Source organism: Erigeron canadensis, chromosome 3 (genome assembly GCF_010389155.1).
Source record: "Erigeron canadensis isolate Cc75 chromosome 3, C_canadensis_v1, whole genome shotgun sequence".
Lineage (NCBI taxonomy): Eukaryota > Viridiplantae > Streptophyta > Magnoliopsida > Asterales > Asteraceae > Erigeron > Erigeron canadensis.
The window spans coordinates 2,758,508-2,819,455 of NC_057763.1; the positions used below are offsets into that span (position 1 = coordinate 2,758,508).

At 32.6% G+C, this 60,948-nt stretch overlaps 5 protein-coding genes and 1 long non-coding RNA gene across 7 annotated transcripts in view; 2 read left to right on the forward strand and 4 right to left on the reverse strand.

The window, feature by feature from the left end:
• Positions 1–1,015, reverse strand: part of LOC122591196 (probable beta-1,3-galactosyltransferase 4) — a 4,737-nt gene extending 3,722 nt beyond the window's left edge. The window contains exon 1 of one of the 2 annotated variants that reach the window (XM_043763419.1): positions 631–1,015. In XM_043763419.1, the coding sequence (XP_043619354.1) occupies positions 631–725 (95 nt within the window). In that variant the 5' untranslated portion in view covers positions 726–1,015. The remainder of the gene's footprint in view (positions 1–630) is intronic. The other variant, XM_043763418.1, reaches the window with a different exon arrangement.
• Positions 1,016–24,013: 22,998 nt separating this feature from the next.
• On the reverse strand, positions 24,014–25,282 carry LOC122594433. Its single transcript, XM_043766887.1, has 2 exons — positions 24,902–25,282; positions 24,014–24,757 (listed from the first exon to the last, which is right to left on the reverse strand). The coding sequence occupies exon 2, from the start codon at positions 24,750–24,752 to the stop codon at positions 24,165–24,167; it is 588 nt and encodes a 195-aa protein (XP_043622822.1). The 5' UTR covers positions 24,753–24,757; positions 24,902–25,282; the 3' UTR covers positions 24,014–24,164.
• Positions 25,283–28,292: 3,010 nt separating this feature from the next.
• Positions 28,293–32,233, reverse strand: LOC122590856 (F-box/LRR-repeat protein 2; the record flags this gene model as incomplete). The annotated part of the gene is made up of 6 exons (XM_043763033.1): positions 28,293–28,869; positions 29,986–30,130; positions 30,279–30,356; positions 30,454–30,623; positions 30,957–31,081; positions 32,110–32,233. Coding segments are annotated over 6 exons (1,047 nt in total), but the record flags the coding sequence as incomplete, so codon positions are not given.
• Positions 32,234–40,156: 7,923 nt separating this feature from the next.
• Positions 40,157–41,023, forward strand: LOC122594387 (protein translation factor SUI1 homolog 2-like). The gene is made up of 2 exons (XM_043766852.1): positions 40,157–40,232; positions 40,510–41,023. Exon 2 carries the CDS (start codon positions 40,537–40,539, stop codon positions 40,879–40,881), a length of 345 nt encoding a protein of 114 aa, XP_043622787.1. The 5' UTR covers positions 40,157–40,232; positions 40,510–40,536; the 3' UTR covers positions 40,882–41,023.
• A 1,032-nt stretch (positions 41,024–42,055) lies between these two features.
• Positions 42,056–43,368, forward strand: LOC122593352. Its single transcript, XR_006322826.1, has 2 exons — positions 42,056–42,199; positions 42,798–43,368. It is a non-coding gene; the product is annotated as an uncharacterized LOC122593352 (long non-coding RNA).
• A 106-nt stretch (positions 43,369–43,474) lies between these two features.
• LOC122593351 (calcium-dependent protein kinase 19-like) lies at positions 43,475–46,798 on the reverse strand. Its single transcript, XM_043765743.1, has 8 exons — positions 45,916–46,798; positions 45,292–45,435; positions 45,036–45,188; positions 44,607–44,722; positions 44,354–44,521; positions 44,146–44,273; positions 43,973–44,072; positions 43,475–43,877 (listed from the first exon to the last, which is right to left on the reverse strand). The coding sequence occupies exons 1-8, from the start codon at positions 46,583–46,585 to the stop codon at positions 43,806–43,808; spliced, it is 1,551 nt and encodes a 516-aa protein (XP_043621678.1). The 5' UTR covers positions 46,586–46,798; the 3' UTR covers positions 43,475–43,805.
• Between the last annotated feature and the right edge of the window lie 14,150 nt (positions 46,799–60,948).

The following is a 60,948-nucleotide window of genomic DNA, read 5'->3' on the forward strand; positions in this document are numbered from 1 at the left end:
TAACTGCTTAGCCAATCTTTATATTCGACAACTTTAATCTATTTTCACTCAATTTATGCAACATTCAATCATCTATCTCTCACTGATATATAATACATATAATAAGGGGTATTTAAGAAAGCTCACTACATAAATGCTCTAAGATTAGCCAGACTGTACGAAGTATGTAAGTAAAACTGTATCCCGGTAACACGACTTCACACAAAATCCATTTTGCCAACATGGAAACAAATTCAAAATGAAATTTATGTTTACCAAATGGTTATAACCCAACTTTCTTTATATATAGAAAATGCACTCCAAAAATACTACTAACATTGATCAAAACCCATATGATAATGACTAAACTTTTCAAGATTTAACATTTAAGAATCTTTAGAAAGCATGTAAGATCACTAAATCCTTAAAAACCATATCAAGATCACTAAACTTCACAAATCATAATAAATTCTTAACTCATGATCATTTGACACAAAGTTACAATGTTACATATATATTATTTATATAAAAACAGCATATGAGTACTTAATGATTCCCTATAAAAACCACCCTATATCATTTTAAGTGGTAGGTAGGGTCAATATAAACACTAAAAACTTATAATATAAATACAAATAAAATAAAATAAACCTGTCGGTGAATAGCATTCCAGCAAAGAAGCAACTAGCACACAGGAACAAAGTCAATTGTTTTGAGACCAAACTACCTCTGTTCTTCCAAGACATTATAACACAATCTTTAATAACACAAATCAAACTAACAGATAGCTAATTTACAGCCAAATGTGTCAAAAACTTGATACCCAGATGCAAGAATTGGTTTCTTGACTTCAAGATTCAAACTTTATTTAAAAGATTGATTAGAAACAGGAAATTATTGATTGTGTGATGTGGGTATTGACTGAATCAAGAAGATAAAGATTTGGAAGCAAAGAAGTTTTGATTTATATATATTTGTATATATATAATGTGTATATATTTGGTGAGGGTAGATGTACTGTATGAGATGTGAATCGCGTATATTGAAATTTGAGGAAGATGGTTGAAGGATGGTGCGGTGGATTAAGGGAAGTAGACCCACCAACATAACAGAAAGTGAAAGTCAAGTTCTTCTTGTCTTTTACCAGACATATTTTTTCATTTTTTCTACACAAGTTGTACCATAGAAAAAAAAAATCAAGAAAAAGAGGATATATATTCTCTTACAATTTATTTCATCTTCTTTATACATAGATAACGGATTACGACATCCACACTAAAGTATGGATGAGTATTTGAACTGAAATCCGTGAACCGATCAGGAACCGACCCGTTCGAAACATTAACGGGCCGGGTCGTGGATCACGTTTTTAGTGCATTCGCGGGTCACGGGTTGGAAGAGTCGGGTCGGGTCGAGTGAAGCCAAAAATCGAAAAACTGTGAAAGAAACTCGTGACCCGCTCGAACCCGACCTGGATCTTCACGGCCCGGGTCATGATTTCATTGGGTCGGGAGTCGGGCCGGGTTTCGACCTGTGCACATCCATACACTAAAATAATTAGTTTTAAAGTGATTATTTGATTATTTTATTTATTAAACACACAAAATTTAAAAATATAATATGTTTGGATGTAAAAGTGATTATTTGCTATGAAAAACACAGTTTGAAAGAAGCATGTATATACATGCTTTTTCAGAACGCATTTTTGAAAACGTATAATTTATTTTGAAAACTCAAACAACAAATACTCCTAATTTATCTCACTATATACATGTTGTAGTTATTTTTATTTTAAAAAAAAAAAAAGAACGGGTTGATTACAAGGATAATTACTTAAATGGTCAGATTTTAAGCTCTATATCTAAATTTGGACACCTACAAATAAAATTACCTATATGATCATAGAATTCTTAACACCTAACACCGGTAAAAAATAAAATCAACTAATTCAATAATGACAAATGTCAATAAAGCCTACATCACTTGTACTAATTTGTACTTGTCTTTTTATCCCAACAAGGATGAACAAATATGTACTTTTTTTAATAATTATAATTCTTTATAAATCTAATCTACCAATATATATATATATATATATACATGGAAAAGTGAAGGTGTGAGACAGTACCACCCAACTTGGGTGAAATCCCTCTCACATTCTAATTTTTTAATCTATAATATATAGTACATAAATAATGAGCCCCCATGATATTTCCCATATTAAAAAATTAGCATGTGAGAGATATTTCACCCAACTGGGGTGCCTAACAGCACCACCTTCACTTCCCCTATATATATATATATATATAGGTTTTAGGTAAAATAAAACAAGTATTAAAGTAAAACAAATAAAACAATAGGTTTTTTTTCACTGAAAATCATCGTGCATCATAAAAATCATAGGGCATCAATTTCTTCGTGAATCTTCGTGCATCAATTTAACCATGATCTAAGGGTCAAGATCTTGTCCTATTTATTTTACTTTAATACTTGTTTTACAATACCCAATCCCTATATATATATATATAACAAAGTCCTAAATTCATTCCTAAACAAATAAGAACATTTGGATGATTTTCATCTTTGATTTATAACCATTAGATCAAATACTAATATATATTTAGATAATGAAATGATAATGATTATTAGGATTTTTATTTTATAATTATATTAATAATGACATTTACTCGTGTATTACGCGGAACATTAATCTAGTTGTGTTATATTACATGTATTACATTTAAAATTTAATTTAATGGGTATAGATTGACGCACTATTTTACGAGAAAAGAGGTAATCGGAAAGTTGCAGAATCATCAATCATGTGACTAAAAGTGTGCATGACCGGCTAAAATAAGGCGATGCATTAGTACATTTGATAGCTTGTTAAAATTAAAGGTATTTTAGTTTATTCGAATAAGTACGTGAAGTAATTTAAAAGAAATCATTGGCAGCACAGAAACATTGATACATGGGGGTGTTTATGTTACAAAAACGTACTTAGAAAACTTAGAAAGAAAATAAATTTTATTATTGACAAAAACTTAACTTATAAATTAAATTACAAGGGAGTAGACATAAACTATATAAGTTGATAATTTGTATATGTAAAAAGTGTTAAAATGAAGATATTCATCTCTCAATTTTCCCCCATCTATTACATTACAACTAGATTTTAGACCCGTGTCAAATACATGTTTATTAAATTATTAATATAAGACACAATATATGCAAGACAATACATAAAATTATAATATATAATATATAATTGATGTAGAACATACATAAAATTAATTGATGTATAATTGATGTAGAACATACATAAAATTAATGTAGCTGTGGGTTCGTTAAAAAAAGGTTGACATTATATTTTTGAACTAACAAAATATAGAACTTATTTAATAGTTATATTTATCTAGGACTATAACTTATATAATAATTATATTTATATCTATTGTAATTATCTAAAGATATTTGTTTTGGTCGACTAACATAATTAAGTTAATTTTAATTAATTGAATTAAGTCACATATTTAATTTGATAAATTAGAGTAATTGAGAGTTTTGATTGTTCAATTGAGGTTTAGTCGGTTGTCTTTTAGTATATATAAAGATTGTTTTATTTGATCAAAGAAGAAATAAAACTAATAAAGTTTGCATAGACACTTGTCATCATTTGATTGCTTGATTTTATTTCTTACTAAATGTGTTAGGTGGTAAGGATTTTATGACCATATAAGTAATTATTTTTGTAGGTATCCAAATTAAGATATAAAAAAAATTTTTTGACTATCTAAGTAATTATCCCTTGATTATATATATTATGAAAAAATTACTTATAAAAAACTAAACTATACAATCTTTTTATGATATAGATATAGATAATCGTAAACTTTAAATTGGACACTTTGTTTAGAGTTTTTATATCCACGATACTAAATAGTTAAACTAATAATAACAATTAGAAATTCGGTCTCTGATTTTTAAAATATTATTTTATAATGATATTAGATAAAGATTATTAGGTATATTTATAAATAAATAAAAGCAAGTAATGAATAAATAGATCAGAAAGTTATTGTCTATCAAAAACTACTTCACCTCATGTTTTTTATATTGATAGATAATGATGATGATAGCCTTAATAGTTGTTATAGCCTTTTTTTTTCGTTTTTATAAAGTGTTAGATCTTAATTTTTAATGGTTTAAACCCAGTAGTGACATTTAAGGTGAAGAATATGTTGAAAATTGAAATTCGCGCACTCCTGCACAAGAGAAGTGATAACATGTATGTCCACACATTTAAAAGATAAATACTTGAAACCATGAGGAATCAATATTTGATCTTAGGTTTTCAAGCCAACATCCTTTCCGCAGATCCCTTAAGAGGTCCCAGCTGACCACTTGATCTAAGACCATGTGATTATGATGTGCATAAAATTAATACGTTATACAGTAAAAACTACCTTTGAATTTATGCATAACAAAATAGAAATTTTAACGCACTAAAGAATTTATATTAACAACTCTAAAGATTCTTATTAACAAACCCATTTTTATATTATTAGCTACTATTGATATATACCAATAATCAATATATACATGTTTAGATGAAGAGATATAATGCTTTCTTTATGATTTATGCTTACAAATCTTGGTTATATAATTAAGGCATGTGTCAAAATAAAAAACTAAATTAAAATAAAAGAAGTCATTATGTACATATGTAATATTCTCAATGTGTATAATGATGAAGTAAAAATAAAGTATAAAATGATATGGTATTACTTGTAAGACTTAACTCATAATAACTCATTATAAGTGAGGAAAAAAACCATGAAAATCTTTTTTACCTATCATAGGTGGAAAAAAACTCCTTGGTCCAACATAATTAAAAATAAAAAAACCTTATTATAATTTGTTTCATACTTTCATGTAAGACTTGAATGCATACCTCACATTAATCAGAAAACCACTTAGACAAAGTTTCGTTAGCATCGGTAAACAAACACCTACTCTGATTCATATACCATTCTCCTAATGTTAATCATCTTTTGTAAAATTTCTAGTTATAATTTAAAGGGAAAATTTCATATATGCCATTATTAAATTACAAAATATCATATTTGCCCAATTAATTTTTAAAATATCATATATGCCATTTTTAACTTATCAATATATCGAATATGTCATTGTTGAATAACAAAGTATCATATATGTTATTCTCAATCTACCAATTATCAAATGTGTCGTTGTTAAACAAAAAAATTAAATATTATCCAAATAAAGTTTTAAATATCATATATTCTATCGTTAAATTTGAAATACATCAAATATGTCAATGAAATATATCAAATATGCGCTATTAAATTAGTTTAGTCAAAATAAAAACATAATGTTTTTTTAAAAAATCATCAATGAAAAATTTGAAATTAATAGTTACACACGTTTTTTCTCTTGTTTTTATAGTTCAATCCATAGTTTTATTCTAAACCGTGTAAAATTTAATTCAATGTTACCTACATGATTAATTTGATTGATATTTTTAAATCCGTTATTCGATTCAATTCATGGTATATAATAAGTGTTGCGATCATGGTTTGTAAGTGATTAAACTATATGTGATACTTTTATTTTTGCTTAGTAATTGGTCTTCACGACATTTGATGCAATAAAAACTCATGAATTAACAAAAGAGAGGAAAAGTTCAAATTTAAATTTTAATGATAAACTTAAAGCATTTGATATAATTTCAATGACATGTTAACTATATTTCGAAGTAATGATGACATATATAATATTTAATAATGTATTTGGCACATATTATTTTTTTACTTAAAAATAACATATATGATATTTAAGTGTATTAGAGTGGCATATGTGATATTTCAAAATTAAATTAGACAAATACGATATTATGTGACTTATCAATGGCATATATGAAATTTTCCCTAATTTAATTGGAGTTTGATTTGGTGATGTTTCAAGTTAAGTACCTTTTGACTCATGAAATGGGATATTGCCTGTTGGCATGGCGCAAGCGCACAAGAGTTTGTAAATCATCTACTCTCACTGTTGTAGGAATGTTGTGCTACTCACGATATGTCAATGTGATTCCCCAATAGTTTGACTAACAGGTTCATTAGAGCTCCAAATTAAGCAACTTTTTTTAATATTAACCATTTTCTTTCATTGTTCCATATTCTTGTAGTGCTGTTTTTGTTTGATCCGATCCAAACCGAGACGTCGACCTCAATATATAGACCCGTAACATAACAATCGAATAAAAAGTTTTTAATCCTGTGACGTTCGACCCTCTATTCAAAATTTTAAATTCTTGTAATAATTTTAGGGATAGTGATAATTTTAATAGTCAATGAGATTTAAAAGTACAATGACGACTAAAAATCCCAGAAAGTACTATCATCACCCAAAGATTTATCATCACCATTATTCATTACTATACTATATTCTAAACCTCACAAAAAAAGCCTTCGCATTGTGAGTTGTGCACATGGGTTTCACGTGCAATCAACATGGTCATCAAGCTGATAAAGTACTAATGTTTAACAAAGTAGCTAGGATGAGTACTAAACTAAATTATTATTAAATTCATTAGGTTTTTATTTAAAACACAACTAAATAAATCCCGTCTAATCATATTTATGAAAAACTAGCACGATACTTGCGCAGTGCGGAGGTGGTTGTGGCGGCGACGATGTGTATGTGTTGGGTGGGGGGGGGGACTGTTAGTGATGGAGACGGTATCGAGTGGTGGAGATAATTGATGTAAAAGGTTAATGAAGATATTTTAGATAAATGACTGATATTGTAATTTAATCATTAGTGATATTTTTGATAATTCTTCCATAACTTTTAAATTAGAAGGTTGATTTATTTATTAAATAGTATGGAGTATAAATATATAGATTAGGTGTATATAAGAATTAAGATTAAGAAATAAGGGTATTTTGGGTATAAAAAAATGTTGAATTTCTTAAAATAGGAAAAGTCAATATAATTTTTTTTTGATATATATAGAATTTATACATTTGGGTATTTTTAAGAAAGAAATGGAAATTTTCGGATATCTAATTCCTTAACTTGTTATGGATTTTCATCATTTAATATGTTGAAATTATGTTAAGTTTTCCATCTAAATGTAACAAATAAATGATTAAATAATCAACTTTTAGCGTTATATACATATTTTTTCACCATATATTATCAACGACCATTATTCATAGCTAACAATCGACTACATAAAAGATATACTATTCAAATAAATTCACGGTTACGAATCACACGAGTAAGATGTATAAATACTAAATTTAGAGGATGACAATTTTATCTTTGCAATAGCACGAACCTATAGACAATAATATATGAGTGTGAAAATTTTAGCTAATTAAGTTTAAAGTTTAAACATATGCACATGGGCATTCTTCATCTTTTTGAACTAGACAACTCCTCTAAGTTTATGACGTTCCTTGTGTAAGAAAGAAGCAAAATGACGTACATGCGTCATGTTTCAATCGATGTGTGCTACATACAAAAATGTAATGTTAAAGTTACAATTCTATTTAGTTTTATTATTATATATAATAATTATGAAAGGCTTAGCTACAGTAACATGCTAACATCAGTATGACGTCTATATATATATATATATATATATATATATATATATATATATATATATATATATATATTTTAAATTCTTAACTTTAATATCACTTTTTTAATACAAATTTAAGTATAATTTACTAACTTTCGGTTTTAACTTTAATCATCAAATTTTTTTTTTATTTTATTTTTGATCTTTTATTTTAAAACATCTAACTTTTACCATTTTTTTATTTTTTATTTTTACCACTTAACTTTTGAATTTTTTTAACTTTAGTCTAACTTTACTTTTATAGCTTTTAATTTTCTGTCCAAACTTAGGTAATGTTGTATGTATGTTCGCATGACGTAGCAATGATCCCGGGGTAACGCTCGGGGTAAAAAACTAGTTATTATATATGATAGGTATGAATAGTTGATAGTTACATAGAGTATAAGATAAAGATGTAAATTTTATTAACTTGTTAATTATCATAAATGAAATTTTAATTCTTTCTAAGTATTTTAACCATTCATTAAATTAAAATAATATGTAGATTAAGATGGTTGGAAGGCTCAAATAATTTGGTGGACTTTGGTGGTGGACGACTTACCAAATACCATATGGCGACATTAGAATACATTTCAGATAATTGTTTCTACCCCATGTGGTTTATATACAAAATTAAATGTATAATCGCATATAACATATTTTAAAGGCTAATCGTAGGTAACATGTCATGTGTTTGTTATAATTTTTTTTTTATATAAATATAAATATCAAATTATTAACATATAACTTTACTTACATATCCACATTATATTATAGTTTTATGCATATATAAATTAGCTTCTAGATCATATTTTTTATCCTAGGGCCATGTAGCATCTTTAGTTTTGTAGCTAATTTTGGTTAGTCGTTGTTAGCTTATTAACTTGGCTCAAAACGCTTAAAGCAGCTAAAAGAACCCTTTAATTTGCGTACTTAGCTCATTAATATGAGGATATTGCTTAAGGAAAGCAAAGGGACTTTTAGGGACTAGTAAAGCTCTTAATAGAGTCTTTGATGTAGCAATTTGGGTGGTATCGTATTTGCAGAATCACGTCGGATGCTAGGACAGGGACAAGTTAATCAGTGTCGGCTCAAGCATTTTGGTGACCTTAAACGAGATCTATTTTGGAGGCCTAGTTTCTTAACATACAAAGTAAAGTAAACTGGAAAAAAACGTACATGTTAAATTTTTAATCCTTTTCGAATTACCACATTTATAATTACGATATCGGTTCGACATTGACAATCAATAAGGAAACTTAGAAAGTTAGAAGTCACTTATTCACAAAAATCACAAATTCACATAATCAAGGATGAAATTAAATATATAGAAATAAATCACAATATCCAGATTCACAGATTAATTAACATAAATAAAAATCAAAATTAAAAAAAATCACAAAGGAGCTGTGTTTAATCTTTTTGCTTTTCCTTTTTACCGCTGTGCTTCTATAGTTATATTTTAGATTAGATGTATGTATATAAAAGCCTTCAGCAAAAAATTGGGGGCCTTTGGGTTTTGGAGGCCCAAAAGCCCATGCTTGACTCTAGTATATAGTTGGGCTGGCCATGAAGTTAATACATAAAAGATATTTTTCATAAAAAAAATAGTATCATACACTCGTACACTATTTTAGATGGAAAATAGAGGCGCTAAAAAAATATTAGCATGTAAAATCTGTGAAAACTAATGCACTATATAGATAGACCGATGTACAGAAGTACCACATTAATATGCTAATCTGTTGACATCACCATTTTGGTAGGATGTGGTAAGAGACTTGTGTCTTTTTGAACTCGGATACAGTGTAATAATTAGTTTAAGCTTTACCGTTTAATAAAAAAATACATCAAATTGTTACCCTTAACTTTTTTTTAAAGGTATGGAACATTTGATCGCAACAAGAGATTTGACTTACGTTGTTTTAACTGGATTCGTGCTAAAGAGCTTCCTTGCCCTAATACCTTGTAGGAGAAAAATCTTTTAAATAAACTGCCTAAAGGCAAAACATAAAATTGGGATAAAACTATACTCCCTCAGCAAGCTTCGAACCTAAATCTTACATCATTGAGAAACTCTGTAAGACACCTTATCCGATTGAGCTAATTGCTCGTTGGTAACTTGTTACCCTTAAATAATCTTTGATTTGATGTATTGTGAAACACTAAGTATGATAATAACTGATATTGATGCATCTAACATATTGATGTACAATAATATTAACAGATTGACACAAAAAAATAATTATTATATTTATATAATTACTAATACTAATTAATAATTATACAAACTAACAAAAGTGGATAGGTTAGTGAATGTGAATATGGTCATATACTCATATGGATACCAACCAATGCCATTTATTGATTGTGGGGTTTAGTGTTGGAACCACGTTAGTGTGACTGTCACTGATCATGTATCATTCCTGATATGATAATTGACGATAACTGAAATCCCTATGTCTAGTAAATATATAACGGGCTTATTTAATCTTAGAGACGTAGTATAGGGTTTCCCATTAGGTGATTGTAAACTAAGAGGACTAATGGTGCACACATTAAACACAAAAGGGGTTGAATGTGTAAATACTCTCCTTATTAATAGAGAGTCATTAACCATAAGTTAAGGTTAATCACAACACATATTAAACCCTAAATTTCGTGTGTTTATTCCTCTCAAATTCGTGCATCATGTTACAGCCTCATCATCCCATTATTACTCAATCATATTGTTATGAGAACCCGAAATCAATAACAATTATGTTTTATGCTGTTACAGGTTTTACAGGACGATTGAGGATATTTTATTACTCGAATCGAATCATGTTTATTCCAACATTTAGTATTAATTGTGTTAACGCAGCCTATGACTTAGGCTCTATCATTTTTGGGCTTATTAGTTATTTTTCAGATTTTTGTCTATTTGTTTCTTATTTAAGTTTTCGAGCCTGTTCAGTTATTCATTACCCAACGCCCACTATACTGGGCCGATCGACGATATCAACAGAACTTATGGGCTGCCTTGTAAATGAAACTTGTGAGTTGTGACTTTTAAGCTTGTAATCGAAGTGTCAAAGTATAAAGAATTAAAAGAAATAAATATGACTTATTTAAAAATTAAATAATGCTCTTGTCACTTTCCTTTATTCCTCGCTATTACTTAAATTTACTATCACTTCTCACATGGAAGATTTTATCCAATTCTCTGAAAGAATGTGAATCAGCCAGCCAAACAACTTATTAAACCGTAAGGAGTTGTGATTCCTCCTCCAATAGATACAAGCCACGTGGCATGCCGAAATAGTAAGCCGTCTGAAATCGAACAGGCAAAGGGGCATTCCCCGGGGCGTTCCCAAGCACTTTATGGCAAGGGAATGCCTCTTAACGGGCTATTCCTCGTAGTCTTAGGATTTCTTTCGTATACCTTTTTGTTTTGTACATCTTTGCATGTATACCATTTTATTATTGAACTTTGTAAATTAGGTTCTCGTAGCCACCTGCGGTGTCCAAATCCCCTTTTTAAGCTATATATTTATGGACTAGGACATGCAAACCAATGTTTTAAATACCGGAATTTTGGTCGTACTGATTGGGTACCCGGTACCGGTATATCGGCCGGTACGTATCGGCACGGTAATTTAATTTTTGTATTTTTATTTTTTTAGAAATCCTACAAAGTTTGTAACAATTTAATAAAAATAGTCAAAATATAAGTACAATCCAATCCAAAATAATACAGAATAGGTATTTCACAATAAAATATAAGTTTTAAAGATTACAAATAACAAAACATAACATTAAAGTATCAAAAAATAATTTAAAAAAAATTCAAAAAATCAAAATACCGGTATTACCATTCCGGTAATATCAGAAAATACCGGTCGGTATTAAATAGTGAAAATATCGGACAAAATACCGGTATATATGTACCGGGTACCACTCGTTATCCAGTATTTCCGGTAATATCGGCCGGTGTACCGGTATTTAAAACAATGCATACATCAATAATGATACTTTATTAAAAACTATATATGTTACTTTCTTACAATGATAGCATACTGCAGACCTGTTTAATTATCAGGCCACATACCCCGACCACGGAATATTCTGTAACCCGACCACCCCTCTTTAGGAGCGACAGTCGCTCCTAAAGGGTAGACCCATTAATTGCTCGCGGATACCTATGCATATACCCGCTGACCCGCTGACCCGTCAACCCCCTCTTTAGGAGCGACGGTCGCTCCTAAAGGGGTGCATTAAACCCCCTCTTTAGGAGCGACGGTCGCTCCTAAAGGGTGCCTCGAATAAATAAAAACCGATCGATCCCCCTTCTTCTTCATCAGTTTCTCCATACTCCTACTCCATATTTTCCGACCCCCGCTTTTCTCTTCTCCTTTCCAACCGATCCAACCCCTCTCCCCCATATTTTCCGGCCAAGATATTCCGGTGAGGCTTTAGGAGCGACCCGTCGTTACCTCTTTCGTAAACCCCAACCGATCCACCCCCCTCTCCCCCATATTTTCCGGCCAAGGTATTCCGGTGAGGCTTTAGGAGCGACCCACTTTTTCAGTGAGGCTTTAGGAGCGACCCGTCGTTATCCCTTTCCGAACGTCGAAGTAAGTTTTAATTTTTTTTTTTTTATTTTGTATCTATTAATTTGCTATATAGTATATGTATTAGTTTGATGTTATTCTTGTTATGCATAAATGTATTAGGATCGATCTTATATGCCCATAGATTTAACGTATTGTTGTTGTTGTGTTGTTGTTGTTGTTCTTGTTGTTGTTCTTGTTGTTGTTGTTGTTTTTGTTATGTAAAAATGTTTGTAAAAAAGTATAAATAATATAAAATGTAAAAAAAGTGTATTACATAGTATATAAAAAATATATTTAAAAAAAAGTTTATAAAAGTTTGTACTAGAAAATGTTTGTATTAGAAAATATAAAAATGTATAAATAAAAAAGGTATTAAAACATAAGTATAAAAAGATATTAAAACATATATTGAAAAAGTAGTAGTACAAAAGACATATAAAAAATTAAGTTAAAAAAAGTTGTTAAAAAAGTTGATATAAAAAGTATTATAATACGTGTATTATTTATGTAGATATAAGAAAAATGCTAGGAAAATGTATAAGTAAAAAAAGTATTAAAACATAAGTATAAAAAGATATTATAACATATATTGAAAAAGTAGTAGTACAAAAGTCATATAAAAAATTAAGTTAAAAAAAAGTTGTTAAAAAAGTTGATATAAAAAGTATTATAATACGTGTATTATTTATGTAGATATAAGAAAAATGCTAGGAGCTCACGGCGGCAACGACGATGGGAGGGATCCGCACCGATCGTGGTGGAAGAAAATATCAGGCTGCAAAAACAGCGGTAAGAAAATTGACTTTACATTAAATTTAGTTATGCATTGAAATAATTTTATTCTTATCGTTTAAAGTAACTTATTTATGTTATTGTTACTTATTGGTTTTGTAGGCTCGAAGAAAACACCACCACCACCAAGAGGGGCAGCCAAAAATCTAAAACTTGAGGCTGCCTTGAAGAAAAATGGAGGCCCGTTACCCATGTACTTCGACTACAAATCAAAGACCTTTCAGTCGATCGGGGACTACAGGGCTATGTACAAATCTTTGTTAGGCTCGTTGATCGGAGATGTCCCCCAGTACTACGAGTCATGGGACGATGTGCCTGAGTCTATGAGGGACCATATCTTGGAGGAAGTACAGGTTAGAATATGTTTCTTTTTATATTTTTTTACTTAATATGTTTTTCAATGATAACCCTGAAAATGCTAACTTGTATTTGTAAACAACGTAGCGCTATTTTGCGATGGACCAGTACTTAGAGCTTGATGAGGACGACCCCACCCGGAAGGCAGCAAAACTGGCTTTCCGTGCTGATGCAGCTAGCATATATAGGCAGAGAAAGTCAAAATTCAAATCTCAGCATTTTACAGCACGGGGGGGGTGTAGGCTCAGCAGATACCCTGCAGACAGCACCGCCAACTGGTATGGACCCGGAAGAGTGGGGAAAACTATTGAGTTTCTATACGAGGGATGACCGGGTGAAGCGGGCCGAGACAAACAAGACAAACCGGTCCAAACAGGCGGTGGGGACTCAGGGTCGGCGATCTATTTCTCTTGCCCACGATCGGGCGTTGGTACGTTTGGTTTTAACAAAAGTATACAATTGTTGTGTTTTTTAAATGCTAATTATTTGACTTGTTTGCAGGCCAAGCACCATAACGAAAAGAAGGAGGGGCCACCCCCCACGTGGGAGTCGACTTGGGCGGCAACCCACAGACTACAACCTCCGGAAGTTGCGGTATATACATAACTTTAAGTTAAATTACTTTTAATTACTGCTCCATTTATTAAACTTACCTTACTATTTATATGCAGTCCCGTCTGGAAGCTGTGCAGCAGAGACATTCACAGGATCCTGCACCGACACCTCCAACGCAGTTGTTCCCGGAAGCGTTTGGATCGCGATCCGGACATCAGCGCGGACTAGGGAGGATTCTCAGGGGTTTCGGATCCCATGATTTCCCTGGTGAGTTGCCGCAACCACATTATGGACCTCCGGAAGGATCCTCCTCCGGCCCGCGTGCATCCTATTCTGGCCCCTCTGCATCCCAACCTTCCGGCTACCATGTTGACTTGAACCACCTTGGTGATGACTATTTCGACCCCCGCCAGTTATGGGGTGGGAGATCGGCGCATTTTGGACCTCCATCAGGGGATTTTGGTAGCTTCTCGGATATGAGTGGATTTTTTAGTGGGACAGGCTCTGTATCCGGACCAGGTGTGGGTGATGATAATGCCGGTGAGGACGACGACGATTCCGATGATTAGACTTTTTTTGTTTGTACGAAATAGGGACATTTTATAAATACAGTTTGTTATGTACATTTTTATTATTTGTGTTTGATATGGACTTTTTTATTATTTGTGTACTTTTTGTTTATAATGATGCTGGACTATCCGGTTTGCAAAAATTTAACACCCCAAATTTCGTAGTATTAATATATTATTATAAGAAATATACCAAGTAAAAACATGATAAAGTTATGAAGTAACACCCCAAGTTTCCTTTAATAAAAAAAAAGGAAAAAAAAACGGGTAAAACAAAAAACAAATAACTTTATTACAATCCTAATCAGATGAGTCCACTGTTCCCATATAGATGGGAGGAGGTTTAGTTGCATCTATATATCTATTGTAGGCTAACTGGCGGTGTCCGTACAAATCTTTCCATTTGCTCACGGGAGGCCTTACACGATCCTGTACCCAATATGCGATCTCCGGGGCCATCGGGTAGTCACCTTCCAACTGCACCATGATATAGTGACCGTGACCCTGTACTAATGCTATTGATATGGGCTCTGTCCTAGGCATCTCATCAGGACCATAGGTAAATGGGAACGAAGTCCAACTGGCGGCAGTAGATAAACAGTTAATTACTATACCCATCCTGTTGGACAACAACATAGTCCCCATAGTCATGTGCATCCAGTAGGCAGTTGGTCTAAACACCCCTACATAAGACCGCGATAACCCCTCAAAAAAGCTCGCTTCAACCTGTCCCCATCTTGTTAGTTCATCGTAGAATTGTTTGTTATTTTCATACTCGGCCAACATATGTAGTCGGATCCACTCGTAACCTTCGTTTTCATCGTATCCCAATGCAACAGCAAGTGCCCTGAATCCACAGTTGCCATCACCCCTGACATTAATAATCCCCTTGACGTATGGTCTAAATACATTCGGTATGTCGTCAAGGTAACCCTTTATACCCGTCGTCTGCAGTGGGCTAGTGTTAGGTGGTGGTACTGGTAGAGCAGCCAATTGCTGCTCAGCTGATATGGGAGATATTGGTGATGGTGCTGGTGCTGCTGGCATCGGAGGTGATGGTGCTGGTGGCATCGAAGGTTGTGTGGGCGTATTGAAAAAATCAAAGTACGATGATGGTGCAGCTGGCATCGTAGTGCTAGGACCTGCAGGAAAATAAGTATCGGCACTGAAGAACTGATCCATTAAGCCTGTTGGTGCTGTTGGTGGCACAGGATAGTACGCGGGTTCGGCTGCGCCGAACAACTGATCTAAGAATGGGGTTTCGGTTGTAGGCTCATTACTCGGCCCTGCTGTTGAATATTGTGACGATCGGATCAAGTCATCAATATATCCACGGGTGTCCTCCCGTAATTCGGTGTCAGGCTCCGCGAAACGTGACTGCGTGGGCACATGCTCACTGTGTCTCGCCGGATGAAAGTCTCTGTAGCATGAGCCTGAGTCTGGTGCGGTATCCGGATATTTAGGTGTGGTCACGTGCACGGACCTTGACTTTTTCAACTTTGGTGGTGGTGGCATCGGAGGTGATACGTTCAAGTCTGGCATCTGCAATGAATGAATGAATAATTAAGTTAGATGATAGTATTTAACAAGTAATAATTTGCTAGACTATAATAATATACCTTTTTCTTTGACCCAACAGGTCTACCACGTGTTTTCTTTTGGACCTCTGGATCCTTGATTTTGGACCGACCCGGATAGATGAGGTCCTTTATTTTGGACATCAAGCTTTTCCTTTGTTTTATGGGTTGTCGTTCCAAGACAGCAGTAACCTCGCCACAAAAGGCCTCAACAGGCTCGTCATCATCCGAGTCTTTCTTCACATTTCCAGGCAGGCAGGTGGACTGGGTTATATCGAGCCTGCACCAAAATGCATCTATCTCATATTCTTGTACACGCCTTCCTGCAGGAATAAAAATATTACATTAAGTATTTTTAAGTAAAATGGACCATTTGTATCTGAATGAACTGTACTTACGTTCCTGCATGTATGTTAGAAGTCGACAACTACATGGCAAGCCACAACTAGCCCATACCGTACACCCGCACTTTGACACGTCCCCTTTTACTGTATTTTTCAATCGATCAATTTCGTCAACCATAATTTGCAAGGCTACATGGGAGGCTTTACCGAGAAAATCCTTTAAACAGGGATAGTTGTGTTTATTTTGATTGTACTGCCTGCAATGTTCCAGTGACCCCTTTATTTCGGTGTATTGCCCGCTGACAACAGAGTTAACACATTCAACGATTCTGTGGAACGTAAGCCGCTTTTGATGCATAACTGACTTCAGCAAAGAATGCTCGCTTTCAACCCTGTTGGTAGTGTAGTTACGATAGTTGCGGTGTTGGTCGACCCAACATGACACAAATAACTCCTTGTACGAGGCAAGCCACTGTATTTGTAGATACTTATAAAGATCTGCAGGAAAATAAAAAGTGATTTAGCTACATGGTTACATCGTAAGCGTTATCATAAAAACAGTATGGGGACGAGATGTATATACTTGGTTTATCTGCCAAGAATACTTTTAGCCGCTGCTCATTCTCTGCGTATTCTTTAACCGTGATTGAGTTTACGAGTTGATCCCACCGGTGTCTAAACAAACCATAATCTTTTTTTGACCTAAACGATGGGTTGGCATGTAACTCAATATTCCTCCAAATGTGTATTCTACACAGTATCAGCTTCGTTTCCGGCATCACATCCTTAACCGCTTTCATGAGGGCCAGATCCCGATCAGTGAGTGCCACACGCACGACGAGGCCTTCTTCGAGCGTCGACCTCAAGCACTGTAACACCCATGTGTATGTCGCATGTTGCTCATTTTCAATAAGTGCGTGCGCAATGTTGAATGTCTTGCTAGTTGGAGTGATACCCACAATCTCAACAAGCGGCATGTTGTAAACGTTGGTTTTATACGTGGCGTCTATTTCAATGATCCAAGGAAATGCACGCCATATGTCAAGTGATGTAGGATGTACGAAAAAGAGATTGGTCAAACATCCGGTTTTGCTATCCGTCGTGTACTGATACGTGTACTGATGGTCAGATAGTAATTGGAGCACGATCTGCAACGGGTAAACAACCAAAGTATAAGGAATTCGTATTTTTTTAAAAAAATAAACATATAGTTATATGATCCACATGCAGGTATGTTTCTTATTTCACCTGCATTCGAGTTTCCCCTCGTTGTTGGGCGTGCTTTAGCCAGTGTTGCCGCAGGTAGTTAGAAATGTCTTGTGAACGGGTCAAGATACCGGGAAATGCATCCTTCAATTGGTCCCTTATGCTATTTGGCCCTAAACCTAACAACGCCTTTTCGTCCACAAATTCTTTTTGAACATCGGTTAGTCGTCTTGCGTACGCAATACCTTCCAAATTACAAGTTGATGGATGGTTATGTCGGTGATCTATAACTTCAACCCACCAACTATGGTCCTTTGTCAGACGGCCTACCAATTTGAATGGACAGTCAATTTTGGTACTCCCTTTGGGTGCCCTGGTTGACCGCTTATCTTTTTTTCCACCACGGTTGCAAATAACGACCACCTTTTTAACTTCTCCGCCTTTTGTGACATTTGATCTTCGTGTTACTAACACATAACCAAGCTCCTTTGCCGTTCTTTGAGCCCAGTCTACCAAATCTATGTGTGTGTCAAACACCTGAAATATTTTATACACTTTTTTTTAATACACTTTTTATGCACTTTTTATAATACATTTTTTTTAATACACTATTTTATATACTTTTTTATAATCCACTTTCTTATACACTTTTTATAATACACTTTTTATACACTTTTTTATAATACACTTTTTTGTACACCTTTTTTTTAACAATCTTTTAATAGCTTTTGTTAATCTACATTTTTACGTACATTTTTTAATATGTTTTTATAAACAATTTTTTATCCGTAGTTTTAATAATTAGTTTTCTTACATACTTTTATAGCAATATTTTATACACTTTTTCTTAATACACTTTTTATGCACTTTTTTATAATACATTTTTTTTAATACACTATTTTATATACTTTTTTATAATCCACTTTCTTATACACTTTTTTATAATACACTTTTTATACACTTTTTATAATACACTTTTTTGTACACTTTTTTTTAACAATCTTTTAATAGCTTTTGTTAATCTACATTTTTACGTACATTTTTTAATATGTTTTTATAAACAATTTTTTATCCGTAGTTTTAATAATTAGTTTTCTTACATACTTTTATAGCAATATTTTTATACACTTTTTCTTAATACACTTTTTATGCACTTTTTTATAATACATTTTTTTTTAATACACTATTTTATATACTTTTTTATAATCCACTTTCTTATACACTTTTTTATAATACACTTTTTATACACTTTTTTATAATACACTTTTTTGTACACTTTTTTTTTAACAATCTTTTAATAGCTTTTGTTAATCTACATTTTTACGTACATTTTTTAATATGTTTTTATAAACAATTTTTTATCCGTAGTTTTAATAATTAGTTTTCTTACATACTTTTATAGCAATATTTTATACACTTTTTCTTAATACACTTTTTATGCACTTTTTTATAATACATTTTTTTTTAATACACTATTTTATATACTTTTTTATAATCCACTTTCTTATACACTTTTTTATAATACACTTTTTATACACTTTTTTATAATACACTTTTTTGTACACTTTTTTTTAACAATCTTTTAATAGCTTTTGTTAATCTACATTTTTACGTACATTTTTTAATATGTTTTTATAAACAATTTTTTATCCGTAGTTTTAATAATTAGTTTTCTTACATACTTTTATAGCAACAAATCTAATGAATAATAACAAAATACAATTACTCACAAAATAACAACACAAAAAATGAAAAGGTTGGATTATATACATACCTCCTTGGTATTAAAAACATCGTGATCGTAATCAAATTCATCACGGACATCTGGGGATTCAAATTCGTCATCGGGCTCTTCGTACACAAACTCTTCATTTACACCTTCCGGCGCATTTGGATTTAAGAAAATTTCCTCCAAGCAATCCATCTAAAATAATAAAAACACTTAACAGTAATAAATGAAAACGAATAAATCAAAATGAATGAATATAAAACCAATCGAATATCAAAACGATTGAATATCAAAATGGAAATGTTGCTCCAAGAATGAATATGAAACGAGATGTTATAAAGGATGAATCGTCACGGGGAAACAGTAATAAATGAAAACGAATAAATCAAAATGAATGAATATAAAACCAATCGAATATCAAAACGATTGAATATCAAAATGGAAATGTTGCTCCAAGAATGAATATGAAACGAGATGTTATAAAGGATGAATCGTCACGGGGAAACAGAAACATTACTGTACGATTCGTACCCACCCACCCTTTTGGAGCGACTGTCGCTCCTAAAGGGTGGGTGGGTACGAATCGTACAGTAATGTTGTCGTATGCTGTCGCCCGTTGTCGTATCCTACTACCCCTTTAGGAGCGACTGTCGCTCCAAAAGGGGTGGTCGGGTTACATGAGGGGTGGTCGGCCTACACGTCCCCTTAATTATTTACTACTACATACATAGTAAGTAGCTATATACGTGAGTACTTTGAATCCAGAGAACCCAAAAGAAAACATAAAAAATAGCATATTAACGTTTCAAAATAGGTAAAGTTATTGAAAGGCATGTTTAAGACTTAAAAGAGTTTAAAAATCCAAGTGGTAGTATTATGACACCTGAAAATTGCATTCTCTCATAATTATTGACAAAGAAATATGGCAACTTCACCCACACCAACTTCTTATTTATGATTTTGTATCTACACAAAACTAACCTACTACGGAAATAAAAATAATTAACAAAACACATTTTATATAGATAAACAAAAGTTATTGTGTGCATTCCGGCACACTTATCCCTTGTATATACTGTATTTTGTATGTGTATGTTTATATAGATATAAACAAACATGTTTAATTAGTTACATACGTAAATACTATAAAGTTACATGTTACACGACATATATAAACATGTCAGTTTATATGTGAAAATTAGGGGTGTGTATGGGTAGGTTTGGATCGGTTTTTGGCTAAAACCGATATCCGAATCGATCAATTCGGTTTTTAGAAAATCAAAACCGTTGGATTCGGTTTTTGTTTGGTTCGGATTTTTTGGTTCGGTTTCGGTTTTTGTTCGTTTTTCTTTTTAAATTACTTTTTTGTTTATGATGTTATATATTTAATTTTCAATTGTTAATAAAAAAAAGTAAATTACACTTTTCGTCCCTGAAGTTGGTACGTTTTTCACTTTTCGTCCCTTAAGTGAAAAAATTACAATTTTGACCTTAAAGTTGGCAGATTTTTTCAATCATCGTCCCTCGTCAAACGTCGTTAAGTTTCAGCCATTAAGTCGGACACGTGCAAAACACGTGAGGGACTGAAACTGCAAAAAATGATAAGTTCAAGGACGAAAACTGAAATTTACTTTTCTGTTGTCATCATATTCATCTTCTCCGGCTGACTTTAGTCGGAAAATTCACCGGAAAACTTAAAATGCCGATATCTCACTCGTTTCTTCGAATTAGACCACGAAACCACCACCAAACTTCTCAAAATTAATTTTCGCACGACTCCTAACCAAATAAAATCTTAAAATGTCGATATTTCATGAAATGTAAATTAAAAGCATCATAAATGAAATTGTAACCAAGACCTAGTTGACCAAAAAAAGCAACAAACTAGCATGGAACTTGTACGAACTGACAACTTTGAGTGCGAATAACTTATAACCGAAACGAGATCCAATGAATCGGTTGTCACACCCGAATTCTTTGTACCTCAATCTACTAATCTAACTATTGTAACAACTTAATAACCTTAACGATTGACCAGTAAACTATATCGAAAATCCTACGATGAAACTAACATCTAACTAAATCGCCAAAAATGAAATTTAACGAATCGCTATGTCTTTGCCTCATTGACAAAAACCAAACCCACATGAAGGCTCTCCCCATTTTGTACTTTTCTTTTTGGTGCAGAGCTTATGGAATAATAAATGAGTCACACCATTGGTGTTTTAGTGAGGAGCACGTACACCTAGTCCAACATGAACTTATTTGCGAAAACAGAAATATTGCATTCTTGGAACAAGCTAAATTGTACAGAAATATTGCCCAAAATCCATGTTATGGGTATTTTGAGTTTTCCGGCAAGTGTTGAATCTGAAATCTTTTGGTTAGGATTCGTGCGGAAATTAACTTTGAGAAGTTTTTGGTAGTGGTTTCGTGGTCTAATTCGAAGAAATGGGTGAGATATCGGCATTTTAAATTTTCCGGTGAATTTTCCGACGAAAGTCAGCCGGAGAAGATGAAGATGATGACAACAGAAAAATAAATTTCAGTTTTCGTCCCTGAACTTGTCATTTTTTGCAGTTTCAGTCCCTCACGTGTGTTGCACGTGTCCGACTTAACGGCTGAAAGTTAACGACGTTTGGCGAGGGACGATGATTGAAAAAATCTGCCAACTTTAAGGTCAAAATTGTAATTTTTTTTCTTAAGAGACGAAAAGTGAAAAATGTGTCAACTTCAAAGACGAAAAGTGTAATTTACTCAAAAAAAAACTATGATACAGAAACTAAAATATAGATATGCTTTTTATTAAGTAATTATACTTTTTAAGTGTTAAAATTGATATAACTTTTATAAAACGAAGTGATTTTATTGTACGTTTTCATCTAAAACATATCATTTATATAGATTTGTACACTAAAAAGACAAAAAGTTTAAATATATTAACATATTTACAAATTAAAAGTAATAAATATAAATGTAATTTGATACAAATATAAAATAAATTAAAATATAATGGGTTCGGTTCGGTTTTAGGCATATGAAACCGAAAACCGAACCGATCCGTTCGATTTTTGAAAAACAAAAACCAAACCAATGGATTTCGTTCGGTTTTCAGTTTTTTCGGGTTTTTTCGGTTTTTGGTTTTCCCGTTTGGCTTTTGCTTACCCTAGTGAAAATACTAATAGTGTAACGACAAACAAAAAAGTTGGAAAATGTTTTAAAACATATCTTTTTGATCAATATGTTTATATGTAATATGTATAAACCATTTGTACATATATGCATACACAAGATAAAAAAACATGTGTTAATAAGTTTTTGACATTTTGTTTTATTACTCGAGATAAAGTCATTTGTAATTTGTTTTTATATATGTGTAAACTCACCACTTGCACTATAAAAATAAGGGAAAATATTCTTCACATTTTAAAATGTTTAACTTTTCCCGTTTCAAGTTTTACCCGTTCCTATCTATTGTCCACTTTTACATGTACTCCACGACATTATAGGTTATACTAACAACATTTAACCTCGTGTTATTTCTCTTAATTAAAATAAGAGATCCAATGTGTTGAACTGTGAATTAGGAATCCAAAGCAAAATTCGATTTTGCTTGTCACCAAATTTGGGTGTGATTCATTTGTAATTAGAATATTCATATGGGTCCTATAAAGTAAAAACAAACAATAGATCAAATGAAACAAAAAAAAGGACATCTGTTTGTGAAAAAACAAGACAGAAGCCAAAAAAATTGGACCGCTTGTACAGCTTCTACGTGTTTCAAGTTTTGACATGTCAATACGTCATGATACATTAGCATAATACCCGTATAATGTGACAGAATATACAATTTATACATTTTCATAAATGTATAAATGTTTAGTGATACGTGTCAGTGTTGGTGTAAAAGAAAGGAAACAGGAGATTGGGCAGACAACCCAAATAGCATTGATCTTGATAGGAACAAATGAAGTCAAATTGTTGTAGCTAGTTCTATATTCTGTGGTTGTTGCTCAACCTCGTAGCACAACCACTTTATCTTTTATATATGTAAGAAAAAAAGAACATTTTCGCAAAAAGAAGAAATCTTGTATGCATCAAGTTGTCCTTTCACCTTTTCACCATGGCTAAAACTAGCTTTTGAGCATACTTTGATGAAGGTGAAGGCATTCAAGAATGAAGATAATTTGATGGTTGGAAACAGATTGATTGTAACAGATGATTATTATCATTATGATTTATGCATATATATATATATATGAGTACATGACCACCACCACAATACTATATGATCCACACACAAGAGTTCATGACCACCACCAATACCATTTGATAAGAAAGCCTACCAAAATACCGCTCTTTCCATAATAGAAGCCCATAAAGCATCATATTTCCCTTTCTCAAGACATGATGTCAAATGTACTAAGTGAATAAAAGGTTGTACAACATTACAATATTACATTACATACATCATAAAGACAAACAATTGATTACTAAGTCCATCAATCATCATTAATATTAACAATTCCACTACATACTTAATCTAAGCAAAAAAAAAAAAGAAAAAAAGAAAAGAAAAGAAACACTTAAATAACCTAATAAAGAAGAAGAAAACAAAGAAGTAATAATTTATGCAAAGACAACACACCACCATAGAAATAGGAATGGGACCCATTATATAATTATCACAATTATCAATCATATTGATGATGCTACATCATCATGATAATGATAATATTAATGTCTAGTCTTAATATATATTTTTCTGGCAAATTATGAAGATATATATAACTTATCACATAAATCATTCAAGAAATCCAGTTTTTGTCAAGACAGCATTTCTTACCCTACTTAGATCTCTGCCTTTAAGTGTTCTTCCTGCACCTTCACAAACCGAAAACGAAGAAATTTGACTCCTTGCAAGCTTTTGTGCAATCCATTCATGGGGAGGCATTATGTTCCCATCACCATTATCATCATCCTCATCACTGTCCCAACTTTCTTTCCCATTATGGTCACCATAGCCATCATCATAACCATTATAATCAAGAAATGCAGATTCCTGTTGTGATGATGATCTCTTTGACTTTCCATATATCTTGGACCAGTCAGGAATGTTCACAGGTGCTGATTGTCGTCGTGGAATCCAGGATTCGATATCAGTATTGTTGGTATTAGGCCTAGGAATCATCCTGGCTGAATTTGAATGAGAAACAGTACTAGTTCTTGAAGAATATGCAGAAGTTGACCCTTTTGACTTCACAGTTATTGAATCAAAATCTTTTCTATCATTATAAACAGACCATACATCAGTTTCTTGATATTCATCATTTCCAATCATGTATGACCACCCACTGCTTCCTTTCCTGTACATGCCATACTCATCTTCCATTCTTTCTACATATTACAAAACATAGAAAATATACTTAGTGAATTTACACAAAAGACCCCATACTCCGCCTGGCGGGATTGGGTATTGATGTTGTAGCTTGCACAAAAGAAGCTTTTCAAGAAAAATACAAACTTGGGTTAAAGATTCACCTTTTTATGACAAAAGCTTTAAAGGCTATAAATTCAGGTAGATTTCCTGCAGTATTGCTGAAATATATGTACTGTATATGATCTTTCTAGCTTTTAACTACTTTAAATTCAAGCTCTAGAGTTAAGGAAAAAAAGAGGGCTTCAGTTGTAGTGAAGTTCTTGAAATGAGTACTTTATAGGCTTACCAAAAAAAAAAAAAGTAAAGAGAAATGAGAAAGTAAACTGAGCTATCTCTAAAGTCTCGATCTATTGTTCACAAATCACAAGTGCCCATGTTATTTCTATTATTTGAAATGAAATGACACAACTTAGATGAAGACCTCTTACAAGTTATGAAATAAAGTTGTATAAAAGAAGTTATAAAAACCTAAAGAGAAAAGCAAACCAATATCGAATACATTTTGAAATAGAACGACGATAAGTCGATAACTTATAGTTTTTATTTGATTATCTTTGTAAGAGAAGAGGAAAATTTTGTTTTTGCATCCGACTTAGACACCCCGTGTATGTTAGTAAAATAATAAAAAGTAGAGTACAAAGATTAACAAAGTTACAATACCCCTTCATGTATATTTATAAGATTTTGGTATTCAATAATTAGACTCAAAGGGTAAGAATATCTTTGATAGTATTTTATTAGTCCACTTGTTACATATAAGTCCAATGCACCTTTATTGTTTTATGTTGCCTTTATGATTCAACGTTCACAAACTTCTAAAAGACTGTTTTATAAAAGATAAGCGATAAGGGCACTAAGGCTTGGTGATATTTGTAGTCAAATCACGGTGTATGTTCCACTTATTGAAGCATAGAAAGTAGTCTTCTACCCACAGATTACATGATGCATTGTCAAAAAGAAGCACGAAGAAAGAATCTTTTGCCTAACAGTACCGGAGCAACCTTTCAGCCAAGAAATTGTGCACTCAAGTGAAACGCAAGACAATTCGTGCACTTACTAGATGTGTGTATTACGAAAATTGTCAGTTTTATGAAACTGGACTTCTTTTGTTAAGTATTTGTATAAAACAGAGTAAAAGGAAACTGTAAGTCTGTAACTACTACATATAAGCATGAAATATTTGAATCAACCTTTTTGAAGTTGCATAATTTTGCAAAGGTCATTGTCCTTCTAGTTTGTTTGATGGACTGCAGTCCTCATTCAATGTATTATAGGCCAGACAAAAATATAGACAAAAATATTTTAAAGTTTTTTCTCTAGCCGTCATTCGAAGTATTTAGCCAGACAAAAACAGCAACAAGTATCATGAAAACCAATCAGCTCTTAGCCATTTTTTGGACAAATTTCAACCGTTGGAGAATACTTATGGAAAAAAGAGTGATAATATAAACTAAAGAAAAAAGAAAGTGCGTTGGACTTCACTGCAATTATGGTTAAAATTACAGTTGGACGCTGCCGTCAATGTACGACATGGGACCCGACATGAAACCCAACCTTGATTACTTTAGCACAAATAAATACCTATTATGCTAACTTAAATGATGATCTAATAGAGAAGGGTCCCTTAATAACACCTATATTCTATAGAAAAGATTTACTAAAAGCAGTCAATTCTATTTGTTTTTAGTTACTAAAGTGCCATCCTATTGAGTTGTGTGTTCTTTAGCAGGGCCTTTTCAATACCAGCACTTCTAGTTGCTGTATCAAAAATCTGTCAATTTGATCTTTTAAATCACTGTACTTGGGTTTATTTTCAGTTGCAAACTAATCATCATTCTTGCAACAGTGCCAAACATGAAACACCCACTATATTCAGCAAGAATGAACAATCGTAGACAACCACAGAAATACGTAAGTAAAAAAGAATCATCTTTTCTGCAAAAAGTTTTCCCAAAATGCCTAGTGCAAAGTAAAATCTTCCTTATGGATTTTGTAAGAAGTAAAGAACGACGATTTGCTTGTTATAAAAAGGTCAAAAAGTCAAATTCGACTATTAAAAGTCGTTCACTCTTTTTCAAGGAAGTCCAATATAAAACAAGTTTAAGTATGCATTCATAAATCTAACCAAGATTCGCACGTGTAAAATATATTAACATTTTTTTTTATCTGGATACATAAATATGGACATTTTAGGCAAGTTTAATAGACTTTTATTAATAGGCCACTTGTTCCATACAAGTCCAAATTTGTGTGTATAATTTAATTTTGGCTTTACCATGATGCCATCATCTACACCTGAAACATTGTTTTCATCTTCAACCCACTATTTTGGAACGTCTTATTTGATTCTAAAAATGAAAGATATGAACCAAGGATAGAGACTTGCAGATCCTTAGGAACCTATGAAACATTCCTCAGGTAATAAAGCCAAAGGGGTAACGGTGGATTCAAGAGCGATAAGAATACTAGTAGGTTATTGAAATTCTAAACTATGGTTTACAGAATGTATATTTTAATATAAACAGAAGTACCTTTTATTTTTCTCAAAAGCAAAGGTATATCTGCAGCCCTCATTCAATGGATCTCCACCTGTATGAAGAAATGTTTTGCAAAAACAATGATTAATTTACATTAGCTTCAAAATAACCTACTTATGCAAAGAAGAAGTTAACTTGGAATTTACCGTGATTATGTTCCAAACTCCAGTCAGCAGCTGCCTTCAAACACGGGTCCCAGGAATATCTGAACTTAGTTCCAACCCATGTCATAAGTTGATTCCAACACGAATCTTAAATGAGAAGATTCCTATGGCACATATTTTATTGAATTCATGGAGCCAGTCAAACGATATATGCTGTATAGCATAGTGTGCTTACTATGACCATATCACTTGATAATATAATATCAAGAAAGCAGTGATGCAATGAGGCTAAAAAGCAACAGCTGTTAGTAAACTTTCCAAATTATGAATAAACTCTTCTTGTGAGTTCAGTACAAAGTTGCAATGAAATTTAGCTTCCTCCAAATTTCTAATTGAAATGAGAAGAACTAATGTCATGAAGTTGAATAAAAGGATATAAACTAATCAAATCCAAACCAGTAAAGCTGAGAACTACTGTCATCCTGAATAGCTAAAACAAAGTTTGCAATGTGCAGCTTACTTCACATAAGCATGACATCAATTCCAAATCGCTTCCTGCTTTTTTATTTATTTAATATATGCTTGTCTCTCTTTAAGAGCCACAAGATTGATATATCTCTAGAACCATAATAATTGATTTCTAGATCCACAATAGTTGTCGTTCAAACCAGATAATCCTAACAGTCCACTGAGCATGTAAAAATGTATAAGGAAGGGCTCCATTCGGCCAAACGCCCAAACCATCTTTGTAATGATCTTTCTAGCGTAATAAAAGTTCCCTATGCTCTCCCTGACTTCTTAGGACTCCTCAACTAAATATGATAAATTACTAGTAAAACAAAGTTCTCTTCTAATTCAAAACCATAGTTCAAGATGATTCATTGATTCTGTAGTGTATATTATATTATCATACAGTTCCTAACTGCTCAAATTTAATTATACAACTTAACATGCACAAAGTGCTAGAACATTAGCAAGGGCATACAGACAAAATTTTATGGAAATTTTGCAACTAAATACCTACTAACTGCGTAAATTTTTGCTCATTTGTGTTGCAAGCACTATTGACTTTACACTAGTACTTGTCGTCACCCACTCTCGCTCTGCACGTCGTTGACGTTGTCTAGCATTTTTGGCTCGTTTTGGTGCCAATCTAGCATCTCTCTCAACGAATGCAAGTCTGAATCTTTCAGCAATTGGCAACTCAATTGAGTTCAAAACAGGTGAAGTTGTTTTAAGCCTAGATCCAGGAACTAACCAAGTTTTTGGGTCAATATCTTCCACAACAAAGTCATCCAATGCTACGCCAGCTAAAGCATGCCTGGGAATATCAATTCCTTTGTGGCCAAAGAGTGACGGTTTAGGATTGACTATGATACGCGGGCATTCTATCGATAGAGTCTCCAATGAATCTTCATCAATTTTTGGCTGCAAGAAAAGCAATTAGAACTACTGTATGTGTCGGTTGTCAATGGGTTCGGGTTGGCAGGTTCGGGTTGGTGGGTTGAAAAACTCCGACCTTAACCCAACCCACTAAAAGTTTCAGGTCAGAAATTTCAACCTTGACCCACAACCCGCCAACCCATGACCCAACCCATGTGACCTGAGAAGCAAATAAATATAAATATAAAATGGAATAAATCAACCAATATAAAGCTTTATCATTGATGGTGTAAGCCGAAAACGAAGGGTACAAAAAAGAAAGAAATACGAGGGTATTGTTAATACTTGGCACAAAGTTAACAAACTTACCGCCTCATCCTACATCACTTATCATCTCACAGAATTTTGAATCCTCCTTTTATTTCATATTTGAAGTTACTTTAGGTTAGAAATATAAAAAATAAGAATAGGACGTATGAATTAGTGTAATATGGAGTATGAATTATTATATATAATTCAATTATTTTAAAGATATTGGGTTGGCGGGTCGACCTGACAACCCAACAACCCAACCCGGACCCAACCTAGAAAAAATCAGGTTGGCGGGTTGGTGGGTAGAAAATACTCAACCCTAACCTGATTTTTTTCGAGTTGGGTTTCAGGTTTGGTCGAAATTGACAGCCCTAGTTGTATTACTATGTATTTTGGAACAAAAGAAAAGTCATTTAAAGGAAGAATCCCATAAGTAATCGGTAATCAAAGTTGAAAGAGCATGTGGGGGATCATTGTATTCAGAAGTGAAAATTGGGTGGCTGGTAGGATGACGAGCAAGGTTGGGTGGTATTGTGGTAATTCGGTTGGATTGATATTTTTACGTAAAAATTATTGCATTATATATGATTAAAAAAGTATCTTATTATCTAATTAGCTTAAACAAAGCGAATCTAGGTGTTATATACATCAAAAGCACAACATAGAGTATAGATGATTTTCAACCCATTTAATGCATTTGCCCCATTCTAATTTTTTATCTTTGACTTTACCGATATGAACCTTTTATGATAACTCTAGGTAAAATAGAAACATCAACCCATTTTAAGAAAATGAGTTGAAATTGCAACTTCCAGTTGTATAACGTGTAATAATTGTGTAAGCGCTTACCCATACAAGCCAACGTAATGCTTGTGCTCCATGCACAATTTCTGTTGTATCAAGTTCCTCCCATGAATCCCCTTCAACGTCATTCAATGTTGGTTTCAATATGCTCAAGGAGCTGCGCGCAGTGTGTTCACTCCTTGGGCATCCTCTGCAATATTAACTGCGTTCATAGCCCGTTATGAGGTATACCAAACCCAATAATATTGGGTTGTTAATCTTGTGAGATAATAAGATAAGACATGTAGACTACTTTTGAAAGTGGTGTGAGGTGAAAATAGAAAATATAAAGAACATACCCCCATCGCAGTATCTCAAGAAAATGGCACCCCTTCACAAGTTCTGAAACACCAAATGAAGTAATTTTGCTGCAACGACTGCAGAAAATTGTATGAATAAAAAGAGCATACCGAAATTAGAACATACATTTGTCATACTATAGCATATCCATTTAACTAAATAATCGTATTTTACCTTATGTCCATGGCCCTCACATGACTGCAAGTCTTTATCACCTTCAACAAGCCAACATCAGAGACATCTGAATCTGAAAAATCAAGAACTTCCCAAGAGCCCTCTGCCAATGCAACGATCACGTCATCATTTAGCAACTTCCTTCTTCTTGCAATGGCGGTTATGGCCATCTGATAAGTTGAGCATTCATTTAAAAACTTCAGACTAAACCAAAAAGTACTTCTAGAAAAACATATTAACATCCATCACAAGCATGTCATCCATATATTATGAGGGAATGTGACACGATATTAATATAGAAAGCAAGATGATGAACAGCAAAGAACCAAATGTAGTTAATCAGCACCACAATAAAACCCTACAAAGACTGCACCGATTGCTATAATGTAGTTTGATCATTCGTACCTTTAACCTAGGGATTTATATAACACCTCATGCAACTAAAGACGCAAACGCCACACATAAGTTTGCAATAATAGTCATAACTAAACTAACACACATACCTTAATGTCGGGTGGGAAGCCGGTTAAAACCTCTAAATCCTCAATAACATCTTCAAGATGTTTTCCTAGAATTCCAAGACATAAGCTCACCAAAGCAGGAGCTTTTCTCTTCACTAAAGGTGACCCTGTAAATATCACACAACAATTACAAGCTAGCTAATATGAACCTAACAAAATCCTTCTATTACAAAACAACATGGCATATACCAAATTTCAATTTTTGCTCAACTATGTTCATGTGCAAACGTAAACCACATTTTTATTTTTATATACTTATAGGTCAGACAACATAGTAATGTGTTCAACTTTAAACCTTTGGTTACTGTATGTATCAGACCAAAAGATATAATTTTGTACATATAAAACTTCCAAACTTAGTATTGTATGTATTCACTGACATGGGTGGATCCAGGAAAAATTCCAACAGGTTGCCCAAAACAAGTAGTATTTACCCATCAACCTTTTAATGATTGTTATATGGGGGCAAAACATCAAATTACACTATTTTACTAAAAAAACTACGTTATGTTGCAGGGGCAGTTGCCCATGCTCCCGCCCCCACTCCCCTACCTCCAAACGAACTCTTCATCAGGTGGCCCAATTTTTTTAACATGATAGCCGTATATGCTGCCACATCATCATAGTTGGTGCTACATTACCTTATTACACGATATCACATACATACATCAACAATATTCAAAAGTTCAGTACATACAAAACAATATTCATTTGTCCAACACATATAATAGCAACCATCACGATGTCGCGCGTTTTGAAGGTCTCGGAAGCGACCCGGTTCCAGACCTCTAACCATCTTGGGTTGGGCAAAAAAAGGTCTAGGAAATGGACACCAGAAAACCAGTTAGGCCGCGTACATTAGAGACAAAGCCTCGACTTTCCCTAGTAGTCGAATCCCTCTCGGTTTACCTAATTTACTTCTTATTGGTAGCTCAAGACTATAGATTTCATTATAAAAATAAAAAATTTCCTCAAAAAGAAGATTCAATATCACAAAATTACAACCCTATACACCTAAAGTTGCCATCTTTATCAACAAGTTACAAGATTTCAAGATCATTAGACTAGTATTAATTCAAATAATTAAAAATACTATAAAAAAAAAAAAAAAAAAAAAAAAAAGATAGAAACTTACAAGATGATTGAAGTGATGGGCTATTATTATAATTCTGGAATATTTTGTTGGAATTATTATTAGTATTATTTAATTTAATATTTTTGAATCGATGTTTGTATGGATTCCAAAATCTTGTTTTTATCCATCAAAGATTTATAATATAAAATTTGCCTGAATGAAATTGGAGCTCCAGGAGAAATTCTGAAGACCTACAGATACATGGGCGGTGAATATATTTTCTTCCGGCAAGTCCTTTGGTGTTCTATGTGAACTTAAGCCCCTATGATTTTGTATGACGAGCGTAAATGAGTCGAGTATTCCCGCACTGCAGTTGTTGAGTTAATTTGTAAAGCTTTTAATATGATTAATAATCAATAAAATATAAGGGTTTTGTTATAATATGGAGATAAGAATTGAGAGAGGAAAAGAGATTATTGTATTAATGAGGGATTACAAGATGTCTTATATTTATAGGCAATATATAGAATATTTTAGAGATTTATAAGGGTTATAATATGGAAGGTGAATATCCACCATAATATAAAATCATAATACTCCCTCTTGGATATTTACACTTTATTATACGCAAATATGGTGTTTGCTGCCTCATTAAAAACCTTACCAAGAAAATCCCAGTGGGATAAAAACTCGGTGAAGGGAAAAAGAGTGCAGCGCGTATAATACTCCCCCTCATTTGAATATCCGTCTTCGTAATATCGAATGTTGATCTTGTATATAACTGATTTGATAATCTGCCCAATTATTGCTCGATCAGGTGTGATGAAGACCAATTGTGTCACCGTCTTGTTGATTATATGTCGAGATTGACTCTATCGTTGTTTGAGCTTGATCTATAAATACCACATTATCTTCAAGTAATACTATTGAATATTTCTTGCCAATATTATGAACACATTCTTCTTGGGCATCTTTATAGCTTGATGTATCACCATAAAATTTGTAGTGTCACCATTTGTGAAAAACTAAATTGTTTGTGACTATCCTTTGAGTGGATCAAGAAAATATATTCAACCATCTTTGACATTGACTCTTTTGATATCATGTACCGGAATATGTCGTGAGTTTCTTCCAATGTTGGCGTGTAGATTCGAAGCCTTATATTGATTAGTACTTTATGAGTACCTAATAAGATACATCAAAATCCCATTTGTGGCTCAAGACCGATAAAAGCTTAATGAGTAAACTTTGTCAATATTGAATCTCTTTGACCCTTAGTCAATATAGTTTCATAAGTACACAAAAATCTCATTCAATAAATGCTCGATTTCGAGATAACACAACACTAAGTTGTATTATATCAATCTTTTCAAGAGATTCACTTATATAAATTTGGATCATCCATTCTTTAATAATGTATGAATCTCCCCCTTGGATGTCCAATTTGCAAAATTATGTCTCGTTAAAACATAATGATATCTATATGTAATTGATGATATTGCATGCGGGCAATTTCGCCATACACATATCCTGTTTCTCAATATAATGACATAATAATCTCAAAACCAATATCATTCATAAGAACCATTCACTCATATGTTGATCATCAGAAAATATGATTCATGCTCCAAACATTTTATATCTATGTAAAACTTTAAGCCATTTTCGGGCTCTAATGATAGCAAGGAGATATAAATAGCTATTTGTATATCACGGTATTCAAATCTGCCAATATTATGATTAACCATGGGGGAAATACATTATGTCTTTGCGAAAATCTATTGTAGCATCATTTGCGCCATATATGTCAATATATCAATTTCTCATTTCGCTTTAGCACAAAGACCGATTCATATAAAGTATGCTACACAATCTTATACATGAATTTCATGTCCATATTTCGTGCACGATAATTGGCTTTAAATATCCGATAGCATTACTTATCTTGCTATTTTAGCCATCGTATCTTAGTTTTTGCACCTCATAGCATATATGCTCTTAAGAATTGCACGCATAGTATTTAGAGCGTCATAGTATACATATTTGTTGTCGACGTCCATCTATTTTGATTCCACGCTTTTGATTCAATTCAATACTTGACATGATATATATTTGTAAGAGATCTCTTCCTTATTCGAATATCATCGGTTCTTCATGAACCATCATGTCTATTGTCTCTTTAAGACACATGTTTGGGTCTTTTTACCTCGATATGACCATCACATTTATTGCTCCTTTATATTTTTGAGGCTTTTATTTGGAATCGATATCCTTTTGTGCTCGTGCCATAGACTCATATAAGTCATCATTTTGAGATACGATCAATTTAGAGCATTGAAATCAGTGTATATGGCTTTATTTGATTTAGTGAGCATGTAAGTCAATTTCCAAACTCAAGTGAATCAATCACCATATGAACCTTATGTTCATGTTAGTAAGCTCACACAATAATCATTATAAATTGTTTGATCTCTCCCCCTGAATGAATTTCGCTTTTGAAATACATATATTTGCATTCTTATATGATATTAACCATATCCAATATAACGGGGAAGAACTATTTTATTTTGTTGACATGATGCAAGATCTTATTGTATAATACTTTGCCCAAACATATAATTCAAACGTTTGCTCCCATAATCATTTAACTTGCAATAGACGCTTAACAAGCGCTTTAAGATTCACCACCATTTACGAATACTCGCAATCTTATTAGCTAAGCCACTTTTGACGCAAACTTCATGTTGCGCTATTCATGATATATGACCATTTAGACGATGCATCGCTTTTGAATAACTAAATGGTATATTAGATGTATAGGCCACATACATCCTTTTGTATCATCTTTATATATACAAGGGAATTCGTCCCCACTTGGCTAGCAATTGGTGAATAATTGATATTTTCTGAGAGCTTATGAACTCATTACTTTGAAGAATCTACGGATTCTCTTTTGCATCATAATGACTCGGGATGGTCTAACCGGTCATACCAAACAATAATAACAAAATCATGGTTCATAAGCTTTTAGTTATGACCATATGTTGATTCAAGTGCATTTTGCATTGTATAGTTCATATACAACGATGATACCAAAGTGTATCATTTACTTATAAATGTTGTCCCTTTTGATCAAATTATATTAGCTATCGAAGTAGCTCTTTAGGAACCAACAATATGTCAATAATATGACAATCTTGAATACATATATAAATGTCTTTGAAGTGAAATAACGACATATTGTATATAGTCGTTTTTCTTTAGTCATTGATAATTTGGTCACTCATTGTGACAACTTGTGTTCATAACAGAAACACTATGATAAGTAAACTCTCATGATCATTTGATCATATATAAGTCGATCATTGCTAGTGTCATCTTGTGTTCTTAAGAAACACTTTGATTTTTAAATTTCTATGACCATGACACATATTGATCATTCCGATCACATGTAATTGCATTCACTTTAGTGAATGGATACCACGCCGGCTTTAGAAATATTTTATCATATTGCTACTTCATGAGCATCCATGTGAAGTTGTACTCACGTATATTTGACAAATTTCAACTTCATGTGCAACTAATTGTAGCGAGTCTTTGGAAGAATCACATGTTTATGATTATCATAGAATTCTTATGACCATTGTCACAAATTTTGATGTGCTCTTATAATGGATCTTCGTGATTATATCACACAAATTTGGTAATTCTTTCTTCAAGAAAATGGAGGTGTTTCAAAAACTTGAAGTTTTCATATGCCAATTCATTATAGTATTTTATGTCAAATTTTTGACATAATCACATGGATATTGATAATCCAACCAAATTTTGATCCAACAAAATCAAAAGTTGTATATTGTTGTACAATAATTTATAGTAATAATTCCCAACGAAGAATCATTAAGAACTTTTGAACTACATGACGTAGTTTATTGAAATGACATATAATGTCAAAAAAATCGATAACTTATAGCAATTTATGTTTTGAATGAGTTCAAAGAATCACACAAGAACTTTTTGTTCTTTATTATTTATAAACTAATGACATATCCATATCATTCTCTACGGAGAATTTTAAAACAACTTCATGTCAAATAAACATACTCTAGTTATGATATTTCTTTCAAATATTTGACATAATTGCATGGTATTCGATAACCATGATGCGTAATAAACTGATGTTATTAGCAAATCATACAATTTTTTATCCAACAAAATCAAAAATAAGTTTAGTCCATTTGACATAACATGTAGTTATGATTCTCTATAAAGAATCATTAAGAGCTTTTGATTTGTAATAATTGTCAACTAACCATTGAGATTTCTCATAATTGCAACGGGTATTTCACCGTTAAATATTCAAGCGTTGACACGATTCCAACGAGTCTTTCATCGTTATGTATTTGCTTTTAAAATCCTCATGGAGGTGATGTTGGAGAAAAATCATTGATTTTTCATGCTCTTGCAAAGTGGTCTTATCCAACTTTAATTGTGTCTCCAAGATTATTTGGAGATTGATGAATTCTATATATCAATAATAACTATTTCCACCTTTGCAATATTTTTTATTGTAACTACAAAATACGAGAATATGTAGTTACTTGTAGCTCTTGCATAATAAACCTTAGTTTATTAGCCTCATATTAAATTCAATTGTCATTGTAAATAACCGTTGTTATTTACTTTTATGAGCTACAATTATTTATGCTTTGAATAAATTCAAAGAGTAGCAAAGAACTACATGATCTTTTAGCATAACTTTGATTATGTTATTTTTTTTATTCAATCCAAAAAGATAAAACCTTTGAGTTTCTTATGCATAACCATAATTATGATTCACCTTAGTGAATAACGGGAAAAAAAATCGAGGAAACCTTGAAGTTTCTTTTTGCATAACCGTGGTTATAATTCACCTTAGTGAATAACGAAAGAACAATTCGTTCTTTTTATTGCATAACTAAAAATGTTATGAAAACATAAATTGCTTCAAGCAATCTTAAAATTTAAGAAAAAAGAAAACCTGAAGTTTCTTATGCATAACGGTAATACGTTATGATTCACTTTGATGAATATCAAAAGAACGTTAGTTCTTTAATGCATAACCGATGTTATGAAATCATGAATTGCTTCAAGCAATATTATATTATGAAGAACTATAAGTTCTTTAAAGAACAAATTGTTCTTTTATGCATAACCGATGTCATGCAGGCGTTTATTATTTAAACAATCTTTAAGAAGAATGTTCATTAAACATAACTAAGGTTATGTTATAATATCATAATTATAATAAAAGATTGTTTTATATCAATTAATTACAAACATAATATAAATCAAAACCTTCTACGATGAAAATACTCGTAATAGATCAAAATTATACCTTGCGGGTAAACTTACCTTTGTCAGAATGACAATAATTTTTGTATTAGTAAAGCAATTCATATGATGGAACTTAAGATTAAATCTGAGGTGCTTTTTAACTAAATGTAATAATGATTGTTTTTTTTTATGCTACGGAAACAGACATTAAAAGTGCCAAAGTTATATGCTTTCAAGAATAATCAAAATACTTCAAAATTCTATTAGTCGGTCAATATATATATATATATATATAATAATCATAATAATAAATCAATTGTTCTCATGGTTGAATATTGTTTTTGATAAACATCACCATTATTAAATATAGAGTAAGGGAACATATACCAATAATATCTTATAAAAAAAACTTAGAAGCATGAACAAAACATATTTTTTTTCTTTTTAGTAATGAGAGTTACCCAAATCCAACTACTTGTCGAGATAAACAAGGCCGTAACCAAGTTCAAGCACTGTTAGTAGCGAATCCGGACCATCATAATTCAAAAAAAAAAACTTGTTTCATTCGATAGACTATAACAAATATTAAATAAATTTTAATACTAAACAAAATAAATAAATAAAAGTCTTAAATTATTAAAGAATAAACAAATAAAATATCTTATGGTTTCAACGACCTATCTTAGAAAACCGTTTTGGTTGTAATGAAAAAAAAAAAAAAATTTTAAGTAATAAAAATCTGTTTCTGTGAGATTTCTTTTTACATCGAAAATTAAGCTTTTATGTATAACCATGTCTCGTGATATTAAGATTTAAAGAATATAATAATGATTATAATAATACCTTTCAAGATTCGATTGTTACCTTCATTGTAAATCACTTTCTGCTTTGAATAGACAACGACAAAATAAATATTACTGTATACCACAAGATAAGTCGACCGAAAGTTTATATTTAGGGTTTTAAAGACTATCGTGCTGATAACGTGTTATAATATGGAGATAAAAATTGAGAGAGGAAAAGAGATTATTGTATTAATGAGGGATTACAAGATGCCTTATATTTATAGGCAACATATAGAACATTCTAGAGATTTACAAGAGCTATAATATGGAAGGTGAATATCCACCATAATATAAAATCATAATAGGTTTACTATTTGGGGTGTAAGTAATCTTTATAATTTTCTTATTGAATGAATGTAACTTTCATTTGTTTAATTGCATGTAACTAACCCGTTATATTAAAACGATTAATGTAAAAGTGTAATGTAGAAAATCATATGAGCTGCCACGTAGAAACTTTTGATTGGTCAACGTAAAAATTTTACATTAAAACGTTCAATTTAACGGATTAGTTACATAAAATGAACTAAATGAAAGTTACATTCACATAATTAGAAGAAAACTGTAAAAGTTATTTACACTCCCAGGTATTTAACCCAATATATAATGAACAACATTTAAATAGAAGTACCAAAAATATATGTAAACTTCACTGAATATATTTAAAAATCTAATAATCCAATCATTCTTGATGGTTTGATACATAAAAAAATCACATATATATATATATATATATATATATAGGCATACAATTTAATAACTAAAACTAATTAAAATATCTAGTAAACTCTGTAAGTGAGGAAATTACATATAATAACAAGAAGTTGGTTATTTTTTTTTCATTTTTGATACTCTCACGTGAGGCGTTAACGGAAAAACAAACGGCATATGTGTTTGTTATCAAAAATGAAAAAAATAACCAACTTCTTAATATTATTTGTAATTTTCTCAATTAGAGATTATAAGTGACAATTTTGACAACTTCAGATACCAAAAACGTAAATTTCTTTGAGACTAAGGTACTGTTTGTTTTTGCTTCAAACATCTGCAAGAGATCCAATGTCTGCAGATAAGCCTTGGAGACAGTTTGTTTTTAGACAAAAAGAAGATCTGAAAACTGCTTTCATTTTCTAAAAAAAAAGCATATATCTAACCTCTTCAAACATCTTCACAATTTATATCTAAGAAACAAACATGATTCTCCCTTCACCGGCACCGGCGAACCTTTTCTAGCTTCCGACCATTTCACCGGTCACCATTTTTTTTGTGAATTTTTCCCTTTTTCGTTTGACTGCAGACAATATTCACCTTATAAAACAAACAGTATTAATTTTACAGTTTACAGATCTTTAGACAACATCTTCAATTGCAGACATAAAAAAAAGATGAAACCAGAATGCAGACATTTTATGTCTTCAAAAACAAACTGAACCTAAAATACACGATGTGTAGGTCATGTAAAATCGAATTTAAAGTCTGTTGGTGATTTGGATCGAAAGTATAAACGGGCCAAATTTTTGAATACAACCGCTTAATCTACTTTGGAGCCGACATTTTTAGCAATTTTCTTGTTCAACATATATAATTTTTAGCACTAGGTTTGTAGTAAATGTTAATGTTTATGTGTAGTCTTTGAACAATCGTACCAAACTATGAATCATTTAAAGAAGCTTAATGTTACGGTGTGTTGTGCTCTATTTAGTTTGTGCAATATATTGTATTTATCAAGTACTACTACGTCAGTTTGGTTACCCGGCCAATAACAAAGCACTCAATTTTATACGTTTAAAGTTTATTTGGTGACTTAATGATAGGTGTAAAATTATAACGATTAATTGCATACACCATAATTGATTGATACAAATAGAACAAGAAATCTATAAACTAGACAACCCGCACATTATAAGCACCACATAAATAACTTGTCCACAATTATATATACCATCTTCATGTCCTTATTTTTCTTTGTCCCATTCTTCAATCTTTCTCAGTTGGAGGATAATATATATAGCGCCATCTTTTGTAAGCTTTCCTAGATTTCATATGTATTATCTATGTATTATTGTTGGTAATGTGTATCATGTATGTTTCTTCATCATTTATTGTATATGAATGAAAGTTCATAATTCATGTTCAAAGCATAATACTAATAATATTTCACAACCAGATGATGGACATTGTGTTGATTTGTTTCCATTCGATCTGACAATTTTAATTGTCTATAGGCATAACAAGGACCATATATATGTTTAATTCTACAAAATTGTGTGTTTGACATTTGGTTTAATACTATTTGTAGTCCTCCGATTTTCATACAAACAAGTTCATGGTTGAGACAGAATTTCAAATTCCATCTGCTTTTGATCCATTTATTGACATCAAACAAGATTTGGGTGGTAGCGTTGGAGGAAAGGATTACGTTCATATACGTATACAACAAAGGAATGGCAGGAAAAGCTTGACGACAATTCAAGGGCTGAGGAAGGAACTTAGTTATGAGAAAATTCTCAAAGATTTGAAAAAAGAATTTTGTTGCAATGGGACCATTGTTCAAGATAAAGAATTAGGCAAGGTGATTCAACTCCAAGGTGATCAACGCAAGAACGCATACACTTTTTTGACTCGTGTTCATTTGGTGAAGAAGGACCAGATCAAGATTCATGGTTTCTAAAACTACTAATTAATCATGTTGTTTGAGTTTGGTTCTATATAATAGATGATTAAAATTTGTAGTACGAATTTTGACCGAACATATATGATTCTATTATGATGTAAAACTCAACCATAATAAGAGTCCGACTAATTTTGATCAATCATATGATGGGTTGATTCTATGTATGTTACACACTAAGCCTTCTCATAAACATTTCTATATATGCGCTAATATAGTGATCATTTTTTTTTATAAACCAATTGTCTTGTGATTGGTGTAAACAGACAATTCTTACATGTATAGTGATCCAGGCTTTTGATTTGGGTAGTGATCCGTACACGGTCATATATCACTAAACATGTTTCATTATTATGCTATACAACATCTTAAAGCATGTTTGTAATGTACGACTAAAATAACGGACATCATTACATACTTTTTTCCAATTTCAACGAACATCGCATGTTTCCTATCAAACAACGATGAGTTGATAACAATGACAGTGCTAAACCATCCCCATTTCTGATTTCTTCCTAGATATTGGTCGGATCTCCATTTCTAAGGTAAACCCATCCGTTATTCGATGTGTGGATTCATTAAACAACAACAACAAGACTCGATCCCTGCATATAGGGTATGAGGATGTGAGATGTAGACAGTCTTGTCTCTACCCAGATGTTGAACAACTAATTTCATAAAGACCTCCGACTAGAACGAGGAAATAGCTAGCAGGAGAGTAGACATGCCCAAAAGTCGGTCCTTAAGAACCGGAACCGGTTCTAGTCAACAAATGTGGAATCGATTTTGACCAAGAACCGGAACCGGTTTGGAATCGATTTTGGTCAACTTTGACCATTTTTTTGATTTTTTTCCCAAGAACCGGAGCCAACCCGATACCGGTAATGAACCGATTTTGGGGATCAAAAATGAAACTCGTTCCAGACTGATCGGTTCTTCTAGAACTGAAGAACCGATTTTTTTGGGTTCCGATTTCAATTTTTCTAGATAGTTTTATTTAAACCCATTTTTTGCCCATGTCTACAAGAGAATGTAAAGAGTTTAAAACCATACCTGTCGTCCGAGTATCACCTGCATCCATTAAACCGAAATAACTAAATTGGGTCATGTTGGGCTTTTAATTTGTTTTGTATTTTTGGGCCCTTTAGTTATAACTTTCAACTGGTGGGTCTTCTTGAGCGTAAAAGAAAGACAAGAAAACGGGTCCTTCCGGGCAAGCTAAAAAAAATAAAAATAGCGGGTTTGTATATACCCTAGCTAAGCTAATACGCTCCAACTCCTCCAGGTAATCACACCCTTCAAAGTTCTCCATTTTCAGGTACAAAGCTTTAATCTTTTCAATCAATTCATCTCCTGTATCTATATTACATACACAAACACAATATATATATATATATATATATATATATATATATATATATATATATATATATAATATAACACAAAGAAATGTTTGCTTGAATTAAAGTTAATGATCACGCGTACCATATTCGTTTATTTAGAGTTCTTGTCGAACCCTTTACTTGAATTTTTGCTTCTGATCCATTAACCTCGTTATTTACTGACAGTAAATGATCACGATCCCCATCTGTTTGAGGAAATGCCACAATGAAAAAAAAGTGTAAAAAATTTAGGGACTTATTTGAATCAATCAAAGACTAGTGTAGCATGAAAACCTATTCAATATAAGCTCATGATTATCATGAAATGTGATTTAGAATATTCATATTATTATTCATACCCAGCCCGACCCGACCTGTACATTTTGTCACCCCTAATATATGAATGTATAATTTCTTTGTTTATACTTTATAGTTCTCTGAATGTAAACTAGATATATGGATCTTATTAATACATATAATGTTCCAAAAACATAGTCTTATGGAACTTAAGGTTTATGTTTTCTAAATGTTCAGGTTGGTTTGTTTTCGGATGGCACCGATAATAAATAGGTTTCCATTTGTAGCTACGCATCTAAAGAAAGTTATAGCGAAGTTTAACGCGACTGGTGAGAAACATGTAATCAAAACATGGTCTCGTGCGTCTATGATCATACCGGAAATGGTTGGTCATAGGATTGCCGTTCATAATGGAAAGAAACATCGTCCGATTAATATTAAAGATGCTATGGTTGGACATAAGTTGGGAGAGTTTGCACTCACACGAACACGTAAACCACAAAAGGCACAAAATGTCAAGAAACCCGCAAAGAAGAAATGATCAGAGTGTAAGATAGTGGTGGCGAAGATGAAGATTTGTTGCTCTTTGTCATTTGCTTTTGCCAGGTGATTTTCCTGCCTTGAACTTCTTGTTAGTTTGTAGTTCTGGGTTATCGTGTTGTGGGACTTTAAGTTTGCGTCCCAAGTTTACAGTTTATTTTTGTAATAACGAATTTGAAGTTATTGGTACATTTGGACGCGCTTTGAGATTAGCGATAGCTTTGTCTTTAAATGACTGATATACATGTTTCTGTCATGATTCTTTCCAGCTGATATTTTTTCGTTTGGTTTTGCTTGTTCAGTTGTTTCAACTTGTAGATATTGATAATGACTTAAAAGGCCATGTAGAAACTAGTTGGAATAATAAGTGAATATGATACGAATAATTGTTACTTTTGTTTATTGAATTTCTATGAACTGTATAGGAATGACCGTTAGGCCACTCAAGACAGGCCTTTTTAAAAGGCTATAGAAATATAGAATGTTGCAGAAATAAATGAAGTTTCATAAACAGAGTGGTTTAAATGAATATCATACAAACAATCTTTATAATGCTAGTACTCGAAAATTGCTTGAAGCCTTATATCATACAACAAGGCTCTGTTCTTCTGGATTATTCAACTCTTGATATGATCTGTTGTTCCCATCTAGTTGCCATTGTCAGTTTTCTTATGCTTTCTGCAGTGCTTTGCTGCTAAAAACATATTAGAACAGCTTCCCTGGCTGGGTTCCACTTCTCATCATCGTGCAGAATTCTTCATAATTTATCTTCCCATCCTGTAAAAAAAATCAGCTATTGTGAGATTGACAGATTTAGGTAAACATTTAGAACAACTTTGAAACTGAGAAATATTAGTAAGACAGAAACTCACATTATCAGTATCCACTTCTGCTATTATCTCTTTAATGGTGGCTTCATCTCCCATATTATAATTTTTCATTGCTATTTCCAGTTCATCTCTTGTAATAAAACTGTTGTGAAAGATCGCATCCATAATTAGCCATGATTAGCGTTAGTTAAATCAAATTTGTCAACTTTACATACCCACTATTGTCGGTATCAAAATGCTGGAATGCTTTGTAAACATGGTCCTCCCTTTCCAACTTGTGTCGATGCATTGTTGCTGTGATAAACTCGATGTAATCAATCGACCCGTTTCCATCAACATCAGCCTAAAACATAAAAATCAAATATTTAAGGAACATGGTATCTAGAAAATTAAGAATATTTTTTATTATTAGGAATATCTTACAGCTTCCATGAGTTGCTTCACTTCAGCCTCTGTGAGCTTTGATCCCAATCGGGCCAGCCCAGTTTTAAGCTCTTCATAGGTAATTGTCCCACTGTTATCAGTGTCGATGTTTTTAAACATCGATTTCAGCCCCTGAATTTCTTCTGCTGACAGATTTTCCGCAATAACCTAGAAAAAGTAACGCGTTGGTGATCTGCGAATTGCTAATTGTTCATCTTTAAATAAAAGCTATGATGATAGCTGTTTTGGGTACCTTGAGGGCAAGTTTCTTGAGCTTGTTCATAACTTTGAATTGCTTCATCCTTGAAAGAACGGCGCTGTCGATTGGCTTGTCTGATGCATCACCATCTACTCTTATCCAAGGATGCTCTGGTATTTATTAAAAAAACATACAGACATATTATAAGCTCATAAGCATATCTGCATTTGGGACATTTGACTTGTGATTGCAAATAATTAGTTAGTGTTCGGATTTTGCTTGGATTATCTGATAATCCAGTTATTCTATGAAGAATTATCATTTCTTCAGATGAATCAGAATTTATTGAACACTTGAACAACTATATTAAATTTCATCGCTACTTTCAAACATACATCCAGCTGCCCCCTTTCTTTCTATTGTTTTCTTTTTCTTAGTGTCTACACGTATCACAAGGTTCTATGTTTTTACGTAAATACGTACCAAGAACTTGAGCAGCAGTTATACGCTTCGTTGGGTCCTGGGTCAGCATCCTCCGGATAAGATCTTTGGCACTCTTGGATATAGATGGCCAGGGATCGCTTTCAAAGTCAATGCGTCCTTCTAATATGGCATCAAATATACCTTTCTCTGTTTCTGCAAATTTTATTTACCCATTTTCAGGTTATATAACTTATAAATGCACTGGTCCTCTGAAACACATAGGTTTAAGAAAATGCCAAAGAAAGCCTTAGATTACCTGCCCAGAAGGGAGGCACTCCGCTTAGCAAGATATATAGTATCACCCCTGCACTCCATATGTCTATTTCCTTACCATATTTTTTCTTCAACACTTCAGGTGCAACATAATAGGCACTACCAACAATATCCCGGTGTGTTTTCCCTGCAAGTGTTTATTCCCAAGGTCACAAGGTTAGAGGTTACAAGATGGGCCGGTCAGATGGGTAGGATAACGTATCAAAAGGGGCTGGCCGAGTGGTAAGGTTTGGGCCCAGAATCTACCTAGTTTTCTGTTAGCCCTGTTTGAGACTAAACACAAGCAAACAAAACAAATCGACCCATTCCTAATGAATGGGTCTAAATGTCTAATTATATGGTGTAGGCTATAAGTTAAGGTGCTATATTCTACTGCTGTTCAAAAAAAAAAAAAAACCTGGCTTATATTCTTCTGTATGTTTGATTATGAAGGTTTCCTATCAGAAAACATCACTTTTAGAACTATTTACTTGTCTAATAATTCTTAGAATTTTACCAGATTATATGGATACTTTTGTTGGGTTTTCGATAAGTATGTCCATAACTGTATGATCAAAATGAAAGATAATAACAATATAATCAAAAAATGAGCTTTGATTAGCAATACCTTCTTGAATGAACAGTGATAACCCGAAATCTGTAGCCTTTAGAAGCGCATTCTGACTCTTATCCGAAAGCAAGAAATTTTCTGGCTTCAAATCACGGTGCATCACACCCATAAAGTGACAAACATGAACAACATTCACAATCGACCTACAAACAGAGGCTGCAGCCCGTTCACTATAATGACCCTTTTCAATAATCCTATCAAAAAGCTCACCTCCTTCACAAACCTCCATAACCAAATGAACAGATTGCTTATCTTCATAAGCACCTTTAAACTCAACAATATTAGCTTGCCCACTTAAATGTTGCATGATCTGTATCTCTTTCCTCATATCATCTTTATCACTCTTTGTCACAAGTTTCTTTTTCGATATCGACTTACAAGCATACTTTTGACCACTTGAGTTTTCAATACAAAGATAAGTGACACCAAATTGACCTTTACCCAATTCTTTCCCCATTGTGTAGAATTCTTTAACATCTTCATATGGTTTCCCAAGGATCGTGTTGTGAACCTTTTTCGGGCTAGGCGTTGGCGCCTGTCTCCGGGAAGGCAATTGGGCTCCCTTAGGTGGTGATTTTGTGTCAACTATTTTGGGTTCAACAGATCTTGTTGTATGAGCATATGGGTTAGCACCTCCACTGTTACTTTTACTACTACACATGCCCATTTTCAAGATTTATTGTTTCTTGATCAAAACTTAAATAAAATGACTAAAAGCACTCAAGGTGATCAACAAACAAATACCCAGATGGAGAGTTTCAATCTTTATGAGAAAACCTCAAAGATGAAGTTTTCAGGAAAGGTCAAAGATGAGAGTCGAAGTTGCGAAGTTGACATATATACTTAAAAATTTGCAGAAGAAGGTGAAAGAAAAGACAGTGGAAAGAACGTGGTCAGGTAATTAGGGAATACCTGGAATTTAAAAGAAATGGAATGTGCTTAGAAACACGGATTGAATTTGGTCAAGAATAAAGGGAGGTCAGATATGTTGACTTTTTGGAAGTCTTCATATTGTCCAACTCTATATGGGAATGAACAAATGTGCTTCGTTTTGTGTCCATTAAGGAGCCTGCCAAATATTAGGAGCTTCATTTATTTGTGTCTAGAAATAAATGCCAAACTCATTTTGTTTGATTTTGTATTTGAATTAATTATGATTGATGTTTTTTTGTTATAGATAATATTGTAATAATAATGTATTATTATACCTTTCACAAGTGTAAAGCAGATTGTATCATAATCGTAAAGATTATAACTACATATTTATTGTATTTTTTAATAGAGGCTATTGATTAATATGTGTTTGTCATATAAAAACTAAAAAGGTGATAAATTATTTATATTATATATTTATATTTATATCTATTTTATTTGTATAATAAGTTGTATCTATATATACAGCAAATATTATGAGCTTCATTTATTTATATTGAATAATTATGATTGATCCTTGTGTACGTGTTTAATTAGTATAATCACGTTTTTGTATCTCATTTCACAAGTGTAGAGCAAATAATAATGATTATTATTATTGATTATTTAATGTTACACATTTGGTGATAATTTATAATTATAGAACGTAATTGATTGATCCTTCTGTATTATATGGAAAACTAAAAGGTGATAGCTATAAGGTTCTCTATTTTAAGAAATCCATTATTTTTTTCAGTATCCCCAAATTATCTAAGTAACCCTAATAAATATATTTAGTTAGGTTAGTTTTTGCACCTTATTATTTTTGTCTCTAATCCTCAACTTTTATTTAGAAGATAACCATGGTTAAATGCCTTATCGCCGTATCTCAAAAAAATATCATAAACAACCTGTATTACCGTTACGACATCTCACGCGTTATAAACCGTTGTCGCTGCAACGCGCATGCACCCTTCTAGTTTATATAACAAGTGATAATTTATGCCATCAAAAAGAGTAAGTTTTATTCGTTTTCAAAAGAAAAAGAAATTTTTTTTTTTGAAAAAACAACAATAAGTTTTGTTACATATTACCTATATACTAAAAACCAATATGGTTTTTCCAACAGTACCACACACACTTTACTTCTCTAAAAGTTTTTTACTATACCTATTTTGTGCTCAAAAAGAGTAAAAAACTTTCACAATTTTATGTATAAACTTGATGTAGTTATGTAAACGATAAATTAGAATTTTATTTTACTATACCTATTTTGTACAAGTTTTTTATGTATGGAGCTGGATGAGATATGTTAAAGATAATGAATAACTTATTTAATTTTCACAGTAACACATGAGTAATAATATTAGTATAAAACCAAAAATTACTTTTGACCCATCAACCCATAAGTTGTGTGCTCAAATTTCACAGTGAAATATTGTAAAGATGTACGAATTTGTCTAGTTCTTTTTCAAAAACGCCAACATATAATTATGTTTCAAGGATCCACCCTAACATATCATTGACTAGATACAAATGCTTGCCTTTAAACCACGACAATTCTCAATCAAAACAATTAACTAAAGAATTCCATGTAACATAGTTTGAAACATGACCTATTTCCACCATTTCATTAAGGAGGCCTTCAGGCCTTTGTATGTATAATAAATATATTTATTTCTTTTGTATAATAAATATATTTATTTCTTTTCACATGTGTAAAGCAAATTATTCTTATTAGTTAATAATACACATTTGTTGAATGTTAAATATAACCTATTAATTAATCCATGTGTGTTATATAAAAGATTATAATTATAATTATAAAGTGATATTTAATTATAAGTTGTATTTATAAAACAGGTATTAGGAGCTTCATTTCTTTTTCTTCTAGATATAAATGCCAAACTCATGTGTTCATATCTTTATATTATAACTGAATTAAACTAATTATATATTGAAGCTATATATTATTCAATATATTAATAGTTTCTTTTAGCAAAATTTCTTTTCACACGTGTAAAGCAAATTATATGTATAAGTGTATTGTTTAATAATACACATTGATTGTATGTTCTGGCAGAACCAATAGATTAATCTGTGTATTACTTAAATATTATATAACGATGTCTATACAATAAACAAATTTTATTCACATTCAACTAAATGTATATCTTTGACACACAATAATAATAACAAATTTTTGTGTGCGTAAAAATGCATTTTCACACTTATCCATATATATATATATATATGAAATGTTCATTATGGTACAACAAACTGTATATGAATCGACTAATTTTTATGTAGACGTTATAGGTATAAGATGTTGGTATATGATCACGTTAATATAAACGCATGTCCAGAAAATATTTAAGTCTACGAGGTCACACGAAATGACACATATACTCTATGTAAATACGTTCACGAAATGATTAATAAACATACATTAAAAGTTAAATAAATGTTTATTAATTAAAACAGAAGGATTTAAATATAAATTAGAAATTAGTGTTGTTTCCTAATTTCAAAAGGAGAGGGGGGGGGGGGGTTAACTTTGGAGAGAGGATTCCTAATCCCTCTCAAACTTGTTCATCAAGTAATAAACCCTAACAATTAATCCTTATAAATAGGGGTTAAGGGTTAAGGGTTTTTACACATCTATAAGACAATTAGATTTGTAATTCTCTCTCTCTCTCTCTCTCTCTCTCTCTCTCTCTCTCCCCTCTCTCTCGATCGACTACAAGAAGAAAAAGGGTTTTCGGGTTCTTTGTTTGGTTCGACTTTTAGGAGAAAAACACAAGGGTTTGTGAGTTTGTAATCGGGTACTAGCATACATACATAGGGGTGTCAAGTGTGCGAGCATAGAGGGTTTTACTTTAAAACCCTAATCAATAATAACCATCATTATTATTACTATTGGAAGCTAAGCTAAAATGTACACATTCACTTTTATACTTTGTTAATTAGTTATATTACATATGATTCTTTTCGCTGCGTATTCGTGTAATTATTATTGATAATAGTTATGAATCCTACTATGTTATATATTAGTTACAAAGTTGAAAACTTGAAGTGGGGTTTAGGGTTGGTTCTATTTAATTAATTAAATAATTAAAAGATAAAATTGTTTTTGTATATTTATTTTAATATAAATCGAAAATCATAAAAATAAAAATAGGGTTTTTGTTTTTATTATTAATTCAACCTATTCAATGTTAATGGTTAAAATAAACCCTCTATGCAAGTTTGAATTATGTGAATTAGCATGTTTATGTGATAAATTGCATCTTTTATGTACTTTTAATTTAATGTTGTTAAATAGAAGTAAAAATCATAAGGAATTCATACAAAATTCTTTATGATTATTACTTTGATATATTGATATGAATTGCTTAGTTTATTGGTCCAATAGTTAGGGTTAATTATTTGATAATAGTGTGACTATGTGAATTTTTCGTGTGATGTTTTCTGTTTGACACCTGTTCACTAATAAATTCATATAAAATCAACCGTAATGAGTTAGGACCTCTCCTTTGGACTGTAGATGCACGATGAATAGGGATACAACTTTGTAGTTCTGATCTAAGGCCAATACAGATGTTTCCTATGTCAAATCTGGTCGTCAAGCTACTGGAAATTTCCAGTCAGCATCTATGTGTTTATTTGATAATTGTATGTTTGTATATGTTTAATGGCTTATGCAATCAAGGTAATTTGATGTATGTGGTCCTCTTCTATGAAGGGGGAGCCATTCTTAAACATGTTCATTAACCATAGTGACCATGATTTAGGTTGCCCACCATAAATCGTTGCATGATTAATTGTTAATAAGTTTATTATTTTGCTAATAGTGAAGATGGGGTTGTCCCACACCTAACTTGGGTAGAAAATCCCTCACATCTTGCTTTTTTATTCCATAAAAATCAAGGGCCATCATTTATTCATTAATATTAAAATATTAATATGTGAGAGGTTTTTCTCCCAACTTAGGTGTGTGACAACCCCACACTCACTTTTCCCTATTGTAAATGGTGATGCAAAGTTGTTTTAAGAAAAGAATAAACTTGACTAATAAATATCGAAATATAATTTTGTTTAAATAAAATTGGTGTCTTACAATCAAAGGATACATTAGCTCACCCATTTGAACAAACTCTAAGAGATGTATAAGTCAGGATGCACTAGCTCCCTAAAGGAGTGGGTTTTTAATTGCATATATCGCAAATCTTTACTTATGCGCTTCTTTGTGCATTCAAATGGAGCTACCGAGCTCTTTTGTGTTGTCAAGACAATAAAAATAATTTTATTAAACATTATGTTATGAAGATGTGCATGAATCTTCATACATAAACTTTTGATTCACATCAATTGTATTACCCAATCAAAGTTAAGTCTTTGTCACCCACTTTGCTAAGAACACTTGCAAGTACTTTCTGCTCTACGTGAGACGTTGGTGAATTGCCACAACAAGAAAAATGCCTTTTAGAGACATGTTTAGAGTCCTGTTTAGCGACGTCTTTTAAGCTAGCGATGCACTTTGCGACATTAGGTAGGTCGACGCTAGAAAAAAGTCGTTGATTTTTGCGTCATTACAATGTAAGACGCTAAATTTTGCGATACATATAGAGACGCCACACAATGCGTCGCAAAAGTTTTTAGCGACATGATTTTTTTGAATCGCTATTAAAGTCGCCGTTTTTCCAGATGTTGCTACCTGTGTTGCTATTCATGTCGCTAACCCAAGTTTTTGTTTGCTTCTCTACATTGAGAAATGATAATATATCAATCTGCCATTTGCATTGCTATTACTCGAATACGGTCAATCAATGCTATACGATAACACACAAAAGCTTAAAAATCACATAACATCAAACAAATCTTACACCAATCTTACAACATTCAGAAACATGACAACTTTCAAATAAACAATAAAATGTACATGGCTACTCAGAATCTTGCTAGCAACTGCTCACTTGAATCTACTTACTACTTACGAGTTACAACAACTGCTCACTTGAACCTCCACATTCTTGAGCCAAACTATTTGCGAAGTTGCAAAGAACTAAAAAGTTGACGATTAACCTTACCAACTTCCTGAGCAACCACCTTACTTAGTTCTTGCGAGATCACCTTTTTAACTTCAAGAGCAACTACCTTTCCAACTTCCTTGCCAACTTCCTTTCTGACTTCATGAGCAATCAGCTTTCCAGCTTCACGGGAAATGATTGTCTTGATACTCTCACCAAGTGACTCTTGAAATTCTAGCAGTTGATCCAATTTTTGAATTTGCACTTCCTGCGTAGCTATTAAACTCTTTTGCTCCTCTTGTAGTAGTATTATCTGAGTTTGTTGTAGTTGCAACATCTCTTGAGCATTGACCCAGTTTTGGTTGCTTGAGGAATGAGTTGAAGACTCTTCTCTATCAACTCCTTGCAAAATATACTCATCTACCCCGGCTCCACCACCATAAAATCTCTTATTTTTTACTCCAACATGACCAATCCACCTTGAATAACCCTTAGACACATTGCCTGACTGGGTATCCAGTAGGTCATCTTCACCATATTTTTCATTGTATAGCTCCTGCATTAAATTAAATAAGTCAGCAGCAGGTCAAAAGGTAAATAACTAGGGAAAATTAACCATTTCATTTCTTGTAATAACAAAGTTTTTGTAACCAAATTTTTATGGGAAACTCCAAAAAAGTAAACATAAGATTGCCATGGGTAAGTCAGTTTCGACCCAAATGACCCCTACTAGTCTTATATCTCATAAGATTGTCACCCAATACTACTTATATCTCATGAATTTGTATAGTTTAACATAGTATACATATACATGTTTGTAACAAAAACTATCCATTATGCTACTTTCAGATACATATTCCCATGCGCCATTATGAGTTTGTCATGATGGCCCCATGATTTTGGACAAAGTCAATCTAAACTAATTAATGTACTTCTAAAAATACCAATATCGTTGTAGGAATAATGCTACATAAATTGCATCTAAACCTGTTAGAGGAAGTACATATCTAAAATTTGTCTCGCTAGAGCCACAAAATAATTTATCCGTCACTTGTTTGTATCCTACCAGCTAAATCTGTTGTAACAAATACAATAATTAAAAAGGAGAAGACCACCCAAAGCCACCAATTCTGCCATCCTCGTCTTTCCAATAATAATAAGTGTATTTCACTAACTTTTGCCGTAAATGAAAAATAGAAAGGCAAACTTATGACCAACTTTACTCCAACTAATAATCCACAACCAATAGAAAAAATGTCCTATTATGCTGAACACAAAACAGAATTCACAAAGAAAAATACTTATGACAGTGACCAATAACATCTGACGAAGAACATGCCCGCTTATTACTACTGAATGCAGCCTAACAGCACACTGCATTCCTTCTGAGCAACCGAAACAACAAACTTATAGCTTAACACTAGAAATAACAAAGATCAACTTGCTACCATCAACATATACTTCTGAAACATAAAGAAAACATCAACATATCTCGATCTTAAAATGATTCTGTATCTATTGTTTGTCCATTAATCACGTCGGTTATAACATGCAACAAGATATACGACCTGTTATGACCAGTGATGACCAAAGACAGTATAACATGCAACAGGATGTTTAAACCTGTTATGGCTAATATGACCTATCCAGAACAATATCACTTTTACAACCCTTTTAGACCTATATAAGTTGACTATGATACATCCTAATATTTACAAAAAGATACTAAGAAGCCCACTACAACCCATATGACCCGAAACATTATTCCTGCCTATTTACCATTGTCATCCAAAAACCACACCGTAACAATACCCAGATATAATCATTCAGACTGTCCTCATACCTCAACCAAATACTCACTGTATAAACAGTCAATCCCAAAGCCAAGTAATTAGCAAATATCCAAAAACTATCCTGCAAACATTAATAACACGCAAATACCCATATAAAGATATCTTCAATTAGCAAATAGCAGCAAAGTCACTAGATCTTAATGTATAAACAGTCCAACCCAAAGTTAGTAGCACCAAATGTTATATGTGACAACATTTGGTGGGATGTGTTTTTGAAAGACCATCTCTATAAAAAGCTTGAAGGCATTATCAATCATCTGATACTTGTAAAGACTATCAATGAGGTGCTATATGAAACAACATTAGGTCTACAGCCGTATTCATCCATCAGCCTAAGTCACTAGAGTCTCTTAAAGAAGATCTCAGCCTCAAGAATCCTATCTTCGAATATGAGTCCGTCTAAGAGTGTACTAAAAGTGTACACATTTGGTACAATACCTCATCTAAAGCAAAAGCCTAAAAGTGAAAAACCGTCATTGGTTTGACGATGCTGACTACAACACTTAATAGCTATTTTTACATATGCTTGGACAAAGACAAATACAAATACAAATAATAATAATAATAATAATAATAATAATAATAATAATAATAATAATAATAATAATAATAATAATAATAATAAAAAAGCATGAATTTTCAAATTTACAGCTTAGAACTAACATACCCAAGTTTTTTCCGCTACATCATTAACAAAATTGCCATCCTTCTTCTTCTTGTGGGTTCGAGAAAAAAGCTCAGCACCAGTAGCTTCTCTACCCAGTTCTTTGTCCTGTATAATTTGGGAGAGCATTTATTAAAATTTCGATGAAACTATAAATAAGCAAAAAACATATAATATATACTAAAATCTACATATAATACAATGTCTATCAATATATATTGTTTCATTTAATTGGGAGTTAATTTACCAATCTTTTTTTGTGCTCGACATTTGAGATTGATCCACCGGTATGAGGACGTTCATTAGCGTTACGAGCATCTTTTGCCTTATTAGATTTTCTAATAAACTCTTCTGATTTCCATTTTTTCCATAGTGACTCCCAGGCAGTAAGATTCACAAAGTCTGGTTTCTTTGTAGGAGGTTGTTGCCTTGCCTTAGACATAAAGTTCCGTAAGCTCTTTCCTTCTATAATGTGGAACAACTTCTTAACATTTCTTTCAATTCTCGAATCCCACTTATACTCATCTTGTTTGGTAAACATATCAGAGTTAGGGAAACAGTTTTATCATCTTATGTGACAGGCATATCCTTGAAGTCACCTCCATATAACAAACTTAATCCTCCTTTTTCTATGTATTCTAGCTATTTTCAAGCCTATTTTATACACATAGACAGTTCGTATCATAATTAATTAACGAATCAAATGATAATTCTTTGAACTAAGAGAGGTATTTAAGTAGTTATATTGTCCAAAAGCTCCAATTCTCCAAATGTTACGAGCTTGTTATGTATCACACTAATGACAGTATACAATTTAAGAGGATGCAACTATGAAAGGACTTCTTAGATACTAGACTCTTAAACCACATACAAGTATATTTTCTAATCCTTACAATTTGACAACGGATAGTTTCAGTGAGGTAACCAGTTTGGTGGGATTACGATTAAATTATGAATTCCAATACCTTGAATTCCTGAAACCAAATATCCTTGTCTATTTTTGGAACACTTGTCCATGTATCCCACTCTCCATTAAAGTGTGATTTCCAGATTTTTGTTATGCTATTTGTGACGGTATGAGATGGAAGGAAGCTACAAAAAAACACAAAAAATTTCGTAATCATATGCATTATCAATATATATATATATATAGTTTAATATATGTAAAGAATATTTTGGAGTTCTTTCAAACTTACGATTTGCCCTGAATTTTCAATGTAGGGCGCCTGTCTTCATCGAAGTCTTGCATGGTAGTATCATTTACTTCTTCCGATGCCATCTTGTGCACAAAACACTCTAGAACTCTACATTTGCATAGACTGGTCAATTATTAAATCAACGTGTACTTAACCAACAAATTATCTAACCAACTGAGCAAGTGATAAGAACTATGTATTCGGCCAAAAAAATTTAAGTGCACAAATTTGACAGCTACCTAAATAACATAGACAGGTACCATATGACAAACCCATGAGATACTTTTATGCTTTATATGATAAACCAAAGTAAACAAACAATAAATAAACAAGAAACTAGACCAGGCCAACTTTTTCTCCATTAGTTAAATAAATAAGCAATAAATAACCAGCTACCATAGACTTCTTAAATAAACAAGCAACCAGAATTGTAAAATGTAGCCTGAATACTATTAGTAACCATCATCGTTTTTTTCATTTATCTCCTCCTCAGCATCCCCTTCTAATTCTTCTCCTTCTTCTCCATTCAAATCTTCCTCTTCACTGACTTCATCTTCTAACTGTTGTACTTGCACATGTTCCATATCTCCCATATCATCAACTAACGATACAATTTCATCATGTTCAGTGACAACGAAAGGTACTGAAATGTTATCTTCTCGGTAAGCCAGCTTAATTGGTTGAGATGGAGCAACAATAGTACTCCTTGCTTTCGTTTTGCACACTACCCACCAGTCAGCCTTATTTCTCCGCATACTAGGGTAACGATAAAGTATACTTGTTGTGCTTGGTGTGCCATAATAAACGGGTCATATTTCAGTAGCTTCCTCTTGTGGTTGATATCAACAATCCCAAAGTCACTATGTATTTTCCAACCTTGATTTTTAATGGGGTCAAACCATGCACACTTAAAAAGTGAAATTGTATTCAGTTGGGAGCAACCCTTATAATCTAGTTCAATGATATCTATCAAGCGACCGTAGTACTCTCCTTCTTCACCGATAACACAAACATCGGTGTTTGTAGTTTTTCGACCAGAACTACGAGATAATGTGTGAAAATTAAATCCATTCACATAATACATATTCCATGTTCTTACAGATCGACCGGGACCAATTGCAAGATTTATAATCTTGTCATTGACCATGTGAGAATTTAATGGATTTAGGACCTGAAAATGAACAAATTAAATACGAAGATGTTAAAAAGTAGATAATTAGAAACTACATGTCATAAAACAACTAGCTAGCTCTTACATAATCTTTTAGCCAGCCTGCAAATCTCTTTTCTGTAAAATCATTCAATTGTCCACTTGTTATATTTGGGTATTCTGTTTTTAACTCAGCTTCAAAACTCCTAAAAAAAGTGATACACGTTAGTATTTATAACCCAATTATTTATCTTAACTATTGAAAACTATATAAAGAAAAGGTCACATACTTGAAAAAAGGTTGAATTTCCTCACAATTTTGAAGAACATAAAAGATTGCAACTCTCAATTCATCATCATCTAAGTAACGACGTTTGAAACCACCTGAAGGCCTTCTGGGGTGCTTAAAAACTGATAATCTATTCTGACTTGAACTAACATCGGGCCTGTCATTGTTTCGACCAACTCCCGTCAAGTTGGTTTGAACATGTGCTTCAAAATAATGTGAGCAGAAGTTTGAGATTTCTTCTATAATGTAAGCTGCACATATTGAACTCTCAACTCGAGCTTTATTTTTTATCTTCTTCTTTAAATGATACAAATATCTGAAAAATTCAATAACATCATTATTGACATTTTTATAATCCTCTTAAGAAGAAAATTAGAAGAAATGACATGCAAGATGGAATCTTAAAGAAATCAATTAGGAAAGTCTCAAATTCAACTCACTGTTCAGTTTGTGGTTTAAAACGAATATTAGTATTAATATATACTTACTGTTTGTACTGATATCTTGTTAGTATTAATATATATTGTATTGATCTATCTAAGTAAATATCATAAAAATACACTTATTGTTTAAATTGATATATTTACATTACAAACTGGATGAAGTCCGTACCTTTCAAAAGGATACATCCATCGGTACTGAACAGGACCCCCAACTCTTGCTTCATAGGATAAATGAACTAGTAAGTGCTCCATGTGATCAAAAAATCCAGGGGGAAATATCTTCTCTAGTTTACACAATGTCACCACAATGTTTTCCTCCATCTTCTTTAATTGTTCTACTTGCAATGTAGTCGAACACAAATCTACACACCTAGACAAATTAGAGGCATACCCATCTGGAAACTTTAACTCCTTTACCCATTGTAAGACAACTTTTTTCTGCTCCTTTGTAAGTGAGTATGACGCTTTTGGCTTCAAGACGTTTCCATTGGCATTCATAACCAATTCTAACTCAGGACGCTTGCAATACTCTTGCACATCTTGTCTTGCTTTGACATTATCTTTCGTCTTTTCTTTATCATCCATCACAGTGTTAAAGATTAAACACATTTTCCTCCACGTGCATCACATCAAGATTGTGTCGAATAAGATTTGTAGGCCATGAAGGTAAGTCCCAAAAGATACTTCGTTTAGTCCAATTGTGATGAACTCCAAATCCGATGAGTTCTTTTCCAACGGGATAATGTTTATCAGTCACCTTTGGATATTTACAAACCTGCTGCCATATCTCAGAACCACATAACCTAGGTGGAGGCTCATCCCTCTCCACTTTCCCTTTCTTAAAAGCATCTCTATTACTTCTAAATGAATGACTAAGTGACAAATATTGACGGTAACAATCAAAAAAAGAAGTCTTCCTTCCATGTTTAAGAGTAAAAGCTTTGCTTCTTTCCATACAATATGGACATGAAAGCCTGCCATGTGTGCTCCAACCAGACAACATGCCATATGCAGGAAAATCATTGATTGTCCACATAAGTGTAGCTTTTAACATAAAGTTATGTTCCCTAAATGCATCATAAGTTTCCACACCAACTTCCCATAACTCAACCAACTCATATATTAAAGGTTTTAAGAACACATCAATATTTCTTTTTGGAGAGTGAGGACCTGGAATAATTAATGTCAAAAACATGTATTCAGACTTCATACATAACCAAGGGGGTAGGTTATATGGTGTTACAATAACCGGCCAACAAGAATAAGAGGTGGATGACATCCCAAAGGGCGTGAAACCATCGGCACAAAGGTCTAGCCTAACATTCCTCGGCTCCGCAGCAAAACAGGGATAAGTTCGATCAAAATGCTTCCATGCCTCTCCATCAGATGGGTGTGACAATACACCAGGATCTCTTCGATATTCATGATGCCATGTCATGTGTTCAGCTGTATCCTTACACATATAAAGTCTTTGCAACCTTGGTGTTAATGGCAAATAGTGCATGTATTTAAAAGGTTTATTTTTCAACTTTGCACGACTTTGTTCATTAGGTTTATACCGAGGATGACCACACCTATAACACTCACTTCTACTCTCATCCTCCATATAATATATCATGCATCCATTTGGACAGATATCTATCTCTTTTGTACCCCAAACCAAGTTGTGATACCTTCTTCTTAGTCTCATAGAAACTAGAGCAAAGATTGGAGTTTGGCATAAACTCCTTAAATGCTTGCATAATACGGTCATAGCAACTTTTGCTCATATTATAATCTGCCTTGATATTCAACATCCTTGATGTTGCTGACAAAGTAGAGTGTTTTTCACATCCTTCAAACAAAGGCTCGTTTGCCTTGGATAACAAGTCATTAAACCTTTTTGCTTCATGACTCATAGGTTCAGAGTTTGATGCTTCTGACTCAAAATGAAAATTTGGGCCAGCAGCGTCAATGACCATGTTACGAGCTAAACTAACGCCTTCATTAAGATCTATCCTTATTTATTGCTGAGAGGGCGTTTGAGGACGTCGCTCCCCATGTACAGTCCAAACATAATAATTAGGCAGAAATCCATATCTATATATATCATACTTAGTTTCCTCGTGACGTTTCCATTTTAAGTTTTTACATCTTTTACACGGGCATTTAATTGTACCATCAGTATAACCTAGAGAACGAACAAAACGATCTGCCTGTTTAACAAATTCCTCAACTCCGTCATAAAACTCGGATGTGTCCATTCTATACATCCACTCACGAGAAGTCATTATGTCTGCTATTAAACATCAAAATTGTGTACCATATTATAACCTAACGACTGCTATAGAATACAACACTGTAACAAATAACAAGAATATCGTATTGAATACTGGATATATCTACATACACATATATATATATATATATATGCAATATATACACACACAAAATAATACTGGATATATCATAAATCATACTGGATATATCCACTACAAAATAATACCATAACAGAATCAAGTAATACTAGATACACACATACATACATATATATATATGCAATATAGACACACACAAAGTATATATATATATAAATGCACATAATTAAGAGATTAAGAAAACTTATCATCAAAAATTAACTAAATGAGCTGAATGAAAAATTGTATTCTTACCGCTAATGGATTCGTGATCGATTGTGCGATTGTGGTGGAGCTGCAGTAGTTGGAGCTATGATCGGCGATTATGTGGTGGAGCTGCGGTGGTTGGATGGAGCTGCGATTGTAGATCTGTGAGAATTTAAAGTGGATCGGTGATTAATAAAGAAAATGAAGCTATGAGATTTTGTTGATGATGTTATGGATCTGTGAGAATTTAGGCGATGTTATGGTGATGATGATGTTATAGATCTGCCATCATATTGATATGTGAGAATTTAGGCGACGTGTTTTCATATTGATGATGATGATCATCAGATTGTGGAAACTCCCTTACCCCCCTTCTCTTTTTTTTCTTTTTTTTTAATATGCAGCCATATTTCTTTATTAATTTATGAAAATGGAATAGTTTGTATTTTTTTTTTATTAAAACATGCTATGAAAAGTTTATAGAAATATTTTTTTTAACAAGTTCATAGGAAGATGCAAATTATCGACATCATTAGCGATGTGGATCCATAAGTCGCAATATTAGCGACAACGTTAGCCATGTGTCAAAAGACATCGCAAAATAGCGTTTTAATTTGCTACAACATTTGCGACTTTGTAAACTTGAAACATTTTGCGACTCGGTCTTCGACTTGAGTTGCGTCGATCAAAACTAAGGTGACGCTAAACGAGTCTTTACTTGCGTCTCAAAATAGCGTCTTTAAATAGTGTGTCGCTAAGTTTGTCTCTAAATGATGGTTTTCTTGTAGTGTGCAACTCCACGGTAAATTACTACTTATCGTGAGACGGTGGTAGACTATTTACAAGTTCTTAATTGAGCGACTTAAAACGAGTTAAACGGTGAGACCTTG

What these genes read in the sequence shown, in the direction of transcription:
- LOC122594387 (XM_043766852.1), top strand. Translation starts at nt 40,537, where the DNA reads ATGGTTGAGACAGAATTTCAAATTCCATCTGCTTTTGATCCATTTATT.
- LOC122593351 (XM_043765743.1), bottom strand. Translation starts at nt 46,585, where the DNA reads ATGGGCATGTGTAGTAGTAAAAGTAACAGTGGAGGTGCTAACCCATAT. An exon ending in AGTGCCTCCCTTCTGGGCAG is followed by an intron (nt 45,189 to 45,291) that starts GTAATCTAAGGC and finishes TAAAATTTGCAG; the next exon opens with AAACAGAGAAAGGTATATTT. An exon ending in AACTGCTGCTCAAGTTCTTG is followed by an intron (nt 44,723 to 45,035) that starts GTACGTATTTAC and finishes AATAAATACCAG; the next exon opens with AGCATCCTTGGATAAGAGTA.
- LOC122594433 (XM_043766887.1), bottom strand. Translation starts at nt 24,752, where the DNA reads ATGGAAGATGAGTATGGCATGTACAGGAAAGGAAGCAGTGGGTGGTCA.